Source organism: Bubalus kerabau, chromosome 16, assembly GCF_029407905.1.
Source record: "Bubalus kerabau isolate K-KA32 ecotype Philippines breed swamp buffalo chromosome 16, PCC_UOA_SB_1v2, whole genome shotgun sequence".
Taxonomy (NCBI): Eukaryota; Metazoa; Chordata; class Mammalia; order Artiodactyla; family Bovidae; genus Bubalus; species Bubalus kerabau.
The window spans coordinates 4319261-4391349 of record NC_073639.1 but is presented as its reverse complement, the minus strand read 5'-3'; the positions used below and the strand labels follow the sequence as shown (position 1 = coordinate 4391349).

At 40.7% G+C, this 72089-nt stretch overlaps 1 protein-coding gene and 1 long non-coding RNA gene across 3 annotated transcripts; one reads left to right on the top strand and one right to left on the bottom strand.

Moving 5' to 3' along the window:
• Positions 1-36918: 36918 nt before the first annotated feature.
• Positions 36919-38898, bottom strand: LOC129629921 (uncharacterized). Its single transcript, XR_008703385.1, has 3 exons — positions 38769-38898; positions 37873-38067; positions 36919-37362 (listed from the first exon to the last, which is right to left on the bottom strand). It is a non-coding gene; the product is annotated as an uncharacterized LOC129629921 (long non-coding RNA).
• A 147-nt stretch (positions 38899-39045) lies between these two features.
• On the top strand, positions 39046-67348 carry TMEM192 (transmembrane protein 192). 2 transcript variants are annotated; one of them, XM_055550143.1, is made up of 6 exons: positions 39046-39189; positions 47995-48141; positions 52428-52692; positions 59138-59272; positions 65075-65177; positions 65496-67348. In XM_055550143.1, the coding sequence occupies exons 1-6, from the start codon at positions 39181-39183 to the stop codon at positions 65632-65634; spliced, it is 798 nt and encodes a 265-aa protein (XP_055406118.1). In that variant the 5' UTR covers positions 39046-39180; the 3' UTR covers positions 65635-67348. The 2 variants fall into 2 exon arrangements, with proteins under 2 accessions (XP_055406118.1, XP_055406119.1); XM_055550144.1 differs by lacking the exon at positions 59138-59272.
• Positions 67349-72089: the final 4741 nt, after the last annotated feature.

The following is a 72089-nucleotide window of genomic DNA, read 5'->3' as shown; positions in this document are numbered from 1 at the left end:
GAGCTCCTGTCAATTAATGTTCCTTGGAGTCAGGAGTTCCCTGGAGTCAGGGATTGGACTTAAGCCTCCTACTTCCAGTTATCGGTCTTAATTTTACAGTAGTTTCAAAACTTCTCCTTCTATACAGCACCACTGATAAAACATCTACGTTAAAGATGAAAAGTTTCTCTACTGTGAGGGTCACTCAGAGAGGTTCACAGCATTACATGGAGAAGAGAAGAGGGAGGAGGGAGTTAGAGGTGACCCAAATGAGATGAGGTGGAGTCAATAGTGGAGAGAGTGGGCTAGCCAGTAGTCACTTCCTTATGTGCACTCCACAACTGGACCACTCAGAGATGTTCACGGAGTTATACAGGGAAGAGAAGAAGGAGGCAGGAGACAGAGGTGGCCAGAAGGATAAAAGGGGGAAATGAAAAGGCAGGAGACAGATCCAGCCAGTAATCAGTTCCTTAAGTGTTCTCCACCGTCTGGAACACACAGAAATTCACAGAGTTGGGTAGAGTAGAGAGGGGTTAGGGAGGAGATACAGGTGACCTGGTGGAGAAAATGGAGAGTCCAAAGGGAGAGAGAGCAGCCAAGCCAGTAATCTCGTACACTAGTGAAAAATGGGTCCTGAAGATTGGGTTCTTAAAGGTACAAAATTGGTAACAAATACATAAAAACAAAAATTAGAAATCTAGAGTAGAGTTTGGAATTTCAAAAATGCGATGTTAATGAAAAGGAGAAGGAAAAGAAAGAGAGAAAAAACGAACAAAGAAAAACAAACAAGGTCGTGAAAGTAATAAAGAAACTACAGGTACAAAATTGATAACTAATACCAAACAGCAAAAATTAAAAATCTAGAGTAGATTTTGGAATTTCAAAAATACAACGTTTAAAAAAAAAAAAAAAAAAAAAAGAAGAAGAAGAAGAAGAAAAATAAAGAAAGAAAACAAACAAACCAACAAAAACAATGTCGCAAAAATTATAAAGAAAATACAGGTACAAAATTGATATCAAATACCAAAAAGCATAAATTAAAAATCTTGAGTAGAGTTTGGAATTGCAGATATACGATGTTATATAAAAGAAGAAGAGAAAGAAACAGAGGAAAAAAAAAGTCACAGCAATTATGAAAAAAACTATAGGTACAAAATTGATAACATATATCAAAAGGCTAAAATTAAAAATCTAGAGTAGAGTTTGGAATTTCAAAAATACAATGTTAAAGAAAAGAAGAAAAAGAAAAAAAAAAAAAAAAAACCACGGTCAAAAAATTATAAAATATGTATATGAAGTTTGCTGAAGAAGAAAAAAAAAAAAAAAAAATAGGGTCTTTTTTTTTTTTTTTTTGCAAAGTAATAGTTATAAAAGTGAAAATTAAAGGATAATAGAGGACTTAAAAAATTTTTTTTTATTTAAAAAAAAAAGAAAGAAAGAAAGATTGATCGTAAAAATAGTAAAAATATATCTAGGTCTTTCTCTGGTTTTGTTGTGAGTATTGTGGGTTCAGTTCATTTTTGGCAGTTCCTTAGTCCGACTTATATTTCTCAAGATCTATAGGCCCCTTCCTATGTAATCCGTAGTAACCACAGGGTTTTAATCTATGGCCTGTAGCTTCCAAGGCGTTTCCCTCTGTTATAGCTTCTTCTGTTTGCTGGTCTCTTCAGTGTCTGGTTCCCGCCCTGACACAAAGGGGACGGTGGAGGACCCTATTTTTTTTTTTTTTAATTTAGGCTCACTTGTTCAGCCGCGCTGTGGGGAGGGAGGGAGGGATGCTGCAAACAGATAACACTGGCGTGCGCTCGAAGTGCCTCGGCCACACTGGGTCTGCCCCCGCTCACGGCGCGTGTAACCTCCCTGCCCACACTGCTTGGGCTCTAGGTTGTTCCGCCGGGAACAATCAGAGGCCGGCCCTGGACTGAGCTCCCAGGTCCAAGCCGCTCAGGTTCAGGCGCTCGGGTAGTCCTCAGAGGCGCAGACTCGGTTGGGCCTGCGTTTTGTGTTCTTCCCAGGTCGAGCAGCTCAGGTGATGAGGTGTTTGGCGGGCGCCAATGCTGCGACTTATCGCCTCCCCGCCACTCGGTTATCTGGGTGTAAAACCGGCGCACCTTCTCAGGCAGATGTTGACCGTCCAGACCCCCAAGAAGTTTTAGTTAGCAAAGAAGCCTGCTTACAGTTTTATAGATAGTGTCTCTCTGGGGCTGCGATTGCCCCCTTCCGGCTCTGGCTGCCTGTCACCGGAGGGGGAAGGTCTGCAGCCGGCTATCTCTGTTCAGTCCTTTGTTCTGTGCGCGGGCCTGGCGGTGTCTTAGGTTAGGGCTGGCTTTTCGCGTGGTAGATATCCCACAGTCTGGTTTGCTAGCCCAAATTATTTCGCTCAGATAGCGCTCAGGACATTCGGCCCGATTCTTACTCTAAGGGACACAGCCCACGCCGCGCTTCCCTGCCCAGCCCCCACTTGCTAATGCCGTGTGCAGGCGTCTGCGCCGCTTCTCCGCTGGGGGGGTTACCGTAGGGCTCACAATCCGCGATTTTTAATTGTTTATTATTTTTTTTTTTTCCCCTCCCTTTTATGTGGCCCTCTGTGCTTCCAAAGCTCGGCACAGATTCGGCAGTGAGAGGGTTTCCTGGTGTTTGGAAACTTCTCTCTTTTTAAGACTCCCTTCCCGGGACGGAACTCCGTCCCTCCCTCTTTTGTCTCTTTTTTTGTCTTTTATATTTTTTCCTACCTCCTTTCGAAGGGTTGGGCTGCTTTTCTGGGTGCCTGATGTCCTCTGCCGGCATTCAGAAGTTGTTTTGTGGAATTTACTCGACGTTTAAATGCTCTTTTGATGAATTTGTGGGGGAGAAAGTGTTCTCCCCGTCCTACTCCTCCGCCATCTTGGCTCCTCCCTCCCATCTCAATTTTTTTAATGTTCTTTCTCAAGCCTTATCAAGTGTAGTAGAAAAACTCTTGTATATGTATATATAAATAATATGCATAATATATATTTTAGAAAACTTATGAATTTTTGCCTAACTAAAAAATTTATGACATTTTGATTCCACTTGTTTGACTTAGTATAAATAGAATTCTAGATTTCTAATTTTAAAAATCAGATATACAACAAGCATCAAAGGTTTACTGCATAGCACAGGACACTATAGTCAGTATCTTGTAATAACCTATAACAGAAAATGGTTTCAAAAATAATACATGTGTATATGTATAACTGAATCACACAAAAAATAAGTCTACTTTTTGAAATTTAGTAATGTTTATCTTTTTTGTCAGTTTTTCTAAATGTCCTATGGACATCTAATAACAATGTATGAGATACAAATTTCAAATATATTTGTGTAGGATATAAGATTAATATAAATTAAAATATATAGAACTGTATTATATTTAAATTATTAATGACATCATTTAAGATGCTCCTATTCTTATTTTTTCTGCACTTGATAAAATATTCTCAGAGAAATGTTAATATTTCTCACTATGATTATATATATATTTTTTTTTCCTTTATATTTCTTCTGATTTTTGATTTATGTATCTTTGTTTCTTTGTCATTAAGCGTCTAATGGATTATGATGTCTATCTTCTTTGTGAATGTTTTAGCATTAAAAATATTCATCTTTGTTTCATTTTAAAATAAATAAATACATTTAAAAAATCACAACACCATAGAATATGTAAGAAAAATACAACATATTAACAATGCTTAAAATCAGTCTTTTTTAGGTGCATAAAACACAAGTTTTCTTCATAAAGTACACTTAAAGTTAATCATATTTCTCAATAGCTAAATTTAATTTCTTTAACTGGATTTATAGGTGGAAAAAAGGAAACTTTCCCCCAAATCATTCAACAGAAAACATTGCTGAAACCACTCATTTTATTTTTGTGTTATTGTTTATTGGTTCCAAATGTCCTTCAAAATAAAAACCTTTATCTTATTATGTCTTACACTAAATTTAGAATGCTGTATTTAACATATCTAACAAAGGTCCATCTAGTCAAGACTATGGTTTTTCCAGTTGTCATGTATGGATGTGAGAGTTGGACTATAAAGAAAGCTGAGCATAGAAGAATTGATGCTTTTGAACTGTGGTGTTGGAGAAGATTCTTGAGAATCCCTTGGACTGCAAAGAGATCCAACCAGTCCATCCTAAAGGAGATCAATCCTGGGTGTTCATTGGTAGGACTGATGTTGAAGCTGAAACTCCAATATTTTGGCCACCTAATGTAAAGAGCTGACTCATTGGAAGAGACCCTGAAGCTGGGAAAGATTGAGAGGAGGAGGAGAAGGGGACGACAGAGGATGGGATAGTTGGATGGCATCACTGACTCAATGGACATGGGTTTGGGTGAACTCTGGGGGTTGGTGATGGACAGGGTGGCCTGGCATGCTGTGGTTCATGGGGTCACAAAGAGTCGGACACGACTGAGTGACTGAACTGACTGACTGAAGATATAGTACTTTACAAAATATACTCACACATGTGCTATATTTATCTAGTTGATTTCTACAACAACCTTTTAGAGTAAGTGTTATTAATATCCCCATTCTGCAGCTGAGGAAATTTGAGGCTTGAAAATGTTAAATGATATACCTAAGATAACATAATTAATTGAAGCCTCTTATCTAATTCTTCATATTCCATAGTGTGTGCATCTTTGCATGTTTCTCCTCCCAACCTACAATACTGACTCAACTTTGAAACATTTTCCTTTACTTTGAAACAGTAACTTTTCTATAAATACAGGCTTTTTCAAGAAAATACACACTGCACTTGCCAAGGGTGAAAAGATAATCAAATGCTTTGTATGAGCCTGACAGAGAAAGGGACAAACTTGTTTGTGTATGTCATTTGTCTCTCTTTCTCCAACTTTTCCACCTCCATCTACAAATCCTATTCCATATTTCTATTCTGAGTACATTTCCATTTTTCTGTTTGAAAATCCTTTAAATTCTAACGTCTGGTTCATCTCATGGTTGACCTCTACTGATATTCTTCCCATTGAGAATAGTTCAAATTTTCCTAGTTTTTTGGTAAATCAAGTAATTTTGGATTATATACTAGACATTGTGGATGTTATGTTATAGAAATATGGATTCCATTATATTTCTCTGAAGCATGTTGACCATTCTTTTTTAGCACATAGTTAATTTAACTTTGCAAACATCTCACCTGCGGTGGGTGGCAACTCATATATCTTTCTTTTAAAAGGCTGAAGACACCCTAAAACAGAGAACCAAATGTATCATTTTTAGGCTGCTATATTAGAATGTAAACGTCATGTAATCCCTGCCTAGAGCAAAAAAAGAACATCCCTAAAATGTAGAGTTCATTTGAATATAATATCTGCGGCTGCTGTTTAGTCACTCAGTTATGTACGACTCTTTGCGACCACATGGACTGCACTAGGCCTCCCTGTCCTTTAGCATCTCTTGGATCCTGTTCATGGAGAAGGCAATGGCACCCCACTCCAGTACTCTTGACTGGAAAATCCCATGGATGCAGGAGCCTGGTAGGCTGCAGTCCATGCGGTTGCTAAGAGTCGGACATGACTGACCAAGAGCCTGCTCAAACTCCTGTCCACTGAGTTGGTGATGACATCCAATCATCTCATCCTCTGTAATCCCCTTCTCCTCCTGCCTTCAGTCTTTTCCAGCATCAGGATCTTTTCCAATGAGTCAGCTCTTCACATCAGGTGGCCAAAATATTCAGCTTCAGCATCCATACATGACTTCTGAAAAAAACCATACCTTTGACCATATGGACCTTTGTTGGAAAAGTAATGTCTCCGCTTTTTTATTTTTATTTATTTTAATTGGAGGTTAATTACTTTAAAATATTGTATTGGTTTTGCTATACATTAACATGAATCCACCACAGGTATACACGTGTTCCCCATCCTGAAACCCCCTCCCTCCTCCCTCCCTGTACAATCCCTCTGGGTCGTCCCAGTGCTGCTTTTTTAATATGCTGTCTAGGTTTGTCATAGCTTTTCTTCCAAGGAACACGTGTCTTTTAATTTGATGGCTTCAGTCACCACCTGTAGTGATTTTGGAGCCCAAGAAAAGAAAGCCTGTCACTGTTTCCATTGCTTCCCCATCTACTTGCCATGAAGGGATGGGATCAGATGCCATGATCTTCATTTTGTGAATATTGAGTTTTAAGCCAGCTTTTTCACTCTTGTCTTTCTACCCTCCTAATATCTGCTGAGGAGTCTGCAATAGATTTATATTGCTTTGCATTTAGTTTAAATCCTTAATCATCTAAGATTTCTATAAAGGCAATCAATATTGAAGAAAATGGCTTAAAAAGAGAATGAATGTACAACACTGATTTTCCAGAAAACACAAACTTGTTTCCTAATTTTGCAATTTTTAAAAATAATTTCAAAAACTTGAAAACACTCAGTCTCATCAGAAATATCTGCCTTCTGTTTGTTGTTGCAGTATGTATGTCTAGGCTAAAAAGTCATCACTCTGCTGTCACATATATTTGAGTTTGGGCTTCCCAGGTGGCTCAGTGGGTAAAATCCCTGCCTGCAATGCAGAAGAAGCCAGAGATATGGGTTTTATTCCTGGGTCAGGAAGATACCCCAAAGAAGGGCATGGCAACCCACTCCAGTATCCTTGCCTGGAGAATCCCAGGGACAGAGGAGTCTGGCAGACTACAGTCCATTGGTAGCAAAGAGTCAGACAGGACTGAAGTGACTGAGCACAGCACAGCACATATTTGAGTTTATACATTGGTGTAGGTATGTGACTTTAGCAGTCATCTGGCTTATCTGAGCTTTGGTTTTCTTTTCTGCAAACTGAGCAAGCTGAAATCAAGATCGCCAGGAAAATATCAATAACCTCAGATATGCAAATGACACTACCCTTATGGCAGAAGGTGAAGAGGAACTAAAGAGCCTCTTGATGTAGGTAAAAGAAGTGAGTGGAAAAGCTGGCTTAAATATTTTTTTTTTAATTTGATATGCAAATGTTCACTTTTCTTCTCTAGCTGATTTCAATTTTTTACAATTTAATTTATTTTTTTATTGAAGGATAATTGCTTTACAGAATTTTGCTGTTTTCTGTCAAACCTCAACATGAATCAGCCACAGGTATACATATATCCCCTCCCTTTTGGAACTCAAAAAACAAAGATCATGGCATCTGGTCCTATCACTTCATGGCAAATAGATGGAAAAACAATGGAAACAGTGAGAGACATTATTTTCTTGGGCTACAAAATCACTGCAGATGGTGACTTCAGCCATGAAATTAAAAGACCCTTGCTCCTTGGAAGAAAAACTATGATAAACCTAGACAGCATATTAAAAAGCAGAGATGTTACTTTCACAACAAAGGTCCATCTAGTCAAAGGTATGGTTTTCCTAGTAGTCATGTGTGGCTGTGAGTTGGACCATAAAAAAGTGTGAGTCCCAAAGAATTGATGCTCTTGAACTGTGGTGTTTGAGAAGATTGTTGAAAGTTCCTTGGACTGCAAGGTGATCAAACCAGTCAATCCCAAAGGAAATCAATCCTGAATATTCATTGGAAGGACTGATGTTGAAGCTGAAGCTACAATACTTTGGCCACCTGATGTGAAGAGTTGACTCATTGGAAAAGACCCTGATGCTAGGAAAAATTGAAGGCAGGAGAAGGGGATGACAGAGGATGAGATGCTTGGATGGCATCACTGGCTCAGTAGACATGAGTCTGAGCAAACTCCAGGAGATGGCAAAAGACAGGGAAGCTTGGTGTGCTGCATTCCATGGGGTAACAAAGAGTCAGACACAACTGAGTGACTGAAGAACAAAACTCAGCATAATATTGCTTACCTCATAAGGTTATGAGGTTTAATGAGGTAATTTTATAAAAATGACAACATAATACATAATGTACAGTGGTCATTTAATAAATATTTATCTCATTTCCCTGCTCTCCTTCTCAAGAAAGAAAAGATTAAGACACCTGAATGCCTCTTCCAAAACTCACAGGTAAAGGATTTTGGTTCTGTTATCCGGTTTCATGTTCCTGCCACCTGCACAAAGACAAGAGTATCCAAGTACATGACAACAGCTTAATATAGAACTAAAGAGTCCAGCCTTAGTGATAATGAAAATGATGATGATGATCATCACAGATGAGGTATGTTATTAAGGTCTCACATTTTAAAACTCTGTCTTTAGATATTATGGTATGTCAATATCTTAGCACAATGCCTGATGCACGTTAAGTGCTATTCAAATAATAGTTTGCTGTACTTATTTAGCGGAGAAGGCAATGGCATCCCACTCCAGTACTCTTGCCTGGAAAATCCCATGGTTGGAGGAGCCTGGTGGGACGCAGTCCATGGGGTCGCGAAGAGTCGGACATGACTGAGCGACTTCACTTTCACTTTTCACTTTCATGCATTGGAGAAGGAAATGGCAACCCACTCAAGTGTTCTTGCCTGGAGAATCCCAGGGACGGGGGAGCCTGGTGGGCTGCCGTCTATGGAGTTGCACAGAGTCGGACACGACTGAAGCGACTTAGCAGCAGTACTTATTTAGTGCCTACTAAAGAGCCTCTTCTTGCATGTCATGAAAAGGAAACAAAATCTATCTTTAAACAATTAGCTAGAGACACTAAATATTTATCCATTTGATGAGAAAGATTACATTTTTAAGGGACCATTGCCCATTTACTAGTGGAGGAGCAGCACTGCTCAGTGGCCTGGATAAGAACTGCATCTCTAATTACAGGAGTGGACAGAGAACTTACAACTAGATTGCTCAGCTTTTGCAAAGCAATTCAGTTCAGTAAAACTTCTGGATAGTGTTCAGTCCTTAATGCAATGAGATAAGTACTCCATCCTTCACAAACTTCACTGCTTGCTGCTAGGGGATAGCCACCTGAGCAGTGCAGGGGAGGGGTAGGAATTAAAGAGGAGGAGGAGGAGGAGTGGTGAGGTAGAGAAGATTCCACACTACAGAACTTCTCCTAGGGAGTTCTGAGTTTGGAAGCTGCTAGGGAAGGAGGGAAGGGTCTTAAGAGCTTGATTGTACAACAAAAGATGTAAGCAAGGGTATACATGGAGCAAGAACGGGGGAAAGGGGCTGAGCCAGTAGGATGGCAGAAAGCCCGCACTTCCTCAAAACCTCAGAGAATTATACAACTTACAAACACCTGGTATAAATTGCTTTCTTGCAGAAAAAAGTGAAGGGAGAAGGGCCAGGAGACCCCAGCTAATATCTGATTTGCTACTGAAAGCCTCATCTCATGCTCCTGACCTCAAAGGAGCACTCCTGACCTTTGAAGGGGTGGCGACAATGAACAAGAGACAAGGAATTTCATCAGTCTAAGACTCCAGCTTAACCTCTTTGCATCTATCATATAACTATGTGATCTAAGGGCAGGCCCTCAAATTCTAGACATCTGACTGCCCAGTGACATAGAAGCAAAGTTGTGAGACTGGTGTGAAAAGTATCAGCCCATCTTGGGGAGAAATAAATTGAAGTATCATTATGTGACTTGCCAAAACAACACTTTGAATTAGCATTGGTGCCCTCTGAATTTCTGCCCAGGAAAAACATCTAATCAAGGTGATAGAGCAAAGTGCTTTTCACCTGCTATGATGCTGCTAAACTTAATCAAAAAGCATATGTGAAGTACTTAATTATGGGAGTTGCTGTGACCATAGACAGAATTATGTGCTCCTGGTCCTGCCTTCAGAAGTTTACAGTATAGAGAAGTTTGGCCAGGATAGGGGGTGAGACATGAAGGAAGCTGTTAGGTAATTAGAATAGGAAAAAGGAGTCCAAAATGGTGGTGGCTAAAAGACTCTGAGCTGTAACACTGGTCCACCTTTCAAATCTTTGCTGTGGTGAGACAGAACCGAGGAAATGACACACTCTCCGGACATATCTGGTGCCAAGACTCTGATGTAACCTCGCTGAAGCAACCTTGGTTTGGCCCCAGTGAGGCAGAGACCAAGCACAGCAGAAGTCCAACTTGGCAAAAGTTCATGTTGTGGAAGCTGAACACCAAGGAAACCCAGTGCAGTGGAAGTGACAGGAAGCCCAGGGTGCTGGAAATCAGGACAGCAAACACAAACTCAGAAGGAAGCTCACACAGCTCAGTCTTAGATTCCAGGAAGTCCTTGCCCCTATGACTGGAAGGACATATGACTAACAAAATCTTAATTCCTTTACAATTTCCTTATAATCCTTTACAATTCTTGGAATGTATGGTTAGTTTTTGTGAGCTGGGTGATTTCATATGCTAATCAGTGGGTGGATCATTCCAACAATTGGGGAGCCACCCATTCCTTGGTCTTTTGATAGTGCCTTGGAACTGTCATGGGTGTGTCATTTAGCTTGCAGATTGAGAATCAAGGTTTACCTGAATTTGCCATTTCGACCCATTTGATTTTAATCCATTTATGTTATGCCCTTGGGCTATGTCATTCTTTCAAAGTTATGCCCTGTCCTCTTCCCTCCTGCTTCATGCTCTTTTCATGAGCCCCATCTGGGACCACAGTGTTGTCTCTACAATCTTCTGGCAGGACAACCAGAAAACACCTGTCCCTTGGGAGGGAAATACTGTATAATATACAATCCCTGTAGAGACTCAGGCCTTTATCTTCCATGTTTCCTACAACATGTGTGACAACAGCACTTCTCAGTGGATGCACTAGGGCAGGTGACAGGCACACAATGCCTGCTAGAAGTCCATCTGTTGGTGGCATCCCTTCAAGGGCAATTGGGCTACCAGGGACAATGTTTGCCACTTTGGGAGTTAGCCATGCAGGCCATTTGAGCCCAAATCCTTACCACCCTTCTCCTAAAGCCGCAAACATATCCCCAGATCGAATCTGTTGCCTCATCATTTTTTTCCTTAAACCCTTATTAACTCCTACAACCACGACCCTGCCCCCTCTGTAGGCAACATCGCTCTACCCAGCCTAATACTAAGTACTCTTAACTCCCCTAACAGGATGAGATAACCCTCTCCTTTGTCATTACTTCTATTACTACCTAGAATGGGTCTATGACAATGGAATATTTACCATTGGAGACACCCTAAACTACTCTTATGGAGGGTTAGGGGAGGAAATCAGTGACTTATATTATCTCAGAGCAATAAGTTCAATTCAGTTCAGTCACTCAGTTGTGTCCGACTTTTTGCAACCCCAGGACTGCAGCATGCCAGGCTTCCCTGTCCATCACCAACTCCCAGAGTTTACTCAAACTCATGCCCATTGAGTCGGTGATGGCATCCAACCATCTCATCCTCTGTCATCCCCTTCTCCTGCTGCTTTCAATCTCTCCCAGCAACAGGGTCTTTTCCAATAAGTCAGCTCTTTGCATCAGGTGGCCAAAGTATTGGAGTTTCAGCTTCAACATCAGTCTTTCCAATGAATATTGGAAAGTACTGATTTCCTTTAGGATGGACTGGTTGGATCTTGCAGTGCAAGGAACTCTCAAGAGTCTTCTCCAACACCACAGTTTGAAAGCATCAATCCTTCAGTGCTCATCTTTCTTTAGAGTCCAACACTCACATCCCTACATGATTACTTTAAAAACTATAGCCTTGACTAGACGGACCTTTGTTGGCAAAGTAATGTGTCTGCTTTTTAATATGCTGTCTAGGTTGGTCATAACTTTTCTTCCAAGGAGTAAGTGTCTTTTAATTTCATGTCTGCAGTCACCATCTGCAGTGATTTTGGAGCCCCCCAAAATAGTCATAGCAATAAGAGGATAAGGCTTTTATGGCTATTTCTCTAGGTTCTCAGTTTCAGGACACAGGCTTGGATTGCTTTACGTTATGGTATCTATTCCCATCCATGGTGGACAAACCAGCAATGAGTTAAGATTACAACCCCTTAATCCTACCCAGCACAAGTCATGCTGGAGAACTTGGGGATGCCTAACTCCAGTCTGGGGATCCCAGGAGGTCAACCTGCCTTGACCTGCCTAGGGATCTGGTCTCCGGGAGGTTGTCATGCCTCAACCTACTCAGGGATCCACCAGTCCAGGGATCTCAGGAAGTCAACATGCCTCAACCTGCCCAGGGACCCAATTCTCTGGAAGGCAACATGCCTCAACCTGCTCAGGATTCGATCTCTTGGAGGATGTCACACCTCAGACTGCCTGGGGAATCTGCACCTTGACCCAGGGACACCCAGTTCTCAGGTTGCAAAGGCATTGGGTAGGGTAAATTTCAGAAAGACTCAGCCCTAAGGAGGTCCACCCTTAGAAATAGGGGGCCTATTACTTTTGTTTTGTTTTGTTTTTCTCTCTCTGCTGTCACTGTCTTTCAGATGGGAAATAACCAATCCACTTCCCGACAGATGCCCTTGAGATGCATCCTTGATAACTGGAAGCTGTTTGATCCCCTAACTCTAAGGAGAAGTCACTTAAGATCATTTTGTGCCACTGCATGGCCACACTATCCTCTGGCGGACAAGGACCACTGGCCTGAGGATGGGAGTTTAAATTACAATACCATCCTGCAGCTAGACTTAGTCTGAAAAAAGCAAGGGAAATGGACAGAGACCCCCTGTGTGCAAACTTTCTTCTTACTAAGAGATATGAAGGAACTTTGCCTTAGGTATGGGATCATTGTATGCCCTAAAAGTGAGCCTACTAGGCAAATGGTCTTAGGCACAGACAACCCTGACATGAAGGCTCACCTCCCATGGCTCCTGAGTTGCCCAGTGCACCTTCCTCATATCCAAATGTGCCCCCATATCCAGGAGCACCCCCTCCACAAAAACCAAGTCTCTAAGTTGAAACTGGAGGAGAATTTGGATTAACCCAGGCCCATAAGCCCTTCTCCTTCTGAGAACTAAGACAGATCAAACAAAACCTGGGAAGCTATACAGATGACCCCGGTAAATATACAGATACATCCAAACATATTATCTTGGCCTTTGACTTGATGTGGAAGGACATCATGGTCATTTTTAGTCAAACTTTATTTGACCCTGAGTCTTAGAAGTGTCCTAGGAGATCTGAAGATTGCCCTTGGTATTTAATGCTTCTGGACAGTCAATCTGCCACAGATCCAGGTACCTTTTGAGAGTAAGGCTGCAAGGCTATGGCAGGATCCAAGAAACTGCAGCGATCAGTGGCCAGTGAGGACCTGTAGCCATTCTCTTGTGGCCTGGTATCACTCTGCCACTCACTGTGAGCACAGAGTGTCTGAGTGATGGTGCCTCTCTTACCTTGCCTTTGGAACCTACATGACTCATCTCCCTGTGCCCCTACCCTACCAGCCCTTGGTGTTTCAGTAGATCTTCTCCACACCTTGATCTAATTAGAGGGGTGTGGTGGCTCCCAGGTCAGTGCCCCTCATGACTCTCCCCACTGCTTTCCTGCACCTCTGCTCAGCTGCCATGAGTGTTCTTTTCTGTTCCTCCACTGTCCCTCTCTCTCCTCCTCCTTCCCACAACTCTCCTTCTAACCCATCCTTCTTGATCATATTTTTCCCACTCTGACCTTCGAGCTACATTTTGTTTTGTACTTCTTTCCACTCATTTCTCTATGAGTTCATTTCAACCTCCATTTGTTGCATATTCAATTCTGGGCTATGTGTGTGGATCACATTTCAGAGTATCTGATGTTTGCAAGGCATGGGGCAGGGTGGTGGTGGCACAGGGTCGGGGGTCATAACCATGAAACTCAGCGATTACAGGAAATTCTTAATGGAATTCAGAAACATGGTGTGAACTGGGATCTAAAGATATGAGAAAGGCTTTGGCCTTCTTTTTAACCATCTAAACTCTAAATATCTGACTTGAAATTTGCTAATTTCTCACTTATTAAAGGATAAAGATCAGTTTATATATACATATATATATATTACATATATATAAAATACATAATGGAAAAATCAAATGCAAATGTATGCTATAAAAATATACAGAAAACATATAAAATGTATGTTATAATGTGTAAGAAAAGGATACATTTAATAAATAAATTCAGGTTTATTACTTTCAAGTGGCTGGAGAAAATCTGTTACAGAAAGAAGAGGATCCACCCATCAAGGAGCATTAAGGAGCTGAAGGGCATCAGTGCATCTTTCTGCCTAAATCCACCTGATCCTGAGGAAAATTTTACTCTCACTCCCCTTGTCTGTAATCCTGGAAGACTCCTACCCCCATTCCTGTGGATGTTTGTTTTTGTTACATTATTTCCTTTTTATTTTTTAAATTTCTTTGGTTACAGTTTCCATCCTTGACTCAAAATACTTAAGTCAAACTGTGTTTCAGATGTGTAGACTATGAGGTAGGTTTTTAAGTAACACCCACCCATTTTATTTCTCTTGAATACTTTCCAATGATACATAAAGAGACATCTTCATCCTTTAAATATATCATCTATTTATATTGTTGGATATTTATGTCTGAACTTTCCAAATTTGTGTCTTCTAGCTTTCCAAAGCACAATTCTTTTTCAAATTATTTTTAATTGTAAAAATAACATACATATCTGTTCCAGAAAATTCATTAAGAGGCACACATGTACTTTAAGAAGGAAGTGGAAAAACATTCATTTTTTTGCATTGTTTGAAATATCAAATGAAACAAGCGAAATATCCATCATTTGAGGATATTATTATTTGAGGATATATATTATTTGAATTTATATAATATGCGAGGATATATATTATTTGAGGTTAAATAGACTATGATATTCATAATTAAATTACTACTTAACAATTTTTAAATAATAATACATTAACCAAAAAACTCAGTTCTACAATGTATAAAAAATAGTTATTATATCATTTCATTCATGAAAAATGTATATGTAATAGAAAAATCAAACCCAAATGTATGCTGTAAAAATATACAGAAAAATATCTGCAAGAATAAACATGCCAAACTGCTCATGATGTAGTCATGAATTACCTGATTAATGAAACATTTAAAAGTTAAAGTGTTAAAAGTCACATATAGTAAACATTTTACACTGTGGAAAAATTTAACCTGAAAAGAAAGCATTCTTCAACACCTTTACTCTTAATTCAGTAGAGGTAACTTGACAGACATATATGTAATATACATAATTGCAAATGGAGACTTTTTCCTTAGCTACACCATTCTGCAGCATTTGTAGATCAGTGCATTTAGACCCACCCCTATGCTTTTTAATGGTAAGTTTCATTGGCGCAGTGTTTTATTTAACTAGTCCCCTACTGGTAGACATTCAGATTGTTACTGTTTTTAATAAAGCAGAGAATTTAGAAACAATATTCCAACAAATATCCATAAACAAATATCTTTTTTACCTTTTCTCCCATAACATCAGGAAAAACTCCTAGAGTCAAAGGATAAACATTTAAAACTTGGATTTGATTTGGCAAGTTAGACAGATTTGGCCAAATTTTTCTCAGAACCGTGTGGTATTGCATGTTGTCTCTAACAAGGTGTGAATGTTTCCCACACTCTCAACCAGACTGTTCAACTTCATCAGTCTGATACATAAGATGACATCATTTCTTGTTTTAATTTGCGTTTAAAAAATTATGGATGAAACTGACCATATTTTTCCTATGCCGTTTGTATTTCTGTTTCAGTGAACCACTTGCTATTATCATTTGCACCCCCATTTTTTCCCAATATATTTGTTTAACAGTGATTTGAAGCACTCTTTGTATAATAAAGAAATTAACTTTTTATTATGAATCAAAATTAGAATCCTGCAATTATTCATAATTAAACAGTTTTGTGTGTGTATTCCAGATTTTTTATTAACTATATTTTTATTTTGGTAAAATATTTATAGCATATCATTTGCCATGTTCCCCATTTTTAAGTGTATGATTCAGTGGAATTAATTATATTCACAATATTATGGAACCATCACCACTATTTATTTCCAAATATTTCATTTCCAAAACCAGAAATCTTTACACATTAAACAATAATTCCATACTTCCTCCTTTCTCCAGACCCTTGGTAACCTCATGGCAACCTGATATAACCTGATAAGATCATGGCATCCGGTCCTATCACTTCACGGCAAATAGATGGGGAAACAATGGAAACAGTGACAGACTTTATTTTTTTGGGCTCCAAAATCACTGCAGATGGTGACTGCAGCCATGAAATTAAAAGATGCTTGCTCCTTAGAAGAAAAGCGATGACAAACCTAGATGACAAAGCACAGACATTACTTTGCCGACAAAGGTCCATCTAGTCAAAGCTATGGTTTTTCCAGTAGTCATGTATGGATGTGAAAGTTGGACTATAAAAGAAGCTGAGCACTGAAGAATCGATGCTTTTGAACTATGGTGTTGGAGAGGACTCTTGAGAGTCCCTTGCACTACAAGGAGGTCAAACCAGTCCATCCTAAAGGAAATCAGTCCTGAATAATCATTGGAAGAACTGATGCTGAAACTAAAACTCCAATACCAATACTTTGTCCACCTGATGCAAAGAACTGACTCATTTGAAAAGACCCTGATGTTGGGAAAGATTGAAGGCAGGAGGAGAAGGGGACGACAGAGGATGAGATGGTTGGATGCCATCACTGACTCTATGGACATCAGTTTGAGCAAGCTCTGAGTTGGTGATGGACAGGGAAGCCTGGAATGTTGCAGTCCATGGGGTCACAAAGAGTTGGACATGACTGAGTAACTGAACTGAACTGAACTGGTAAACTCTGATCTACTTTCTATCTCTATGAACTTGCTTATTCTAGATGTTTCATATAAGTGAAATCTTACGATTTGTACTTTTAATCAGATTTATTTCACTTAGCATGTTTCAAGGTTTGTCCATGTTGTAGCATGTATCAGATCTTTATTCCTTTAAATAGCTGGATAATATTTCATTGTATGTATCAGTTCAGTTCAGTTCAGTCACTCAGTCATGTCTGACTCTTTGTGACCCCATGAACTGCTGCATGCCAGGCCCCCTTGTCCATCATCAACTCCCGGAGTTCACCCAAACTCATGTGCATCGAGTCGGTGATGCCATCCAGACATCTCATCCGCTGTTGTTCCCTTCTCCTCCTGCCCCCAATCCCTCCCAGCATCAGGGTCTTTTCCAATGAGTCAACTCTTCGCATGAGGTGGCCAAAGTACTGGAGTTTCAGCTTTAGCATCATTCCTTCCAAAGAAATCCCAGGGCTGATCTCCTTCAGAATGGAATGGTTGGATCTCCTTGCAGTCCAAGGGACTCTCAAGAGTCTTCTTCAATACCACAGTTCAAAAGCATCAATTCTTCAGCGCTCAGCCTTCTTCAGAGTCCAACTCTCACATCCATACATGACCACTGGAAAAACCATAGCCTTGACTAGATGGAGACCAAACTTACTTATCCAGTCATCTATTGATGGACATTGGAGTTGTGAGTGAAGGGAGGTGCTGGAATGGAGAGGCCTGGCCTTCACATCCTCACCCCTGCGGAGAGAGGCTTGTGACCCAAAGATGCCCAAAGAGTTCGGGCCATTTGCTATGGACCAGACTGGCACAGTAATTTCTAAAAATGGAGTTGTAAACAGTGGACTTGGTAATTATGTGCATGATATGACTTCCCTGTGTGTCTCTCCACAGCCTGTGAGGAACAGCTCAGCTCTGAAGCTCTTGGTTCCATCTGTTTACATTTGTGGTGCTTCCAGAGCCTTATCTGTCTATTTTCTTTAATTTCAGTGGCAGGAAATCATAACTCCCACTGCAAATTACAGAGATTTAAGTTCCCTGACTCGTTTCATATGTAAATATGTAATGTCAATCCTATGTATGTCTATGCATGCATGCATGCTTAATTGCTCAATTGTGTCTGACTCTCTGTGACCCTATGGACTCTAGCCTGCCAGGCTCCTCTGCCCATGGGATTTTCTAGGCAAGAATATAGGAGTGGGTTGCTGTGCTCTCCTCCATGGGATCTTCCCTACCCAGGGACTGAACCTGTGTCTCTAACATAGCACCACCTGGGAAGCCCATGTATACAGTATGTATCAGTTCAGTTTAGCCACTCAGTCATGTCCAGCTTTTTACAACCCCATGGACTGTAGCACTCCAGGCTTCCCTGTCCATCACCAACTCCCAGAGCTTGCTGAAACTCATGTCCATTGAGTCAGTGATGCCATTAAATCATCTCATCCTCTGTCGTCCCCGTCTCTTCTTGCCTTCAAACTTTCCCAGCATCAGGGTCTTTTCAAATGAGTCAGCTCTTCACGTCAGGTGATCAAAGTAATGGAGCTTCAGCTTCAGCATCAGTCCTTCCAGTGACTATTCAGGACAGATTTCCTTTAGGGTTAAATGGTTTGATCTCTTTTCAGTCCAAGGGATTCTCAAGAGTCTTTTCCAACACCACAGTTCAAAAGCATCAATTCTTTGGTGCTCAGCTTTCTTTATAGTCCAACTTTCACATCCATACATGACTACTGGAAAAACCACAGCTTTGACTAGATGGACCTTGGTCAGCAGAGTAATGTCTCTGCTTTTTAATATGCCATCTAGGTTTTTCATAGCTTCTCTTCCTAGGAGCAAGCATCTTTTAATTTCATGGTTGCAGTCACCATCTGCAGTGATTTAGGAGCCCAAGAAAAGCCTGTCACTGTTTCCATTGTTTCCCCATCTATTTCCCATAAAGTGATGGGACCAGATGCCATGATCTTAGTTTTTTGAATGTTGAGTTTTAAGCTAGCTTTTTCACTCTCCTCTTTCACTTTCTTCAAGAGACTCTTTAGTTCCTCTTCACTTTCTGCCATAAGGGTGGTATCATCTGTGTATCTGAGGTTATTGATAATTCTCCTGGCAATCTTGATTCTAGCTTGGGCTTCATCCAACCCAACATTTCACATGATGTTCTCTGCATATAAGTTAAATAAGCAGAGTGACTATATACAGCCTTGTATATACTACAGTATGTATGTGTGTGTATATATATATATATATATATACACACACACATATATACAGTATGTGTGTGTATATATATATACACACACACACACATAACCATTTTTGCCTTTAACCAGAATGCTACTCATCCTATTTAATAATGTTTATATTTCCTATCTGTAATTCCACAATAAACATGGAGACATGCAAAACAACAACAGCAAAAAAACAAAAACAAAAAGAAAAAGGAGTGTTCCACGTTTTGACTGTTGTGAACAATTCTGCAGTGGACATTGTCTGCTTTCACTCAGTGCCTGCTTCCAATCCTCTTGGTTGTGTACCTACAAGAAGAATTGGTGTGTCTTATAGTAATTTTGTTTAACTTTTTGAGGAACTGCCAAACTGATTTCAGCTACATTATTTTATATTTCCACAAGCAATGTTTAGGATTCCAATTTTCCCACATTATTATTTGCTGTTTTCTTTTTCTGACTATAACAGATATGATGTGGTATTTCATTGGGGTTTTTTGATTTGCATTTCTCTGATGACTAATGATGTTGAGCACTTTTTCATGTGCCTGTTGTCTATTTGTATGTTTTCTGTGGAGAAATGTCTTTTGAAATTCTTTATACATTTTTTTTAATGTTTTTGAGCTGTGAAAGTGAAAGTGAAGTCACTCAGTCGAGTCTGACTCTTTGTGACCCCATGGACTGTAGTCCCCCAGGTTCCTCTATCCATGGAATTCTCCAGGCAAAAATACTGGAGTGGGTTGTCATTTCCTTCTCCAAGGGATCTTCCCAACCCAAGGATCTGTTGAGTCATAGGAGTTCTTTATATATTCTGAATATTAAACCCTTATTACATATGTGAGCATCAAATATTTTTCATTCTCTTTTCACTTTCTTGATAGCATCTTTTGATGAACAAAGGTTTTCATTTTAATCAAGTCCAGTTTATCTTTTCATTCTTTTGTTCTCTGTGCTTTTGATATCATATTTTTAAAAACTGCCAGATTCAAGGTCATGTAGGTTTGACTCTACATTTCTTCTTCTTTTTTTTTCGCTTTTTTAAAAAAAATTTATTTTATTTAACTTTACAATATTGTATTGGTTTTGCCATATATCAAAATGAATCTGCCACAGGTATACATGTGTTCCCCATCCTGAACCCACCTCCCTTCTCCCTCCCCATACTCTACATTTCTTTTAATAGTTTTACAGTTTTAGTTCTTAAATTTAGATTTTAATCCATTTTATTTAGTTTTTTCTTTCTTTCATTGAATGATCTTGGAATCTTTGTTGAAAATAAATTGATTATTAATGTGTGGGTTATTGCTGGGATTTCAGTTCTATTTTACTGGTCTAAAGCCTAGCTTATATACCCCACATCATTCCTGACTCCATCCCCTTCCTGAACGTTACCCCAGTCCACCTCTCTCATCATCTCTTGTTTGCATGATACTGCACACTCCATGATCTCTGCACTTCTGCTCTGTCTCTACACCAACTCTCTGGTATCATACTATTTTGATTACTATAGCTTTGTAGCAAGTTTTGAAATCAGGAAAAAGATGAGTCTTCTCTTTCAAGATTATTTTGGCTATTCTGGGTCACCTAAATTTCCATACGATTTTTAGGATGAGGGTTTCCATTTCTGAAAAAATACTGTTAGGATTTTCATAGTGATTGCATTGAAATTGTTTGTCACTTTGGATAGTATTGTCATCTTAGCAATATTGTCTTGCAGTCAATGAACATAAGATGTCTTCCCATTTATTTAGGTCTTCTTTAATTTTTTTCAGCAATGTTCTTCAGTTTTCAGTGCACAAGTCTTGCACTTTATTGGTTAAATTTATTCCTAGGTATTTTATTCTTTTGATGCTATTGTAAGTGTAATTATTTTTGGAATTTCTTTTATTCTGACTCCAGAACAAACACTCATTTGTTGCTAATGTTTAGAACTGCAAATCATTTTGTGAGTAGTTGTGTATCCTGAGACTTAGCTAAATCTGTTTATTAGCTCAAGTGGTGTATTTATGCATTCCCTAAGATTTTCTAGATGTAATATCATGACTTCTATGAATAGAGATAGTTTTACTTCTTTTGCTTTTATTTGAATGTCTTTTATTTCTTTTTCTTGCCTAATTTCTCTTGTTCTGTATCTGTTCATAACATATATTTACACATCAAAATATTTGTTTTTTGCACTACATATGTACTCTTTTTTTAATGAAAAAATTTATAACAGACTATTATTTTGCTATCTGCTTTCATGACACACAGTCAAAGGCTTTAGCATAGTTGATGAACAGAGGTGGATGTTTTTCTGGAATTCTCTTGCTTTTCATATGATCCCGCCAATGTTGTCAATTTGATCTCTGGTGCCTCTTCATTTTCTAAACCTAGATTGGACACCTGGAAGTTCTTGGTTCACATAATGCTGAAGTTTGGATGCAAGATTTTAAGCATGACTTTACTAGCATGGGAGATGAGTGCAATTGTCTGATGGTTAGCACATTCTTTATTAATACCCTGGGTGGCTGACCACACTGTAGTAACTCGGTTAATTAAGATATTTTTTGTACAGTTCATCCACGTATTCTTTCCATCTCTTCTTGATCTCTTCAGTGTGTACTAGTTTCCTACTGTTTCTGTCCTTTAATGTGCCCATCTTTGGGTGAAATATTCCCTTGATATTTCCAATTTTCCTGAAGAGATCTCTAGTCTTTTCCCTTCTGTTATTTTCTTCTAGCTTTATGCACTGTTCATTGAAGAAGGCCTTCTTGTTTCTCCATGCTATTCTTTGGAACTCTGCATTTAGTTGGATATACCTTTCCCTTTATCCCTTGCTTTTTGCTTCTCTTCTTTCTTCAGCTACTTGTAAAGCCTCCTCAGGCAACCACTTTGGCTTCTCACTTTTCTTTTTCTTTGGGGTGGTTTTGTTCACTGCTTCCTGTACAATATTACTGACCTCAGTCCATAGTTCTTCAAGCACACTGTTAACTAGATCTAATCCCTTGAATCTGTTCATTACCTCCACTGCATATTCACTGGGGATTTGATATAAGTGGTGCCTGGCTGGCCTAGTAGTTTCCCCCATTTTCTTTAGTTTAAGCCTGGATTTTGCAATGAGGAGCTGATGATCTGAACCACAGTCAGCTCCAGGTCTTTTTTTGCTGCCTGTATATAACTCCTCCATCTTCAGCTACAAGAAATGTAGTCGATTTGATTTTGATGTTGACCATTTGGTGATGTCCACATATAAAGTCATCTCTTTTGTTGTTCACACCCATTTCACAAATAATGGGTATTTAGGTTATTTCCAATTATGTGGCATTTATATTGTAACTTTATGTTGTCTTTTTTTTTTCTTATGTAGTAATCTCAAACCTTTTATGTATTCAAATTCATTACATTTTTTTCCTTTGGTGCTTCTCGATTTGGGGTTATGCTTCTGGGTTTGGGGAAAGTCTTTCTTTACACAACTTAGCATAAAATAAAACTAATATAAATATATGTTAAAAATCATTCTTTGTTCTAGAGCACTTGTCGATTTATCTTATATGTTTAAATCTTTAGAAGTTTAGGAACTTATTCTGTCTTAAGGAATGTGGGAGTGATCAGTTTCATTTTCTTCTAAATGACTATCTGGTTTTCCCAACATCATTCATTAAATAATCCATCAACTGGGAGGTACTTATAAAAGAAATATAAAGTTCAAGTTAAAAAATGACTAGGGCATTTTTACTCCCATAAGGTTTAAAAGGTTTATTCTAAAGCATGAATCTCGTGACAGAAAACTATTTATCCTTCAGAACAGAATTGGAGCCAGATTAGGGAACTACTGCTAGCCCAGTGTGTGATACTATGGTTTCTAATTTGGGTTCTTTGCTCCTTCCCTTTAATTCAAATATCCCTCTCTTTCTACTTTTCTCTGTGAAATCCAACTCAGTTGCTACCTCAACCATTATAAAATATTTATAAGCTCTCCAAAAGTTTCTGTATTTTGTCCTGCTCCATTTCAAACACACATATCAGAGCATCCAGGAATCATTTTCAACTGTCAGCTGAGAATAGAAAGCTGAAAATGGGAAAGGGTTGAAAGGAGACCAGAGAATTGGGCTTATGCTGGAAACTAGAACATCATGTGAGAAAATAATTGGAAGAGTTATGGACATTTGTGAGTATAGTGTACTCAGTGTACGTAGAGATTAAGCCTAAAACAGGAGTCTAAGGACAAATCTTAGAGCAGACTTTATAATGATTAGCCAGCAGACAAGGAATAGAACATCAAGGCTGTATTTTGTCACCCTGCTTATATATCATGCAAAATATCAGGCTGGAAGAAGCACAAGCTGGAATCAGATTGCCAGGAGAAATATCAGTAACCTCAGATATGCAGATGACATTACCCTTATGGCAGAAATCAAAGAGAAACTAAAGAGCCTCTTGGTGAGGGTGAAAGAGGAGAGTGAAACAGCTGGATTAAAACTCAATATTCAAAAGTCTAAGATCATGGCATCCAGTCCCATCACTTCATGGCAAATAGATGAGGAAAAAATTACAACAGTGAGAGACTTTATTTTCTTGGGCTCCAAAATCATCGTGGATGGTGACTACAGCCATGAAATTAAAAGATGCTTCCTCCTTGGAAGAATAGCCATGACAAACCTAGACAGCATACTAAAAAGCAAAGACATTACTTTGCTAACAACAATGGTCAGTATAGTCAAAGCTGTGGTTTTTCCAGTAGTCATGTATGAATGTGAGATTTGGACCATAAGAAAGGCTGAGTGCCAAAAAATTGATGCATTTGAACTGTGAAGACTCCTGTGAGTCCCTTGGATTGCAAAGAATATTCATTGGAAGGATTGATACTGAAGCTGAAGCTCCAATATATGGCCAACTGATGTGAAGAACTGACTCCTTAGAAAAGACCCTGATGCTGGGAAAGATTGAAGGCAGGAAGAGAAGGGGAAAACATAGAATTAGATGGTTGGATGGTATCACTGACTCAATAGACATGAGTTTAAGCAAGCTCTGGGAGATGGTTAGACAGTGAATCCTGGAGTGCTGCAGTTCATGGGGTTGCAAAGAGTCAGACATAGCTGAGTGGCTAAACAACAACAAAGGAATAGAAACAAGGAAACATAGGTGATTTTATTTTAGTTTCCCATATTGCCTATCAGTGTCCCACACTGGTGGACTTTAGCAAATATTTATTGATGAATGAATAAATGAATGAGTGAGGGAGTGCTGAATATACACTCAACCTCTAGTTTCCCTGTGATCTTGGGAAAGCCATTTGAACACTCTTACCAGTTTTCTGAACTGTAAAATGCAAGCAATAGTATTTTACAAGCCCATCTCTGAGGATTGTTGTCAAGACCAAAATAAAAATGTTGGTTAAAAATGTGTAAAGGTTTTTTAAATTGTCACGCCCACATAAATGCTGTACATAGGATCCTTCTTAGAGAGAGGCAGGATATGCACATGTACATGTATAAATGTACATTTTATTCCTTTGTGTCTTCTGTTTTTTCTCCTTTATAACACTCTAAGTAACTTAATTTTCATTTATTTTAAAGAATAAATTCATCTCTAGCTTATATTAACAAGAATGCCGTTAACAGCAAATCATCACATGTCCTGTTTTATGTCAACTTTGTACAAACAACTTCAGAGACTGAAACTACAAACTTTTCTTAATATTGGAAAATCAAAATAATTATTTTATAAGTTGTTGGAAGATACTTTCAAATGTCTTTTAAACCTCAGCACACAAAATTGTGAATTGTATTTTAAAAGAAAAATTTTCCTTCTTGAAGCCTAGAATGTAATTAAATGAGATATCACTGCTGAAAGCTGAAAGCCCCATCTTCTGGTTATTTCTGAAATAAGGAAATCCCCCATGGAAATACTAAGAACTAACCTGGCTGGATTTCAGGGCCTGGGATTTAGCTTTAGAGTTGAATCAGGCAGGAGCAGAGATCAGATGAGACCAGCTCTAAATTACTAAGTAGTAGCCATGATTTGGAGAAGGAAATGGCAACCCACTCCAGTGTTCTTGCCTGGAGAATCCCAGGGACAGGGGAGCCTGGTGGGCTGCCATCTATGGGGTCGTGCAGAGTCGGACACGACTGAAGCGACTTAGCAGCAGCAGCAGCAGCCATGATTTCCATGAATTGTACAAAATTCATTTCATCCTGAATTTCTGTAAATGGTTTTTCTAAACTTTCAGAGAAATTTTGCTTTTGGTCTAAATCTTCACATTTTGGTGTCTATCCAAGGACAAATTATTTTTGGAAGTTTTAGCAAATTTGTTCTCCCACTCTGAATTAGTCAGCAAAACCAATATAAAATTTTTCTGTCTTCAAAAACAAGTGTGTTTTTAAATGTCAGGCACAAGAACTCCTGGATAACACAAACCAATAACTTGGGAGAAAGTGCTGGATAAAGTCTGAAATTTCACAGGTCCTGAGGACCTCGAATAGAACACTTTCACCCAAATTTGAAACGTTTTGTTACAGTTGGATTCTATTTGTGGTACACAGTGCTCTGAAAGACATTTATGGAACAAATAAATAGAAACTGCAGAATATTTCCATTTGCTTACAATATCCTTAAATTTCTTTCTAGAAAAAGTTTATAAGCCAAAAATAATCTGACACACTAAAATAACTGTTGACTTACTTTTTCTGACTGTTGATTGAAAGAAAAAAAAAATTCAGTGACACATCTCTGGGGATCTAAGAGAGATTTAGCTACAAAGCTTTATTTCAAAGCTTGAATTTGGAATATATGGATTCCTGATAAAGGTACAGGGAAACAAGAGATTTGTAAAAAGGTCAAATTTGAAATTTTATTTAAAGCCAAGTTAGAAATCAGTATTGGCTTTCCTGGTGCCTCAGTGGTAAAGAATTCACCTGCTAATGCAGATCATTCTTTGATCGGGAATAAGTCCACATGCTGTGGAGCAACTAAGCCCGTGCACCACAACTATTGAGCCTGTGCTCTTAAGCCCAGGAGCCACAAGTACTGAGCCCATGTGCCACAACCACTGAAACCTGTGAGCCCTAGAACCTATGCTCCACAACAAAAGAAGCCACCACAATGAGAAGCCAGAACACAGTAACTAGAGAGTAGTCCCTTCTCTCCACAACTAAACAAAGCCCATACACAGCAATAAAAACCAAATGCAGACAAAAATAAACACATTTTAAAAAAACTATCAATGAAGGTGTTAGCTGCTTAGTCATGTCCAACACTTTGCAACCCCATGGACTGTAGCTCACCTGCCAGGCTTCTCTTCCCATGGAATTTTCCATGCAAGAATACTAAAGCGGGTAGCCATTCCCTTCTCAGGGGGTCTTCTGGACCCAGGGATCAAGCTGGGGTCTTCTGCATTGCAGGCAAATTCTTTATTGTCTGAGCTACCAGGGAAGCCCAAAACAATCTCCAGTATCAATAGCTAAAGAGAATGAGAGTGAATAAAGAGATCTCACTTTAAAATAAATAATAATGGAGTATTATTCAGCCATTAAAAAGAATACATTTGAATCAGTTCTAATGAGGTGGATGAAACTGGAGCCTATTATACAGAGTGAAGTAAGCCAGAAAGAAAAACACCAATACAGTATACTAACGCATATATATGGAATTTAGAAAGATGGTAACAATAACCCTGTGTACGAGACAGCAAAAGAGACACTGATGTATAGAACAGTCTTATGGACTCTGTGGGAGAGGGAGAGGGTGGGAAGATTTGGGAGAATGGCATTGAAACATGTAAAATATCATGTATGAAATGAGTTGCCAGTCCAGGTTCGATGCATGATACTGGATGCTTGGGGCTGGTGCACTGGGACGACCCAGAGGGATGGAATGGGGAGGGAGGAGGGAGGAGGGTTCAGGATGGGGAACACATGTATACCTGTGGCAGATTCATTTTGATATTTGGCAAAACTAATACAGTTATGTAAAGTTTAAAAATAAAATAAAATTTAAAAATAAATAAATAAATAAATAAATAAATTTAGATAATCAAAAAAAAATAATAAATATTAATTAGGCACCTATTGTTTGCACCTGTAGGGAGTTAAGATGGAAGAGTAGAAGGACATGGGCTGATCTTCTCCTGCAAGAACACCAAAATCGCAACTAGCTGCTGAACAACCATCAATAGGAGAATATTGAAATCCACCAAGAAAAAAGATACCCCACATCCAAGGACAAAGGAAAGACCTCAACAAGGCAGTAGGAGGGGCACACAATCATGTTAAAATCAAACCTCATACCCGCCAGAGTCTCCTGGTGGGCACAAATAAAAGCAGGACCAGGGCAAAGAAAAAGTGACCTCCCCCCAGGAGACTGAGCCAGACCTGCCTATGAGTGTTTGAAGGTCTCCTGCAGAGGCGTGGGTCAGCAGTGGCTGGCTGCAGGAACAGGGTTACTGGCAACAGCAGTTTGGGGAGACATGGCTTGTTGGCCTAAGTCCTCTTGGAGGAGGTCACCATTAGCTCTACCATTGGAGCTGAACCTGCACCTCTTTTTTTTTTTTTCAAATAAAAAGTTGATGGTATTACCAAATTCAAGCATGTACTGCTCACTGCACAACAGGACAATAAATTGAGAGACAAGTTGTTGGGGCAAGGAATACCAACTTTATTCAGAAAGCCAGCAGACCAAGAAGATGGTGGACTAATGTCCCAAAGAACCATTTTCTCTGAGTTAGAATTCAGGCTTCTTTGATACCAAAATGAGAGGGAGTAAAGTCAAACATTTCCTGGTTGCAATCAGCCTTCAAAGGGGACATGTTAATTTCTTCTTTCCTGCAGTTTTCACAGGTGGGTCTGGTCTGGATGTTTCCTATGAGTAAAACAAAGCTAAATGCTCATTATCTGGGAGGTAGGATTCCCATGGATGGGCCATTATGTATAATTCAGCTTACAGGCAAATCATTTTAATGACTAACTTGTCATTAAAGTTTGACTTCTGTCGAATACAAAGGTTCCTATTGCGTGTGTGGTAAGTTGCTTCAGTTGTGTCCCACTCTGCAACACTATGGATGGTAGCCCACCAGGCTCCTCTGTCCATGGGATTCTCCAGGAAAGAATACTGTAGTGCATTGCCATGCCTGTCTCCAGGAAATCTTCCGAACCTGGGATTTGTCTCCTGCATTAGCAGGCAGGTTCTTTACCTTTAGTGCCACCTGGGAAGCCCTCTTCTCTATGTAATCTTTGTGTAATCACAGATGATTTCTACCCTAAAGTGTAAGTAAGTCCTTTAGCCTACCAAGTACACTATCATCATCCCAGGTCCTTCCAATGAATATTCGTTGATTGAACCCTAGAGGGTTGATTTCAAAAGCGTCAGTTCTTTGGCACTCAGCCTTCTTTATGGTCCAACTCTCACATCCCTACATAACTACTGGAAGAACCATAGCTTTTACTATATGGACTTTTGTTGGCAAAGTAATGTCTCTGTTTTATAATATCCTGTCTAGATTTGTAATTTCTTTTCTTCCAAGGAGCAAGCGTCTTTTAGTTTCATGGCTGCAGTTACCATCCACAGTGATTTTGGAGCCCAAGAAAATAAAAGTCTGTGCTGTTTCCACTGTTTCCCCGTTTACTGTCACCACCAGACACATCCACAACTGGCCGTCATTTCCACTTTGGCTCAGCCTCTTCATTCTTTCTGGAGCTAATTCTCTGCTCTTCCCCAGTAACATAATGAACACCTAACAACCTGGCAGGCTCATTATCCAGTTTCATACCTTTTTGCCTTTTCATACTGTTCATGGGGTTCTCAAGTCAACAATACTGAAGGGGTTTGCCATTCTCTTCTCCAGTGGGCCAAGTTTCATCAGAATTCTCCACAATGACCCATCCATCTTGGGTGGCCCTGCATGGCATGGCTCATAGTTTCATTGAGTTACACAATGTTGTGATCCATGTGTTCAGTTTGGTTGTTGTTGTTCAGTTGCTCAGTCAGGTCTGACTCTGTGATCCCATGGACTGCAGCATGCCAGGCTTCCCTGTCCTTAACCATCTCCTGAAGCTTGCTCAGGCTCAGTTTGGTTAGCTTTCTGTGATTGTGGTTTTCGCTCTGTCTGCCTTCTGATGGATAAGGATAGGAGGCTTGAGAAAGCTTCCTGATGGGAGAGACTGGCTGTGGGGCAAACTGGGTCTTACTCTGATGGGTGGGGCCATGCTCAGTAAACCTTTAACTCAAGTTTTCTGCTGAAGGGGAGGTGTTGTATTCCTTCTCTGTAGTTTAGCATGAGGCCAAATTATGATAGGGGTAATTGTGGTAATGGTGACCTCTTTCAAAAGGACTTATACCAGCATGTGCGGCTCCCAGGACTGTTGTATTCAGTGCCACTGACCCTGTGGCAGGCCACTGTCACCCACGCATCTGCCAGAGACTCCTGGACACTCTCAGGAAAGTCTGGCTCAGTCTTTTGTAAGGTCACTGCTTCTTTTTCCTGGGTCCTGGTGCTCACAAGTTTTGTTTGTGCCCTTCAAGAGTCTGTTTCCACAGTCCTGTGGGATTTCTTCAAATCCCACTGGCCTTCAAGATCAAATTCCCTGGGGTTCTAAGTCTTTTTGCCAGATTTCTGGGCTGGGAAATCTATTGTGGGCCCTAGAACTTTTGCTACATCCCAAGAACCTCTTTGTATAATTGTTCTCCAGTTTGTGGGCATTCTACTCAGAGGCTCTATGGTGGGGCTAATGACCACCTCCTCCAAGAGGATGTATGCCACATGCTATGCCTCCCAGGTCTGCTGCAGCCAGAGCTCCTGCCCCCTTGGCAGGCCGCTGCTGACCCATGCCTCTGCAGGAGACACTCAGACACTTAAAGGAAGGTCTGGTTCAATCTCTTGTGGGGTCCCTGGGTCTTGGTGCACAAGATTTTGTCTGTGCCCTCTGAGTGTCTCTGGCAAGCATGAGGTTTGAATCTAAATATGATTTCACCCCTTCTACCATCTTGTTGGGTCTTCTCCTTTGCCCTTGGGAATGGGGTATCTTTTTTTGGTGGGATCCAATATTTTTCTGCTGATGGTTGTTCAGCAGCTAGTTGCCCTTTTGGAGTTCTCATGGGAGAAGACGAGCATTTGTCCTTCTACTCTACCATCTTGAAAGCAATATACTGTACACGTTGAAATAATAACTAAATGTTGTATGTAAACCTTGATTGTGTTAGGTAGTTAGAATAGGAAAAGGAGTCCAAAATGGTTGTGGCTAAAAAACAAAGGGGAAAAGCCCACGCAAAAGGAACAAAGAAAAAAATCCACAGACCAGAGTGAGAACCTCAGGTGAAACAAACACTCCCCCTTCCTGGCTAGCCTTGATTTGCATAGGGAAGGCTCAGGGGGGAGGAGACAAAATGTATAAAATGGGGAAGTCAAGCTGGGTTGGGGTCTTGGCTCTCTTTTGGGGTCACCCTGAAGATCATGGCATCTGGTCCCATCACTTCATGGGAAATAGATGGGGAAACAGTGGAAACAGTGTCAGACTTTATTTTTTGGGCTCCAAAATCACCACAGATGGTGACTGCAGCCATGAAATTAAAAGACACTTACTCCTTGGAAGGAAAGTTATGACCAACCTAGATAGCATATTGAAAAGCAGAGACATTACTTTGCCAACAAAGGTCCGTCTAGTCAAGGCTATGGTTTTTCCAGTAGTCATGTATGGATGTGAGAGTTGGAATGTGAAGAAAGCTGAGCACTGAAGAATTGATGCTTTTGAACTGTGGTGTTGGAGAAGACTCTTGAGAGTCCCTTGGACTGCAAGGAGATCCAACCAGTCCATTCTGAAGCAGATCATCCCTGGGATTTCTTTGGAAGGAATGATGCTAAAGCTGAAACTCCAGTACTTTGGCCACCTCATGTGAAGAGTTGACTCATTGGAAAAGACTCTGATGCTGGGAGGGATTAGGGGCAGGAGGAGAAGGGGACGACAGAGGATGAGATGGCTGGATGGCATCACTGACTCTATGGACGTGAGTCTGAGTGAACTCCAGGAGTTGGTGATGGCCAGGGAGGCTTGGCGTGCTGCGATTCATGGGGTTGCAAAGAGTTGGACACAACTGAGCGACTGAACTGAACTGCACTCACACCTTGAGGGTGTATTTTGCTTGTGGAATAAAACTCTGAGCTGTAACCAAGCTGTACTACTGGTCCACTGTTTCAAATCTTTGCTGCAATGAGACAGAACTGAGGAAATTACACACTCTCCCTACATATCTGGTGCTATGACCTGGATGTAACCTAGCTGAAGTAACCTTGGTTCGGCTCCAGTGAGGCTGAGACCAAGCACGGCAGAAGCCCAACTTGGCAAAAGTTCATGCTGTGGAAACTGCAGAAAAAGAAACCCAGTACAGGGGAAGTGACAAGAAGCCCAGCGTGCTGGAAACCAGGACAGCAAACACAAACTCAGCAGAAAGCTCACACGGCTCAGTCTCAGATTCCAGAAGACCTCCAGTTAAGGTAAGAAGTCCTCACCCCTATGGCTGGAAGGACATATGGCTAAAAAAATCAATTATTTTACAATCTCTCATTTCTTGTTTCCTTGAACCTTCTGCAAATCGTGGGCACAAATGAGGGACTCTAGTAGGGGCTACTACCCAGTGTGTCCTCAAGGCTCCACTATCTGCTGTGCCCTAGTAACTGTTGCCCAAGCAAGTGAGAGTTCTTCTCTCCTTAATCTCCTTTGTCCCAAGGATCAGGCCAATGAAAACTGTGGGCACAGGTCAGGCATCTAGCAGTTTTTCCAGCAGGTTATGAAGGGGATTCCTTGGCACGTTCTTCTCACTGCTTTTTCCTCCCATCCTTCAGCTCCTCTCTCCCTCTCTAGCACTGTTTACAAAGTATTGGTCAGGTCATCATCTTTCCATTTCCAAAAGTTGTGTTTGAAACCACTTACCTAAGACTGGAACTCGAATCCATGTGACCGGGACTCTGTGCTGTGTTGTGCTTAGTCGCTCAGTCATGTCCGACCAGGATTCCAGCCTGGCCAAAACCTATGGTGCCTGGTTTCAAGGCCTAATGAAACTCAGGTTATTGATGTCTCATTGCAGAAAGAATTCAATGAGAGACACAGGGATAGGTAAGAGGTAGATTTGTTCAGATTCGAGAGAAACACGCTCCACAGAGTGTGAGCCATCCCAGAGGGCTAGTGTGGTGGCTGTGAAATGTGGTGTGGTTAGTTTTTAAGGGCTGGGTAATTTCATATGCTAATAAATGGGAGGATCATTCCAACTATTGGGGAACTGCCCACTCTTTGTCTTTTGATAAATGCCTTGGAACTGTCCTGGCACCTCTGGGTATGTCATTTTAACTGGCAGATTGAGGATCAAGGCTTAGTTGAAATCAACTTGTCTGCCATCTTGGACACATTTGATTTAATTGGTTTATGTTATGTTCTTGGGTTATGTCATTTTCTCAAAAGTTGTGCCTTGCCCCCTTCCCTCCTATCTCATGCTCTCTTTGTAAGCCCTGTCTGGGACCACAATGTTGCCTCTACAATCTTCTGGCAGGACAATCAGAAAATACGGAGTTCCAAAAGGTGGCGGGGGGGCGGGGGGGGGGGAGGGAGGGGGTAGTTATATGTATACCTATGGCTGATTCATGTTGAGGTTTGACAGAAAACAGCAAAATTCTGTAAAGCAATTATCCTTCAAAAAAAAAAAATAAATAAATGAAAGAAAATAGCTGGCACTTGTGTGGGAAAGATGGTATACTAGGCAATCCCTATAGAGATTCAGGCCTTCATCTTCCATGTTTACTACAACATGTGCGACGACAACAGCACCTTTCAGTGGATGCACTGGGTGTGTGTGTGTGTCGGGGGGGGGGGGTGACAGGCACGCAATGCCTGCTAGAAGTCCATCTTTTGGTGGCATCCCTTCAAGGGCAATTGGGCTACCAGGGACAATGTTTGCCACTTTGGGAGTTAGCCATGCAGGCCATTTGGGTCCAAACCCTTACTACCCTTCTCTTAAAGCTGTGAATGTACTCCCTGGATCAAATCTCCACTCCACTTCAGTCAGTTGCCTCTTGTCATTTTGTCCTTAGGCCACTTTGCCTCAACTCCTACAACCACAACCCTTCCCCTTCTGTAGGCAGCATCACTCCACCCAGCCAATAACCCACTCCTTTATCATTACTTCTGTTATTACCTAGAGTGGGTCTATGACAATGAAATGTTTCTCTTATGGAGGACTAGGGGAGGGAACCAGGGACTTACATTCCCACACAAGGGTTAAGAGAATTAGCCTTGTGGCTGTTTTGCCAGGTTCCCAGTCTCAGGGCATGGGATTAAATTGCTTTACATCATGGTGGACAAACTGACAATCAGTTAAGATTACAACCCCTTAGTCCTACCCAGCACTAGTTATGCTGGAGACGTTGGGGACACCTAACTCCAGCCCAGGGGGCCCAAGAGGTTGACCTGTCTCGACCTGCCTAGAGATCTGGTCCCCAGGAGGTCATCATTGGGGATCTGCTCGTCCAGGGGTCCCAAGAGGTTGACCCTCGGAGGCCGACATGCCTTAAGCTGCCCAGGGATTTGATCTCCAAGAGGTTGATGTGCCTCAACCTGTCTGGGGATCTGCACCCTGACCCGGGGATGCCCGGCTCCCAGGTTGCAACAGTACTGGATAGGATAAGCTTCAGAAAGACTCACACCTAAGAAAGTCCACCCATGGAAATAGTAGGAAGCATATTAGTTGTGGTGCTGTGCCCAGTCTCAACAACAACTCAGGAGCCCAACAAGAACCTGATTGCCTTTCTGGAAAGGCTAAAGGAGGCCCTCCAAAAGCTTACCAATCTGGACTGATACTCTTATAAGAGACAGGTGATTTTAAAGGACAAATTCCTGTCCTAATATGCATCAGATATAAGGATAAAGTTTCAACAGCTACAGCAGGAGAACCCTGCTGCCACTTTAGACAAGATTGTCCAGATGGCCACCAATACCTTTTATAACAGAACATAAGAGGGAGGCCAAGGCCCAGGAAAGGGAGAGAAAGAGAGACTAGGCATGCCCAGATGTTGGCTGCCCTCCAGGGAAGAGCTATGGCAAACTCCGAGTCCTTGAAGGACAAGGCACGATATGAATGCCTAATCGGTAGACAGGTGGGACATTGGGCCAAATATTGTCCAAATCATGGTAAGCTTCCTAAAACAAGTTGCTGCAAATGCTGTCAATTGGGACACTGGGCAGTACAGTCTCAAGGTCAAGTGCTAAGCCTTCCCTCATGATGGTTCAATAGGACTGAAGTGGCACCCTCAAGTCAGCCTGCCTGTCACAGATAACCATCATAGGGCTGGAGCCAAGGGTACAACTGGATGTGGCAGGTAGATCCAAAAATTCTTCTGGTTGACACAGGGGCTACCCACTCTATCCTGACCTTCTACTCCAGAGCCTTCTCTCCCCAAACCTATACCATTTTGGGTGCTACAGGAAAAACAATTACAAAAAGATTCACCTGAGCACTTCTTTGTTATTGGGATGGACAAATATTTTCCCACCAGTTTCTGGTGGTCCCTGGGTGTCCTACTCCCTTATTGGGAAGAGATATACTCACTAAGCTGGGAACCACCCTTGGGATGGGAAGATTTTCAGCCCTTAGAACTCTACAGCTTCTGGTTATTACTGAGGAACCCGTTACTCCCTCTCCAATAGGGAGGGACCAAAAACAATGGGAGGCTCCAGGAGAAAAACAACAAATTAACCTGAACATTATTACATCAGCGGTTCAGAGATAGTCCCCACCTGTTTGCACAGGCTCTTAGCTGTGATTTCCTAGATCTGGATCTGGGACCAAATGGGAAAATATTACAATATGTAGATGACCTGCTAATCTGTAGATGAGGGAAATGCTCAATAAAATGTGATTCAAATTCTAAACTTTTTGGCAAAGAGGGGATATAAAGTCTCTTGTGCTAAGGCATAGATGGTTCAGACAAGGGTTACTTACCTGGGAGTTCAGAGTATGCATGGGTCCAGGAGGCTGTCCACCCACTGAGAACAAAGAATCCTGCAGTTGCCTTCCCTCACAACTCTAAAACAATTGTGAGCTAACCGGATATTGTAGAATCTGGATACCCAACTATGGTCTATTGCCCAGCCCTTATAGGACAGCTTAATGGAACTGGATGATTCAATCCCATTGATGAGGGGAACTCCTCAAAAGGAGGTAGAGGCTACTTCAGTGTAAAAGCCTTAACTCAAGCACCCACCTTGAGGTTGCCATACCCAGAGAAAGCATTCCAACTATATGTCCACAAAAACGATGGAATAGGCTTGGGAGTGTTAAGTCAAAGGTTGGGACCTGAGCCCCAGCCAGTAGCTATCCAAGAGGCTGGACCCAACCACTGAGGCTGGCCTCCCTGTCTTTGAAATCTTGCAGCTACTGCAGTCCTGATAGAAGATGCTTTAAAACTCTCTCTTGGGGGAAAACTAACTATTTTTACCAGCCACCAAGTGAAACAACTCCTGAATGGGAAAGGCCATTTATGGATGTCTGATCAAATGATCCTCAGATATCAAGTAGTGCTGATGAAAATCCAGGCCTGACTTGTGAGGCTCTTAACCTAGCTACCCTCCTGCCTACCCCCGAGGGCTCTCTCACCTTTCACTGTTGCCTAGAAACTTTGGACCATTGGACAAAACCCTGAAAGGGATTGACTGAAGGTCCTCTGACTAATCCTGAGGAAGTCTGATACATTGATAGAAGCAGCTTTGCTTTAGATGGAAAAAGAAGAGCCGGATATGCAGTAGTCTCCAATTTCAAGACCATAGAGGCTAACTGTTGCCACAAGGTACTTCAGCCCAATTGGCTGAGCTCATAGCTCTGACTAGAGCTTTAAAGCTGGGAAAAGGAAAAAGAGTAGCCATTTACACTGACTCCAAGTATGCCTTTCTGGTGCTACATGCACGTGCTGCTATTTGGACAGGAAGAGGCCATTTGACCACCAGAGTGTCCTCAATCAAGTATGGTGATCAAATCCTTATGCTCTTGGAGGCAGTCCATCTGTCCGCTGAGGTTTCAGTCTCCCACTATAAAGGACACCAAAAAGGGAGCACGGAAGTGGCACAAGGGAACCAAGCAGCCGATCAGGCAGCTGAAAGAGCAGCATTACAGAACAATGACTTAATAGGGGTTGCCACCATAGTTCCCCAGATTAATTTACCAGAAATTCCTTATACTGAAGGTGAAACTCTTAAAGCTAAGAGTAAGGGCTTTCAAGAAGATAATATGGGGGTGGTTCCAAAAGGAGATACTTGGGCCATCTTGAATGAGATGTGTTTTTTCTGGCTAAAACCCTCCAGCCAAGTTGAAGAAAGTCTCACAATCCTCAAGAAAAGTATTCAGATCCTACAGGATCTCAAAGAACAAGCTGGAGAGTCCTCAGGGTGTCTATAATCTCTCCTTGGGGATCTTTCTCCCCCTAAGGGGGGATTTGGAGTTGATTAATGTCCCTGCTAACCCCCGTTAGCACCATATTGATACTGCTTATAATTGTTCCATGTAGTATAAATTATTTAACTCATTTTGTCTCTGCCCAGGTCAACAAGCTACAAAATGCAGTGCTAGTTCAACAAGGATATATAAAACTACACCAAACGCAGAAAACATCTATCACTCACCCTTAGGAGGATACCACTACAAGGACTCTGAGACTTGAGACTAGCAAGAGGGGAGGCCAATCCCCCTTGCCTACCCAGCTTAGCAGGAAGTAGCCAGAGAGACCTCGGTGCCCCTATTCTCAAAGAATTGGGCCTCCCATCTCTTGAGGGGAAATTTTAGGTAGTTAGACTAGGAAAAAGGAGTCTATAGTGGTGGTGGCAAAAAGACAAAGAAAGGGAAAAGCCCACGCAAAGGGAACAAAGGAAAAATATGCAGACCGAAATGAGAACCTCAGGGGAAACAAACACACCCCCTTCCTGGCTAGCCCTAATTTGCATAGCACAGGCTCAGAGGGTGAGGAGACAAAACATTTAAAAACAGGGAGCTAAGGTGGGCTGGGGCTTCTCCTTTGGGTTCGGCCTGCCCTCAGGCCTCGAGGGTGTACTATCCTTTGTTTGTGGGATAAAACTCTGAGCTCTAATGAAGCTGTAACTCTGGTCCACTGTTCAAACCTTTGTTATGGTGAGACAGTACTGAGGAAATTACATAGTTTCCCGACAATTGGATCCTATATGGTTGGGTGAAGGGAAGCAGCAAAACATACATTTGCAGGACAATTTGGAAATTTTTGCCATGGATTTGCAAAAAACGGAATTACTATGGGTTTCCTTATGTATAATCATATTATTGTAGTTAAGAAGGAAAGTGAAAGTCGCTCAGTTGTGATCAACTCTTTGTGACCCCATGGTCTGGAGCCTGCCAGGCTCCTCTGTCCATGGAATTCTCCAGGTAAGAATAGTGGAGTGGGTTGCCATTCCCTTCTCCTGGAGATCTTCCCAACCAGGGATGGAACCCAGGTCTCTTGCAGCTGGATTCTTTACCATCTGAGCCACCAGGGAAACCTGCAGTTAACATGAAAATATCCTTCCTTTTAGGCAATGAACAATCTAGAAACATCTTCATTTTGGACTCAATCTACTTTCAAATGGTTCAATTTAAAAATATGTGACACACACATAAGCACGAGTCCTCACACAGAGCAACTAACTGTTGAGATAATGTTAACCACTGTTGAATCAATATGAGAGGTGCACAGATGTTCTCTGTACTAGTTTTTCAAAGTTTCCCAGGTTTCAAAACTTTTAAAATAAAATGTTTAGGGCAAGTGCACATCTAGACAAAGCTCTTGAGATATAATTTATAGAGTCTCAGAAAATTTTAAAGATTTAAAGTTGCCTTGAGATTTTAAAGATCAAAAGTTCATCTTTTATTTTGTTGTTGCTCAGTTGCTAAGTTCAACTGTCTGTGACCTCATGGACAGCAGAAAGCCAGGCTACCCTGTCCTTCACTACATCCCTGAATTTGTTCAAACTCATAGCTATCAAGTCAGTGATGCCATCCAACCATCTCACCTTCTGTTGCCCCCTTCTCCTCCTGCTCTCAATCTTTTCCAGCATCAGAATCTTTTCTAATGAGTCAGCACATCACAGCAGGTGACCAATCTGTTGGAGCTTTAGCTTCAGCATCAGTCTTTCCAATGAATATTCAGGTTGATTTCCTTTAGGAATGACTAGCTTGATCTGCTTGCTCTTCCACCGTTTTCTTGGCTGATATTTAAATAATTTTATTTCAACAATGGTATAAACAAGATTACACCATACACAATGTACAAATAAGCATTAAAAAGTATGGAAGTGTATTACTACAATATCACAATAGAATGGGGGCTGATACTGACAAAAATTTTAACTTTCTTTACACTTTAACCAGGCTTCCCTGGTGGCTCAGAGGTTAAAGCATCTGCCTCCAATGCGGGAGACCCGGGATTGATCCCTCGGTTGGGAATTTCCCCTGGAGAAGGAAATGGCAACCCACCCCAGTATTCTTGCCTGGAGAATCCCATGGTCGGAAGAGCCTGGTAGGCTACAGTCCATGGGGTCGCAAAGAGTCGGACACGACTGAGCGACTTCACTTTCACATTTTAACAAATAATAAGTGTATTCTCAGAAAAATGCTATAAAATTTCTTGTTCAATTTCACTTGGAATAAAAAGTCCAAGAAAACCCCTTATTGCCTCCTTTTCTACTGGTGAAATCATTAACTGTGTCCTCGAAACCAGTTTTTATTCTGTTTGTGTTCCTCTGCTGGTGGAGTTTTGTGCTATCAAGGAAAACCTGGGATTCTACCGCTGGTTCTATGCACAGACCTAGGCTGCAAACAATAACTAAGAAAAGCTGAGAAAAAATAATGCTTTACAAAGAAGCAGCTGACGGCCAAAAATAATTCAATTCTTGGACTTAGAACGCACCCAAATCTCTGGCCAACCTAGGACACCAGCACAGGTTTAGCAGTCCGTAGGCACCGCAGCGTTCCCAGAGGCAGCGCCTCCCAGGGACGGACTTCAGGAAGGATCACTCCCCCTTTCTCCTCGGCCATTCGGGATCGAGGTATCGGGTCAGCCCCGTCAGAGTCTACCAATAGTACGAGAGAGGCGGGACCAATCCCTCCTGCCTCTCTGCCAATCGAGGGCGAGGGGCGGGTCTGGGACGGCCGCCGGAAGCAGGGCCCTGAAGCGAGGAGGAGGGTCCCGCCTCTATGCTTCGGCCAATTGAAAGCAAAGGGCGGATCTCAGGGCGTGTCTCAGGGCGTGTCCCGGAAGGCGGCGCGGGCGCAGGTGCGGAGGCTGGGCGGCCCGGCTGCGGCCTCCGGCGGCCGGCAGTATGGAGGACGTGAGTGCTCAGTGGCAGGTGGCGAGCGACCGGCCGGCATCCCCCTCCTCTGATGCTGGGCGCCCTGGGCAGAGACGGGGTTGGGAGCAGCCTTGGCGGAGGGGATCCTTCTGCGCGCGGCTACCGGGCTGCGGTGTGTGGGAGGAGGCACAGGGGCGCCGGCGGGGTCCGCGCCTTGCTGGCCCTGGTCTTATTTTCTCGGGACAGGAGGCAGGAGGGGCGCCCAGCCCTTGCGTTCGCGTGTCGGGTCCCGGCACTGGGGAGGCCAGCGATGCGCGCATGGCCTCGGGAGCAGGAGCGAGTCCACCTCCTCTTGGCCTCCGGCCTTGGCTCTGAGGGCAGATCTGTCGCTATCATCACCCGGAAACCCACATTGGAGACAATGTGATGTTTTGAATGGAGGCCTGGTAGGAGTGAAGGGATTTTTAAATCTTACTCAAATGGATCCAAACCAGATTGTAAAGAAGCCACTGCCTAGTTTCAGTGTACAGAGTGCAGCCTAACTGTAAAAGTCTTTGCTTGAGTGTATTAAAACATTTTTAGGAAAAGCATGTATTTGTGCCCAGAATTAACTAGATTACCCATTGACACAAAGTTCTTGCTCTTGAGAAAAAGCAAAGTTGATAGTTATATTAAAGCACTGATTTGAGTTAATAAATTAATAGGAATATTACTGTGATCCTGCCACTGAATGAGATGCATCACGCAAGACACTTGAAATACAATTCCAGCCCTACAATACCTTAGATTTTTGTGCAAATAGTGACCATAGTTCAATTATCTTGACTAAATAAAGACCAAACAATTTCTAATGATAGGACTAAAAGATGGGGAACACATGTATACCTGTGGCGGATTCATTTTGATATTTGGCAAAACTAATACAATTATGTAAAGTTTAAAAATAAAATAAAATTAAAAAAAAACAAAAAAAAAACCATGTTTTTTCCACTATGAGAAAGTGGGAAGCAAACTGTAACACCTGAAAGTAGATTTAAGATTCATATATTTAAAGAAAATGGATTTTTTTGAATTTTTAAAGGGTGAGATTCATGAATTGAAAATATGTGGAGAAAATGAGTATCTAAATGGAAAACGAGACATAAAAATGTGTGCAGTAAATGCTTCTTACTTGGTGCTAAGCTGCCTCCGGGTTCTTGGATCTGTAACTTTTAGCTTTAGGATTAGTACAATCCTAGAAATTTGTTTCACCAAACAATTGGAGAGTAATGTTTCACCAATAGCTACATAGCTAGGTCACTTTAGGTATGAACAGTTGCCTACCTTTGGTATTTGTGGATATGATTTCTCCCACCCAAGAGAAAGCTAAAAACTATGTGCCATGTCCTAGGCCCAGACACCTAAATGAATTAAGAGGCAAAAACTTTTTAATTTGGATTCTTTGTTTGCAAGCGGGCAAACCAATTTTGGCTACTTTAAGGAAGAAAGGGATTTATTTGAAAGGATATAGGGTTGATGATAAAAAGATAAAAGATCTTCCCTGTAGCTCGGATGGTAAAGAATCTGCCTACAAAGCAGGACACCTCGGTTCTATCCCTGGGTCAGGAAGATCCTCTGGAGAAGGGAATGGCAATTCACTCCAGTATTCTTGTCTGAAAAATCCTATGGACAGAGGCGGGCTATAGTTCACGAGGTCGCAAACAGTTGGACACGACTGAGAGACTAACACTGCTACAGGGTAGATGAACACCTAATCCTCTGAAAGGATTCAAACAAGGGCTGCTTAAGGGATCCAGTGACAGGTGTCCTTTCAGAATCTGTTCTGGGATGGATCTACCTCAACCATGGCCTTTTGTTTGCTTTGTTACTCTGAGAGTTAGATTGGCCTAACCCTCTTTGGTTTCATGACCATCCTTAGACCAGAGGAAGGTGAAGAGCACTGAAGGATGTTCCCCTTGAGATTGCAGAGGTAGACTTTGGGTCCCCAAAGGGGAAGTAGTAATTGTGACAAAAGAGGGAGGAGATGATGTGGACAAACAACAGGTATCTTTTCCAGGTAGCAGTGTGATTATTAATCACGGAGATTATTTGGATCAAGAGTCTTATTCCCTTCACCTTTCTCTTGCAGATGACAAGTTACAGAGAGAGAGAGGATGCTGTTTGTATAGTTTTCATACATTTCTTATAGGATCCAAAGGACAGTGTATTTGATACAGTCACCAAACACATTGTATTTCATGAACATTGAATAAGTGACAGAAACCATATTGTCCCCGACCCCTTCAGTGTAGTGAGGGAGAACAAAAGGCATACATGTAAATGAAACAATACAAGGCAGCGCATGAAATGCAATACCTTTTTTGGTTTTAAAGTAGAAAGAAGACACTTGGCAAAACAAGTTTATATATAGAGAATGCAAATTTTGTTGGACCTTGAAAAATGAGTTGGATGCTGAAAAAGATAAGAGGGTATTTGTGGGCACTCCAAAAAGCTCATGCAGACCAGAGGAGAAAGTGCATGAAAGGGACCGAGAGAGAGATAAAGCCGACTGTTGTCTTACAGTCAGGGTTTCAGTGCTATCTTTTAAAAAATTCCTAGATCCCAACTGTTCAAGAAGTTGGGCCATCTTTCATTCACTCTATGCACATATTGAGCACCTGCTGTGTATCAGGTACTAAAGGTGCAAAGAACAAAGTATAATGTAGAGTCCTGCCCTGTGAAGCACACCTTATTCCAACCACTTTCATACCTTGTGCTTCTTTCTGCCTGGAGGAACAAAATATCTGTATATAATACATGAAAGGACATTGTTTTGAGATAATAGACATCAAGCAATGAAGTAGAGTGATCTCTGAGAGATAGGAAACAAAACGAGCTGTGTGATTGCCAGCTCACTGCCTTAAGAGAGTTTGCGGGCTATGGCAGAGGTTGGGGCACCAGGTGGGCTTCAGTAGACCCTGAGTTGAGTAGGTGGAGCTGAATCTGGGGATACTGAAGCAGCTTGGGTTCACCAGACAGAGAACACAGAGAGCAGAGTGCTGTACAGAGGGAGAGCTCCAAAGAGTGCAGAGTCCCTATTCAGCTAAGTCCTGTTCTCTATGCCTCTGAGGTAATGCCCTGATGACCGAGGGGGAAAAAAAAAAAAAAAAACAATGACCCAGAAGGACTAGAAAGAGCAGTACTCTCACACAGGGCCAGGATTAGTAATTGTTCTTCCAGCTAGACTGGAAACCTCATAATCACAGGGTATTGAGTATTCAGAAAGGTCTTACTTCACTTGTAGGGAATATTTAGCACTAGACCAAATATGGTGTGGTCCCACCTAAGAAGCACCTTAAAAGAGTAAGAGATCAAATTGTTTCCAGTGACTTAACTGAATCCAGAAAAAAGCTCGAGAATATTTATAGGAATACAAAAGTATCCAGCATCCAAAGAGTTAAATTTTTTTACAGTGTCTGGCATCCAATCCAAAATTACCAGGCATTGCTAATTATGTGATATAATGGAGATGTTAAGTAATGCTATCGTGGTAATCATTTTGCAGTATATAAGTGTATCAAATCAACTCATGATACACAAATTTACACAATGTGACATGTTAATTATATCTTAATAAAGTGGAAAAAATGACCAAGCATGCAAAGAGGCAGGGAAATATAACGTAATAAATCAATTAAAACTGATTAAAAAATGACATGAAATAGCAAACAAGGACATTTAAAAAAACTACTATAACTTTTCTATATGTTCCAAAGGTTAAAAACACGTGAGAGATATAAAATAGACCCACTCAAACTTGTAGAAATAAAAACTACAGTGTCAAAATGAAAAGGGCAGAGGGAACAGCATTGAGGCATCAGGGAAGGCAGCATGTTTGCAAGACAGCCGTTTGACAGGTGGGGAGGGATGAAGGGGCACAGAGATTCGAAAAATGGCCCCTGGAGGTGTGCGTGGACATTAGCTAAGGGAATACCCAGGGAGGTGAGACAGCTGCTGAGAAAGCTAGAAGAATAGAAGTCATGAAGAAAATAGATATCATTAGAATTGCTCCTTGAGTTATGGCAAACTAATTAGGAAGCTGTCTAAGCATTGAATTAAAAAAAAAAAAAAAATTGTAGCAGTGTTGAATGCCTGCTAGTGGAAATCGAGAAGCCCATCCCAGATCTGGTTATGTCCCAGACTTCTGTGTTATCTTTATAATCTCGGTGCCCAGAGCCCACCTTTACACCATTTGTCCCCCTCTCTACCCCTTTCAAAGTAAATATATATATATTATATAATATATAAATGTTATATATATTTAATATATATACTAAATATATATTAACTAACAACAGTCAATTATTAATAATAACTACAATTAAATTATATTAAATGTATAATATATATTTATATATTATATATATATTTACTTTGGAAGTAAATATATGAGTTAGGTCACTAAGCCATGTCCAGCTCTTCACAACCCCATGGACTGTAGGTTGCCATTTCCTTTACCAGGGGATCTTCCTGACCCAGGGATTGAACTTGCATCTCCTGCTTGGCAGGTGAATTCTTTACCACTGAGCCACCTGGGAAGCCTCACACACACACACACACACACACACGTATATATGCACACATGTGTATGTGTGTGTGTGTGGTGCTGGTGCTAAGTCACTTCAGTTGTATTGGACTCTTGGAGACCCTATGGACTGTAGACCACCAGGCTCCTGGTGCATAGGATTCTCCAGGCAAGTGGGTTGCTGTGCCCTCCTGCAGGGGGTCTTCCAGACCCAGGGATCCAACCCATGTCTCTTCTGTGTCTTGCATGGCAGGTAGTTTCTTTACCACTAGAACCACATGGGAAGCCCTATATATTTATATATATACATACGTATATATGTGAACAGCTGATGCTAACAGCCAATTCATTGGAAAAGTCCCTGATGCTGGGAAAGATGGAGAGGAGAAGGAGAAGAGGGTGTCAGAGGATGAGATGGCTGGAAGGCATCACTGATTTAATGGATATGAACTTGGCAAACTTTGGGAGATAGTGAGGGACAGAGAGGCCTGGCGCATTGCGATCCACGGGGTTGCCAAGAGTTGGACACGACTGGGTGACTGAACAACAACAACAGTGTATGTGTGTGTGTGTGTGTGTGTGTGTGTGTGTATATATATATATATATGTATGTATGTATAATGTTAAATAAGGAGATCAAATCAAGATGGTGGAGTAGAAGGACATGTGCTCATCTCCTCCTGTAAGAACACCAAGACCACAACTAGCTGTTGTACAGCCATTAACAGGAGAATGCTAGAACCCACCAAAAAAGATACCCCATGTTCAAAGACAAAGGAGAGGCTGCAGTGAGACAATAGAAGGGATACAATCATGATAAAATCAAATCCCATACCTTCTGGATGGGGACCCACAAACTAGAGAAGAATAAAACCTAAGAAGTTCTCCCTCTGTTGTGAGGGTTCTGAGTTCTATGTCAGTCTTCCCAATATGGGAATCTGGGAAAGGGACTAGGAATCCACAGGGAATCTGACTTTGCAGGCCAGCAGGATTTGATTACAGGATTTCCACAGGACTGGAAGAAATAGATAACTCCACTCTTGGAGGGCACAAGCAAACTCTTGCATGCACCAGGACTCAGGGCAATAGAGCAGTGACCCTATAGAAGACAGAACCAGACCTACCTCCTAGTGTTGGAGGGTCTCCTGTGGAAGTGTGGGTTGTCAGTGGCTCACTGTGGGGACAGGGGCACTGGCAGCAGCAGTCCTGGGCGGTGCTCCTTGGCAAGTGAGCCCTCTTGGAAGAGTCATTAGACCTACCATAGAGCCTGTAGACTCCAAGGCTGGGTTGCCTCAGGCCAAAATACTAGCCCCACCTGCCCCATCAGCTGATAATTAGGTTAAAGTTTTACCCAGCCCACAAGAATAAGACCCAGTTTTTCCCACCACCAGTCCCTGGCATCAGCCTCATTCACCTGAGGGCAGAAGGAAGAAGCAGGAAGAACTACAATCCCGAAGCCTCCTGAATGAAAACCACAACCACAAAAGTTAACTGAAATGAAAAGGCAAAGAATTATCTCCCAGATGAAAGAATAAGATAAAACCCCAGAAAAATAACTAAATGAAGTGGAGCTAGGTCCAGGAAAACAATTCAAAATAATGATAGTGTAGATGATTCAGAATCTTGGGAAAAAAATGAAGCAGATATAAGAAATGTTTACGAAAGACCTAGCTGAACTAAACAAACAAAACAGAGATGAACAATACACTAGAAGGAATCAGTAGAAGAATAACCGAGGCAGAGGAACAGATAAGTGACCTGGAAGACAGAATGTGGAGATCACTGCTATAAAACAGAGTATAGGAAAAAAAAAGAAAAAAACTGAAGTCAGCCTAAGAGTCCTCTGGGACAACATTAAGTGCACCAACATTCGCATTATAGGGGTCTCAGAAGAAGAGAGAGAGAAAGGATCCAAGAAAATATTTGAAAAGATGGTTTTCATTGAAAACTTACCTATATATGGGAAAAGAAATAGTGAACCAATCCAGGAAGTGCAGAGAGTCCTAGGCAGGTTAAACCTGAGGAGGAATACACCAAGACGCAATGTAATCAAACTGACAGAAATTAAAAACAAAGATAAAATATTATAAAGCAATGGGGAAAATGACAACATACAAGGGAATTCCCATAAGATTATTAGCTGATTTCTCAACAGAAACTCAACAGAAATTCCCTTCAACAGAAGAGAATAGCGTGATATATTTAAAATGATGGAAGGGAAGAACCTACAGCCAAGAATACTCTACCCAGCAAGACTCTAGTTCAGATTTGATGGAGAAATCAAAAGCTTTCCAGACAAGTAAAAGTTAAGAGAATTCAGCATCATCAAACCAACTTTACAACACATTTTAAAGGAACTTCTCTTGGCAAGAAACACAAGAGAAGAAAAAGACCTACAAAGAATTAACCCAAAACAATGAAGAAAATGGTAATAGGATCACACATATTGATAATTACCTTAAATATAAATGGATTAAATGCACACCAGAAGACATAAACTGGCTGAGTAGAGGAAAACATATGCATGTATGCACGTGCACTTACCACGTCACTCTACTTAACTCCCCAGATTGTATGCAGTTATTTTATACTGTTAGGTTAATCATGTTTCCATTACGACTTGCAATTGTAAATATCTTTTTTTGTGTATGACTATTAAATGTGGAAACTGATAAGCATCTTTTACTATTGTGAAAAAAATTATCTACTCTCTTTGCAACACTCAAGTATATATACATTACAGATAACTGTAGTCACTGGGCCACAAATTATATTTCCCCAGGACTTATTTGCTGTCAGATTTTTACATTTTGACCACCTTCACTCATTTCTCCTACTCTCCCATCTCCTTCCTGTGGCAACCACCAATCTATTTTTTGTATCTATCTTCAGTTTTTATAGATTCCACATAAAAGTGAGATCATACAGTAATTGTCTTTCTCTATTTGTGTTTACTTGTCTCTATTTATGTTACTTGATATAATTCCTTCAAGATCCATCCATGTTGTTGCAAATGACAGGACTTCATTCTTTTTTATGACTAAATAATAATTTGTTGTATAAAAATAGATTGTTTCCATGTCTTGGCTGTTATGAATAATGCTGTGATGAACATGGGAGTACAGATATTTCTTTGAGATAAGACTTTGTATCCTTTGGATATATACCCAGAAGTAGATTTGCTGGGCCATGTAATAGTTCTATTTTTGATTTTTTGAGGCCCCTCCATACTGTTTTCCACAGTGGCTGTACCAATTTACATTCCCACTATCAATGCCCAAGGGTTTCCTTTTCTCCATATCTTCTCTAGCACATATTATCTCATCTTTTTGATAAAAGTCATACTGACAAGTGTGAGTTAGTAGCTTATTGCTGTTTTGATTTGCGTCTCCCTGGTGATCAGGGATCTTAAGCATCTTTTTATGCATCTGTTGGCCATCTGTATTTCCTCTTTGAAAAAATCTCTATTTGGTTCCTTTGCCCATGTTTTAATTGAATTGTTTTTGGCTTTGCTTTTTTGCTATTGAGTTGTATGAGGCAGCATTGTTATTAATATTGACATCAATTTATAATGGTCAAACAATGTGATACATCCATATATGAAATACCATATTCATCAATAAAAATGAACTAATTACTGATACATGCCACAACACAGATGAACTCAAAAACATATTCAGTACTAAGAAGCAGGACTCAACACATTTTTTATGATTTCATTTACATGAAATGTCAAAAACAAAACAAAACAAAACAACAATCTATAAAGACAGATTAGCAGTTACCTAGGTCTAGGGACAGAAATGGGGAGTGATTATAAATGGGCATGATTAGCATGTTGCAAGTGTTCTAAAATTGTTGTAATAGTTGCCTAACTATAAATATACAGACATTTATTGAATTGTATACTTAAGCTAGTATATTTTACATTATATATATTATATGTCAATAAAGCTGTTGAATAAAGTATTTTAAAAATAAGTAAGTTTTCAGGGCTTGAAGAAAATTATTTGCTTTAATCCCATTATGTATTACCTTATTTGGAGATAAAGAATCAATATTTCCTTTACTTGTTTTAATAGTTGTTATTTTTACCAATTTATTTACAGTAGTTATTAAGAGGTTTATGGTATTTTTTCAAATTTGGCTTTAGGTGGGGAGTATGGTGTCTTGTCTGTAATTTTTATAATGAATTTTAAAGCTTTATAGTTAGTAGTTTTTCTTGAAAACATAATCCAGAAAGTGGTGTTTATTGCTTGCTTCTGTTTTCTGTACCCCAGGGTTCCTTGGATCTTATCCAGAGTATTGAAGATGACCCTCTTCTGGACACCCAGCATCTTCCACATCACTCTTTACACGCTCATTTTAGGCCCAGATTCCACCCTCTTCCTACAGTCATCATAGCAAATCTTCTCTTGCTAATACATGTAAGTTGGCTGGGGGAAAGTGATCCATTTGGAGGTGATGTTTTGCTAGCGGTGATGTTTCTAAAAAAAATTTATAACCTCTTCAGAGGGCAGAGGGCAGTTTGGCTGTATCTATCAGCATTTAAAGTATGCATACTTTTTTACTCATACTTCTACTTCAAAGAATTTATTGTAGACATTTGCACACATGCAAGGATATTGTTTATGATAGCAATGTTGTCTGCAATATGAAGGAACTGCAAACTACCACTGCCCAGAAGATGTTTTGTATGTCCTTTCCATATGAAGGAATGCTTATGTAATATTAAAAGAGAAACTTAGAAATCTGGGGTAGATGCGTATGTATTTAAATTACTCTTCACAATTCATTGTTGAATGGAAAAAAATGAGGTTTACAATGGTGTGAACAGAATGTTCCTTTTGCATGTTTGCAAGGGAGTTGAGAGAGCTTTTGGGCATGTGGGTCATATTGTGACTTACAAGAAACATATTTGGTCATTCGGGTGATCAGAGTAGAGTTCTCAGGTGCACTGGGTCGTCATCCATGGTTTCTGGCTCTCAGCTCCTCAAAACCCTGGGAATTTCCTGAGCAATAAGAGCAATGGGAGTATCTTTTGTTACAATTTTTGGTCTTTTTGTCTTCAGTTCCTAAGATCACTTCAGTGTCATAAAGGTGAACTGGGTGTCTTGATATTCACAGCAAGCATCATTCCACCATTTCTGTTTATGTTGATGAGTTGACTTTGAAAAGCACCTAAAGGATGGGGGCAACAGCCAGGGAAACTAAGCAGGGACAGAGGGCTGGAACATACAGTCCCACCCTCTGACTTCTGGGGATGGGAGAGGGGCTGGAGGTTGAATCAGTCACTGACGGCTAGTGATTAATCAACCAGGCCTATGTAGTGAAGCCTCTGTAAAAGCTCAAAAGGAAGGGGTTCAGACAGCTTCTAGGTTAGTGAGCCAGAACACTTGTGATATGCCATACTGCCAGGCCCCAAACTCCACCAGGACAGGAGCTCCTTTTGGACCTCACCCAGTGTGTCTCTTCAATGGGCTGTTGATGTGCATCCTTTAATATCCTTTGTAATACATTGGTAATCTGGAGAGTAAATAGGTTTCTTGTGTTCTGTGAGCCCCTTTAGCAAACTAATTGAGCCCAAGAGGGAGTTGGGAATCTTTGATTTGTAGCCAGTGGGTAAGAAACACTGGTTACAAGCTAGACTTGCAATTAGCATCTGAAGTGGGGGTAGTCTTGTGGGACTGAGCCTATAATCCGAGGGAATCTGATACCTTGGTGGATAGTGGAAGTGATTTTAGGTGGATAGTGGATATATGGGTGGATAGTATCAGAATTGAGCTAAACTGTAATGGCACTCCACTCCAGTACTTTTGCCTAGAGAAACCCATGGACGGAGGAGCCTGGTAGGCTGCAGTCCATGGGGTCGCTAAGAGTCGGACACGACTTCACTTTCACTTTCACTTTTCACTTTCATGCATTGGAGAAGGAAATGGCAACCCACTCCAGTATTCTTGCCTGGAGAATCCCAGGGAGGGGAAGCCTGGTGGGCTGCTGTCTTTGGGGTCGCACAGAGTCGGACACGACTGAAGCAACTTAGCAGTGGCAGCAGCAGCAGCAGCAGTACATGCAGCTGGTGTTAAAGGCTTGCTCGCTTCCTGCTCACCCACCCCCTTGGAATTAGTACTGGAAACATTTAACATTTATTCTATATTCTGTAATAGAGTATTTCCAGAAGCAGACATGACCCTTTTAATACTAGTTGAACTGAGCACCTCAATGGAAGGGACACCTAATATGTTTTAATGTTTACCTTTTGTACTATTTGAAAATTTTTTTTTACCATATCATGTATTACTTTTTCAGTTATAAAAACAACAAAAAAAGATATAGATAAATCTATATGTTGACAGACATTTACCAATTTATTTACACCTAGGAAATAATGTTAAACAGAGAAATCAGTATAATGTTTTCCCATGTTTTATATGATAAAATTACAAATGTCTGGGGATTTTTAAAACATGTCAACCACGAGATAAATAAATCCTGGAGATCTAATGCATAGCATAGAGATTACAGCCAACACTATAATATTATAAATTTCAAAGTTGCTTGGAGACTAAATAATTGCTCTTACCACAAAAAAGAGATGGTACTTATATATGATATGATAGAGGTATTGGCTAAAGCTATGGTGGCCATCATTTTGCAACATATGAGTGTTTCAAATCAACACATTGCACACCTTAAACTTACACAATGTTATGTCAGTTATATTCCTCAATAAAAAGAAATAAGTAAAGTTCAACATCATAAAAACAAGACACATGTATGAATGGTCTTGGAGGCTCACTGGGGGCTCTGTTCCAAGTCTCTTCCTCATTTTGATGACTGCAGTCTCAAGCACTAGGGGCTGCAGTTGCTCTTTGCTGAAATGTGAAAAATCAAAAGAGGGCAAAATCTTGCCACTTCTTGGGTGTTCATGAGGAGAGTGGATGTGGTTGAGGACTGGCCCAGCTGCTACTCCAGTGAGGTGTGCTGCGGGAGGACTGACTGTACTGAGGACAGAGGTACCCTGTGCTCCTCTATACATCTAGCAAGTGGCCTGGTTCTGCCATGGCTTCCTAATTTCCAGACTGCTGCTGAAGCACTTCTTTCCTGGTGCCTTTTTGTGTAATTTGTATTACATACTTTTTATGTATGTGATACATACATACACACACATGCACACAACACTTAAAAAAAAATTGCCTGCCTTGCTATTATGGCACTGATTGCTCTAATTTTAGGACTAAGATAATCTTGTGTTAAAGAACAAGAAAAATTAATGCCTTTATATGCTACTTTGTATAAAATGGTTCAGTTAGGTTCAATGTACAGTACATTATAGTAGAGGGAGTATGTTGACTTTTCCACTTTTGCTTTATGAGGATGTGTATAATATAGCAAATATTACTGCTCTTGACAAATCACATACATTTTAAATAGATTTATTACATGATAAGATTTCCTGCTTGGTGATAGGTGCCTGCTTGGTGATGGATGCTAATGACAGCATTTAACGTTTTCTTTAATTTGATTTTTTAAAATATTACAGAATAATACTTCCTTATTGTAACAAGTAAAACACAGTATACAAAGATATGATATTCCCATTTCTCTGTTTCACCCCTTCTCCCTGAGTTAGTAAATGTATCTCAGAGTTTGTTGTATTTCTTACAGTATCTTTTGTTAAGTTCATACAAGTAAATACAAAAAGATTAGCACATTGTAAAAGAAGGTCTCCCATTTCCAAGAAAAAAAAAATGGGTACTACAGTATTTATTTCTAAACAACATTTCTCAAACTTGAACATACATCAGACCCCCTGACAGGCTTATTACACCACAGGCTGCTGGCTGCTCCCCCAGAGGTGTTGATCTGGGGCTTGAGAATTTGCATTTCTAACTGGTCTGGAGACCACACTTTTAACTACTACTTTATACCTTAGTGTTTTCAAATCTTAACATGTCATAGATATCCATGCAAACTAATAGATAGAACTTCAATTAATTCTTTTATAGCTGAATAACATTCTATTATGTGAATGGGTATACCTTAATTTATTCAAATATGCTGCTATGGATACACACATATACTTGGGCAGTTTACATTTTTTTCTTTTCAAATACAGAGAAAACTGCAGTAAAATATCTTTTACTTCTGCTTTTACTTCTGAGTGACTGGGTCCTTAAGATGGGATTTCTCAGTCAAGGTATTTCCAAATTATTTTCAACAACACTTCCCAGACCAGTCAGCATTTTGTAAGACTGTCTGTTTGCCCATATTTTGATACCAGTCTTTAAAATTTTGTCAATCTAATTGGACAATTATTTTAGTTCTCTTAAAACTGAAATTATAAATAAACTTTAATGCATGATGTTTATTAGTTACTTTTGAGGTGCTGAATTAATTGTTTTTACTCTTTTTAATAAAAGAAGTGGACAGCAAACTGCATTTAACATTGAAGTGCTCATCTCTAGCAGATGGGATTTAGGGTGGTTTTTATTTTCTTATTTGCGATTTTGTCTGTTCCCCAAATTTTCTGCAAAATATTCTCCAGGTTATCTGTTTAAAAAGTTTGTAAAAATAGCAAAAATGCATTTTTAAATTCATAAAGTATAGGACAGTGAAAGTCATAGGTATAAGAGTATGTGCTGGGCATGGACATTATTGTTTCTTAAATCCAAATATTGAATGTTAATCCTACTGTTTTCTTTTCGACCAGCTTGTGTTTGTTATTTTAGCATTTTTAACAGGTGTGCTTTGTTCTTACCCCAATCCAATGGAGGACAAGTGCCCAGGAAACTATACCAACCCATTGAAAGTTCAGACAGTCATAATCCTTGGAAAAGTTATTTTGTGGATTCTGTATTTCCTTCTTGAACGATATATCCAGTATCACCATTGCAAAGTAAGAAACCGAGGCTATAACAAGATCTATCGGTCAACAAGACATCTGAAAAGATTTCCACTGATGATACACTCCACTGGTAAGTTCAGTTGTCTCACTCAGCTCTTTCGCAGCTTGCTTGAATGGCATAAATGACAGCAGAATAAAGTGTTAAATTTGATTTTATAATCAAATATATGCTGTTATTTCTGTGCGAGTGATGTGGCCACTAAAATTCATATCACCTTAATGTCTTGAAATTTGTCTTGTATTTCCCTTTGAAATCTGTATTTGTTATATAGAGGAGGAAAAATATTTCCTCTTCCCTTCTAGGTTTTTAGCTGAGATTCCACCAAAAAAAGACAGGTTAACAGGAGACAAAAAAAACAAACAAACAGAAGTTTAATAACATTATACCTCCTGGATACAAGGGAGACGCTTCCCTGGTGTCTCAGTGGTAAAGAACTTGTTTACCAATGCAGGAGATGCAATCAATCTTTGGGTTGGGAAGATCCCCTGGAGAAGGAAATGGCAACCATTCCAGTATGATTGCCTGGGAAATCCCTTTTATAGAAGAGTCTGGTGGTCTATAGTCCATGGGGTCACAAAAGAGTCAGACACAGTTAGCAACTAAACAACAATATACAAGAGAGAGACCCAAGAGAACTGAGTGACTCGAAAATGGCCTAAGCCACCCACTTCAATAACATCTACAGCTAAAGACCAAAGAAGATGGGAAAGATTGCAGGGGGCAGTATTCTGAGAGGTGACCATGAAAAGCGCAATAAGCAATGGTAAGGTTGTTAGGCAGATTTCCATTGATTTCTTGCCTTCCCCATAATTAGGAGTTTCTAGAGAGTTAGAGTCATTGTGGTATTTGTTATTGTTCAGTCCCTCAGTCGTGTCCAACTCTTTGCAACCCCATGGACTGCAGCACACTAGGCTTCCCTGTCCTTCACTGTCTCCCAGAGCTTGCTCCAACTCATGTCCAGTGAGTCAGTGATACCATCCAACCATCTCGTCCTCTGTCCTCCCCTTCTCTGCCTACTTACTATCTTTTCTAGCATCAAGGTCTTTTCTGATGAGTCAGCTTTTCACATCAGGTGTCCAAAGTATTGGAGCTTCAGTTTGAGCATCAGTCCTTCCAATGAATATTCAAGGTTGATTTACTTTAGGATTTACTGGTTGGATCTCCTTGCTGTCCAAAGGACTCTCAAGAGTCTTCTCAAACACCACAGTTCAAAAGCACCAATTCTTTGGTGCTCAGCATTCTTTATGTTCCAACTCCCACATCCGTACGTAACTACTGAAAGAACCATAGCTTTGACTATACAGACATTTGTTGGCAAAGTGATGTTTCTGCTTTTTAATATACTATCTAGGTTTGTCATAGCTTTACTTCCAAGGACCAAGCATCTTTCAATTTTATGGCTGCAGTCACCATCTGCGGCGATTTTGGAGCCCAAGAAAATAAAGTCTCTCACTGTTTCCATTTTTTTCCCCATCTATTTGCCATGAAGTGATGGGACCGGACCCCATGATCTTAGTTTTTTAAATGTTGGGTTTTAAGCCAGCTTTTTCACTCTTCTCTTTCACTCTCATTGAGAGGCTCTTTAGTTCTTCTTCACTTTCTGCCATAAGAGTGGTATCATCTGCATATCTGAGGTTACTGATATTTCTCCCTGCAATCTTGATTCCAGCTTGTGCTTCATCCAGCCTGGCATTTCATATGATGTACTCTGCATATAAGTTAAATAAGCAGGGTGACAATATACAGCCTTGTACACTCCTTTCCCAATTTGGAACCGATCTGTTGTTCCATGTGCGGTTCAACTGTTGCTTCTTGACCTGTATACAGGTTCCTCAGGAGGCAGGTAAGGTGGTCTGGTATCCTCATCTCTTTCAGAATTTTCCACAGTTTGTTGTGATCCACACAGTCAAAGGCTTTAGAGTACAAAATGAAGCAGAAGTAGATGTTTTTCTGGAATTCTCTTGCTTTTCCTATGATCCAGCAGATGTTGTCAATTTGATCTCTGGTTCCACTGCCTTTTCTAAATCCAGCTTGTACATCTGGAAGTTTTTGGTTCACATACTGTTGAAGCCTAGCTTGGAGAATTTTGAACATGACCTTGCTAGCATGTGAAATGAGTGCAATTATGCAGTAGTTTGAGCATTCTTTGGCATTGCCCTTCTTTGGGATTAGAATGAAAACTGACCTTTTCCAGTCCTGTGGCCACTGCTGAGTTTTCCAAAATTTGCTGGCATATTGCGTGCAGCACTTTAACAGCATTATCTTTTAGGATTTGAAATAGCTCAGCTGGAATTCCATCACCTTCAGTAGCTTTGTTTGTAGTGATGTTTTCTAAGCCCCACTTTACTTCATACTCCAGGATGTTTGTTTCCTAGTGAGTGATCACACCAGCATGGTTGTCTGGGTTATTAAGATCTTTTTTGTTTAGTTCTTTTGTGTATTCTTCCTACCTCTTCTTAATATCTTCTGCTTCTTTTAGGTCCATACTGTTTCTGTCCTTTATTGTACCCATCTTTGCATGAAATTTTCCCTTGATATCTCTAATTTTCTTGAAGAGATCTCTAGTTTTTCCCATTCTATTATTTTCCTCTATTTCTTTGCTTTGTTCACTTAGGAAGGCTCTCTTATCTCATCCTGGTATAGAGAGGGATGTAACCTTATAAATGGAGATTTCCCTTATAAATGTAAATGTCTCTCGTAAAAGGTAACTCCTAGTTGGTTTTCAGAACTTCATCTTTGTCTACCATTTCCTAAAACTAATCAGCTTAAAACAACCTTTATGACAAAAAGGCATATTTTACTGTGGCACTGTCTGTCCACTTCATTGTGAGCAAGGTATGCCTGGGTGAAATGTGACTCCCCTCATTCCTCTTGCTACTAGCAGGCTTATTTATCTCAAGGAGATATAAAGCTGATGCTAGTTTATACTTGTAGGATAAGAGAGAGTTGTTTTATTTTACATGAAGCTTCTTCGTGCTTTTCTTACCCACTGCAGTATCCTTTCCTGGGAAAGCCCATGGACAGAGGCTCCATAGCATCACAAAGAGTCAGACACGACTTCATGACTAAACAACAGCATAGTGCTTTTCTTGCAGTAAGAGAGAGACTTTTATAATAAGATGTATTATTTAAAACAGAAATGTGGAAAACAATTTATGAATGCAAGATCAGAAAGTCCATCAAGGACTTTGAACATATGCCTACCTGCTTTTCTTTATTGCTGCAGACATTTTAAAAGCTTAATGGAATTAATTTGAACTCTCATGTATTTTTGCCTAATTGTCAAGGTTTCTACCTTTTTTTAAAAAAGCCCTCGTTTCAATTGAGTCCAGAATAAATGTTTAAACATTTTGACGCCAAATTAGAAATTAATCTTTTCACAGAAAAACAGCTCTATAGAATTTAATTTTTTTTTTTTTTCCTTCTGTATTCTGTAGTGCCTTTTCTTAAAAGTCAGGCTGCGAGTTCATTTGCTCAGTGAGGTTCTCAGTAGGAGTGGAGGGTCCAGGGATTGCAGAGAAAGAAACATTGTAGTGGGATAACTAGTTCTGACATATCTCCAAGGGGGAGGCCTTTACTGCCCCCAGAGGAAGAGCTGTTTCTGCCTTCTACTGCTAATGTGTGGGCTTCCCTGATAGCTCAGTTGGTAAAGAATCTGCCTGCAATGCAGGAGACCCTGGTTCAATTCCTGGGTTGGGAAGATCCCCTGGAGAAGAGATAGCCTACCCATTTTAGTATTCTTTGGCTTCCCTTGTGGCTCAGCTGGTAAAGATTCTTCCTGCAATGCAGGAGACCTGGGTTTGATCCCTGGGGGAGAAGGTCCCCTTGAGAAGGGAAAGGCTACCCACTCCAGTATTCTGGCCTCGAAATTCCGTGGACTGTATAGTCTCTGGGGTTGCAAAGAATTGGACAGGGCTGAGTGACCTTCACTTTCACTTCATGGCTAATGTGCAGTGCTTGTTTTTGACCAGAAGATGTCACTTACACTCTGTGTCTCTGACAAAGCAAAAGTGGAATCCTGTCTGTATACTGACCTGTATACTGACTGTACGTTCAGTTTCTCCAGTGCTGGTCTGGAAATAGTATTGAAATCACCAAGAGAATGTCTAATCTTTTTTTTTTTAAATTATTTTATTTATTTTAATTGGAGGCTAATTACTTTATAATATTGTGGTGGTTTTGGCCATACATTGACATGAATCAACCATGGGTGCACATATGTCTCCCATCGTGAACCCCCCTGCCTCCTCCCTCCCCATCCCATCTCTCTGGGTCATCCCAGTGCACCAGCCCTGAGCAGCTGTCTCATGCATTAAACTTGGACTGGTGATCTATTTCATGTATGATAATATTCATGTTTCGATACTATTTTCTCAAATCATCTCACCCTTGCCTTCTCCCACAGAGTCCAAAAGTCTGTTCTTTACATCTGTGTCTCTTTTGCTGTCTTGCATATAGGGTCATCGTTACCATCTTTCTAAATTCAATATATATGTGTTAATATACTGTACTGGCGTTTTTCTTTCTGACTTACTTCACTCTGTATAATAGGCTCCAGTTTCATCCACCTCATTAGAACTGATTGAAATGCCTTCTTTTTAATAGCTGAGTAATATTCCATTGTGTATATGTACCACAACTTTCTTATCCATTCATCTGCCAATGGACATCTAGGTTGCTTCCATGTTCTAGTTATCTTTTGCCTTTCTTCTGACTTTGAAATTATTGCTACATGTGTGACCCTTAATCACAACCTATTTCTAAACAATCACAGAAGGCTTCACTTTTAAGTTGCCTATATAAGGACCCAGAAAATCTGAGAGATTGGGGTAGATGTTTACTTTGTTTCTATTTTCTTTAAATATATATTTTTTTCTAATTTGAATAAAAAGAATATAAATCTATGAGGATATAGAACTTCCAGTTAATTTGAAGGGTGTAACCATTCTTTTTTTTTTGCCTATGATAGTATTTCTGGGTATTGTATAGCTTCATCTTGACACTTGTTTTTCTCTTCAGAGAGAAAAATAGATTGATTTTACTTTATTTTGTGGAGATGGGAGAAAGGGCTTTGGTTTCCTTCCAGTAAGCTGAAAGTATTTATCTGATTTATCTGTTCTCCTTCCTTAATCTTGAACTCTTTCAAATATTACTAGCTACATAGCAAGTTGCACATTTAGTTGTTTTTTTCATTGATTTGAAAACTTAGCCCTTCACTGAAACATGGGCAGAGTGGGTTTGGTGCTCTTGTGTCTACAATGTTTGTTATCAGGAGAATGTCTTACTTCAGCAGTCTCTGCTGCTGCCTGCAAGTTCACCCCATGTCCTGCCACCTTGCTGACACAGGCCTTCTCAGGATATCAAAAATCCCTTGGAAACTGTGTTCACTTTCCCTGCAGAGGTTTTCCCCTAGTTTTTTCCTCTTCCTAAAGCTGTAAAGTTAAATTTTCCTTGTACATAAAGCTAATTTATAAATTGAGATCTTGGTCAACATGCTAGGACACTGATATTTGTGAGTGTAAGGAAAGACCTTAGGGATTTGTGCTAGACTATTGCTTTGTGTAGAGGGACTTCTGATAGGTTATTTAAAATCATGGCTCAAAATCATCCCATTGTACCAAGAAATAGAAGGTAAGTCAAATAAGCATCTCCCCAGCCATGATCAGATTTAGGTAAGTGTGTTAGTTTTAGGAAATTCTAAGATAAAACACTATAGGAATGATTTCTGCCCCTAAACTTTTCTTTGATGCATGTGCATGCTCAGTCACATCCAACTCTTTGTGACCCCATGGACTGAAGCCCTCCAGGCTCCTCTGTCCACAGAATCCTCCAGACAAGAATACTGGAGTGCGTTGCCAGTTCCTTTACCAGGGGATCTTCCCAACTTGAAGATCAAACCTACAACTCCTCCAGCTTCTGAATTGGCAGGCAGATTCTTTACCACTGAGCCACCTGGGAAGCCCAAACTTTTCTTTGACAGTCTTCAAAATAAAAGTATAGGATGAAGTTAAAATGATCTTCAAAAATAATTAATGGATATCTGAGCAGGGGCAAACAGCTCATATTTATTGAATACTTACAGGCTAGGCATCATTCTAAGTGTTTTTCACACACAAACTCATTTACTCCTCACAGCAGCTCTGTGAGGAAGGTACCGTCATCCCATATGTCACAGTAAGTAGAGGTGTTGGATCATCTGTCCAAGGTCAGCAGCATGTCCTGGGTTTTTCTGGACCCTCGCCCTGCCCTTGACTGTGGTGCATGACCAGAACAGGCCACTGGGTCCTTGTAGAAACTTACTCCTTGAGTTTTAAGAAAGTCCAGATTCTTCTCTATTTGTGTTATGGGCATCATTTACTTTTGGCAGTGTTGTTTATTTGTGTTTGATTTCCATCCTCTAACTTCCTTCTTGCCGAATTACTGGGGTTTCATGCCCTTGTGGTGCCCCTGCTGTGGTGGTGGCCGGGACGCTTGGACCCCGGCTGCACCCCGACCTGTGCACATCTCCCCACAGGCAGCACGGCACTCCTCCTCCTCCTCTGCCTGCAGCACTCCTTCCCTGAGCCCAGCACGTGGTACCTGGACCTCATTTTGGCCATCCTGGCCCTGGAGCTGATCTGTTCCCTGACGTGCCTGCTTGTGTACACAGGTGAGCATGACAAGGAGCCTGTTAATACTGAGAAAGGTCTTTAACTGCAGGTCGCATCCCCACCTGAAGTCCAGCCCGTTTACCTTTCTGGCAGAAAAGCTTTTCTACGTGACTGAGACCCTATTGAGCTCCCATGTCTCTCATTGCTGACCACATCCAAACTCCTCTAATTTCAAACCACTAGGTACATACCAGTGAGTCATATTTCTAAATTTGTGTCATCAACAAATTGTTATTAAATAGAATGAAGGCTTTTCATTAAAAAAAGAAATGATAAAAAAAAAATCCATAAATTCTGCGTCCTCAAAGGCAACTGAGGTGTAAGTCTGGCTTTAAATTAGAAAATAACAAAATGTAGGACTTGTCTGGCAGTCATGTTGATTAAGACTCTGTAACTCCCACTGCAGAGGCATGGGTTCTATCCCTCATCCAGAAATTAAGATCCCATGTGCTGGGGGGCCAAAATCGCAATGAAAAATGAAAGTAAATAGTTAGTACATGAAAACTGCATTTAAACCAAACTTGTTTTTGATGAACCATTTAAAAACCTACTTCTTTCTAAATTTAGACTTGTCTGAGGATTGCTCTGTATAGCTGTCTCTCAAAAGTCTGAGGGGTAAAATTAAATAAGCTTCAAGTATGTTAACATGAAAAATAGGTGGAAGGATTCTTGAAGAGAAAAAAAATCCAAAGCTGGAAGAAATCAAGATTTCATTCCTGTTGCAATATTGACATGCACCAAAATCTGTAATACAGCTAATTTGGTAGTGTTGATCAACAGTTGTTTTGTGACAATAAAATACCCTATCTGTCCCATTTGAAAGAGATAATTTCTTCAGTTATGAAGGAAAAGTCACATCGACCAAAACTTGTGTTCCATTTTACTATTTTGTGCCTCTGATTGAGACTTCTAGGGCAAATATTGCTTTTGTTATGATACACTGAAGTGTATCACAAAAATTTAAGGTTAATTTCCTGATACATGCATTTTTCCTCCCTATATTAAAAAGATTTAAAAGATACCTAGTTTTGGTAATGTGGATAGTAACTCTTCATGATGTGATTCTTTGATACACTAACTCTAACCTAAACCGGACTGACTTGTCTGTAGTAAAGTAGTTAATCTCTGGAAATACAGATGGACTTTTTCATTGAGCACTGGATTGCCTCTGTAGGAAAAAATTAGGAACGTGAAACTTACAAGCTTTGTGATTTGATTAGCTCACCATTTGTTTAAAAACAATCCAAGCTTCAAAAAATGCTACTCCGTTACCAGTCTTCTAGCAGCCCTGATGTTTTGGCTTCAACTCAGGAGGAAAGGAGTGTAAGGGCAGCAGGCCCATGTCCCATGTCCTGCAGTTTAGTGAGAGCTCTCCTGGGCTTATTGTAGCAGAAAGAAAGAGTGGAAGATTTCTTGTTCTATGTAGATTGCACTCATGGTGTCGCCTGGCCTGCGGTCTGTAAAATGCTGACTGCATGCAGCTTATTTTAAAAACCACAAACAGCAGAAACTATCACAACATTGTAAATCAACTATACTTCAATTTAAAAAGTGGAACATCTTCAGAAAAAAAAAAAAACCTGCAAAGATGAGTCTGATAGTTGGACATTTTTATATTGTTGAGCTAAGTGTTTTATTTCTGCCACTTAACTTTTATTTTAATACCCTGTTAAGTGTTATTTCTGTTCCCAGATTCAAGAAACTTAAACTTGTTCCAAGTTTCTTCATTTATCTAGGAGTTATTATGTGGAAGACAACATTATAAGGAGATGCCATATGAACATAACTCCGATTCAGAAGCAAACCTCCTGGGACAGTCAGGTCTCATCTTTCATCTCCAGAGTGGCACTGGACATGGTGGTTTGCTCCCTCCTCAAGATGTATTCTTTACTTCCCCTGGGACCCTGGCTTCCTGGGATCCTCCCTGTCCCCTTGGTGGCCTCATCTTTTTTGCTGAACACTCCCAGTCTTCATGGTGGAGCCCCATGCTCAGTCCCTATCTGCTCTTGGATGAGGGCGCTGTGCTTGTGGCATTGGAAGCCAAGGGGCTATTCATGTCTTTTTTTTTCATTGAGGTGTAGGTGATTCACAGTGTTGTGTTAGTTTCAGGTGTACAGCAAAGTGATTCAGATATATATATTCTTTTTAAGATTCTCTTCCATTATAAGTTATAAGATATTGCATATAGTTCCTTATGCCATATAGTAAGTCTTCATTGTTTATCTATTTTATGTATGTAGTGTATATCTGTTAATTCCAAACTCCTAATTTATCCCTCCCTCTGCACCTCATTTCCCCTTCAGAAATCCTGGTTTGTTTTCTGTGTCTGTGAGTCTATTTCTGTTTTGTAAATAAGTTCATTTGCATCATATTTTAGTTTCCATATATAAGTGATATCATATATTTGTCTTTCTCTGACTTATTTCACTTAGTATGATAATCAGTAGATCCATCCATGTTGCTGCAAATGGCATTATTTCATTCTGTTTAATGACTGACTAGTATTCCACTGGAGAAGGAAATAGCAACCCACTCCAGTATTCTTGCCTGGAGAATCCCAGGGATGGAGGAGCCTGGTGGGCTGCCGTCTATGGGGTCGCACAGAGTTGGACATGACGGATGCGACTTAGCAGCAGCAGCAGCAGTATTCCATTGTATATATGTATCACATCTTTCTCCATTCCTCCATCAGTAAACATATAGGTTGCTTCCATATCTTGTCTATTGTAAACAGTGCTGCAATGAACATTGAGGTGGATGTACCCTTTCAAACCATGTTTTTCTTCCAGATATATGCTCAGGAATGGGATTGTTGGATCATATGGTAACTGTTTTTAGTTTTTTAATAAACTTCCATACTGTTTCCCATTGGAGAAGGCAATGGCACCCCACTCCAGTACTCTTGTCTGGAAAATCCCATGGACGGAGGAGCCTGGTGGGCTGCAGTTCATGGGGTCGCTAGAAGTTGGGCACGACTGAATAACTTCACTTTCACTTTTCACTTTCATTCATTGGAGAAGGAAATGGCAACCCACTCCAGTGTTTGTGCCTGGAGAATCCCAGGGATAGGGGAGCCTGGTGGGCTGCCGTCTCTGGGGTTGCACAGAGTCAGACAAGACTGAAGCGACTTAGCAGCAGCAGCATACTGTTTCCCATAGTGGCTGCACCAATTTACATTCCCAACAGTGTGGGAGGGGTCCCTTTTCTCCACACCCTCTCCAGCATTTATTATTTGTAGACTTTTTGATGATGGCTGTTCTGACTGGTGTGAGGCAATACTTCATTATAGTTTTGATTTTCATTTCTCTAATTAGTGATGCTAAGTATCTTTTCATGTCTTGATCATTTTGATGTCTTCTTGGAGACATGTCTATTTAGGAGTTTTGCCCATTTTTGTTTGGATTTTTTTTTTATTTATACATATTGAACTGTATGAACTGTTTTTATATTTTGGAAATTAATCATTGTTGGTGTCATGGTTTAATTTGGAAATATTTTCTCCCATTCTTTAGGTTTTCTTTTTGTTTTGTTTATCATTTCCTTTGCTGTGCAAAAGCTTTTAAGTTTAATTATGTTCCATTTGTTTATTTTTGCTTTACTGTAAGAGATAGATCCAAAAAAAATCTCTGCGATTTATGTCAGGGTATACTACCTATGTTTTCCTCTAGGAGTTTTATAGTCTCCAGCCTTACATTTAGATCTTTAATCCATTTAAGTTTATTTTTGCATATGGTGTTAGAGAGTGTTCTAATTTTATTTTTTACATGTAGCTGTCCAGTTTTCCCAGCCCCTCTTATTGAAGTTCAAACTTTCTTTTCTCCATTGTATTCTCTTGCCTTCTTTGTCATAGATTAATTGACCGTAAGTGTGTAGGTTTATTTCTGGGCTCTCTATCCTGCTGCATTGATCTATGTGTCTGTTTTTGTGTGAGAGGCTTCTCATTTCTAATTCTCTTGACCGTCTCCTGAAAGTCAAGGGCTTCTTGTTACATTCCCTCACTTCATTCTTTTGGCATCTCACTTCCTTCTGGTCCTTTCTGGTGAACCCTCTGCATATCTCCTAACCTTCCCACATTTCTCTTTAACTTCATTGCTTAAACTTCTTTTGCCTTGTTCTCAGCTGAGAGTCACATGAAAATCATCTGTGGATCCTGGTGGTTCCATGACAGATTGAACATATGACTCAACACATGCACTTCTGGGTATCTGCCTACTTCTACACTTTGTGTTCCAAGTGGCATTATTTATAGTATGGATTGGAAAGATCCTTTGGAGAAGGAAATGACAACCTACTCCAGTATTCTTGCCTGGAGAATTCAATGGACAGAAGAACCTGGCAGGCTACAGCCCCTGGGGTCACAAAGAGTCAGATACCACTGAGCAACTAACACACATACACACACACACACACACACACACACACAGAAGTAGAAACAACCCAAAAGGCATAAAGTGATGACTAGACCAACAAAAGATAGTCTGTCTATACAGAGGATAGTGTTCAGGCTCAAAAAAAAGAGTACATGGAATGAAGCACTGACATGTACAGTGTGAATGAACCTTGAAAGCATTATGCCCACAGGAAAAAACAGCCATAAATATTATATGATTCTATAATATTTGAAATGACCAGAACAGGCACATCTATAGGGAAAGAGAATGTGTAAGTGTTGTCTAGTCCTAGAGGCTGGGCTACATGAAGTATGAGTGCTCAAGGAACCCAAACTTCTTTTTGGGGTGGTAAGATGTTCTAAAATTGATTGTGGAGATAGTTGCACAACTCTTTGAATGTATTGAACCATTGAATTGTACACATTAAAGGAATTACATGTGAACTGCATCATATGTAAATTATATATCAAGGGTTATTACAGGAAAGGAAAGAATCCTGTGGAGTTTTTAAAAATTGTGCCAGGGCCTAACTCACTTCCTCTCCCCTCCACACATGCTGAATACTCCACCCATTTCGAGCTGCAGAAATAATTCTCAAGGGCAGTCACTGCCTATCACAGAGACCTGCCTCAGCCTCTGTCTCCTTGTACCATCTCTGGTGGGAGTACTCATTCCAGCCATGTCCCGGAGTTGTTATACAGTTGGAGTAGGTGCCTGGACAGTGGCTGTTATTCAGACATGCAGGTGTGTAGACAGGTCTGAGGTTGGGAGCAGCAGCCTTGTCTTTGCACCTGACTTCTGCCAGTGGCATTAGTCTTCTGGGGCTTCCAGAACTGGATGACTAAGACACACAAACTTAGTTATTCAGTTCTGGAGACTGGACATCTGAGATTAGTGATCAAGTTAGTGATGAAATTAGTCATCAAGGATGACTCTCCTGAGGCCTCTCCCTTGGGATGTAGGTGGCTGCCCTCCCACTGTGTTCTCATGTGGGCTTGGCTCTGTGTAAGTGCATCCCTGGTGTCTCTTCATGTATCAGATCAACAATCCCATTTGTTTTTACCTTGATTACTTCACCAAAGGTACTGTCTCCAAGAACAGTCATGTTGGGATTAGGGCTTCAAGCTCATCAGTGGCCTCCAAGTCATCAAACTCTGGCTCCTCTATATAGGTGTCTTCACTTCCTGGCAATGACCACTGATGGCTGTTTCCTGATTCTACTCCTGCCTCTCTGCATCAGCATTTCCATTCCCTTTTAGTCAATTTTTCCCATTTTTTTAATTCACTTTATGAAGTACTTTTTTTTACATTTTATTTGAAAAGAATAGGCAATTCCTAATGTAATTTGAATAAATGGAATTAGAAATTTTTTTGTGATTGGATAACCTGACAATGACTTTCTTATTATAGTGAAAATTCAAAAATTTAATAAAGCCAAGCCACAGCCTGATGTACTTGAAGAAGAAAAAATCTATGCTTACTCCAACAATATTACCTCGGAGACTGGATTCAGGTATGTGCAGAGTGAAAGAGTAGAGAAAGAGAATTAAAAGTTTTTTCATCTAAAAATCTAGAGACCATTCTGATGCTTGGAGTTTAGGACTCTGCATATGTTAGAATATGTTTACAACTGTGTTTGATTTGTTTCTTTCCTCTCAGCTGTGGTGAAACTAAGTCTAAAGAAAGAATCTCATTTGGGGATATTTCTTTGGCTTATGATGTCTAAGAAAAATAACAAATGTAATATGTTTTACTGAAAAGTAGTAGGGCTCCATTAGCAAAGAGACTGTTGGTGAACATGTGTAACCATGGCCACCTTGGTTCTATGCAGGCCTCTCTCGAGCCTGGAGGAACTTGTGGAGAAGCAGGGAGACATCATAGTGTACTTGAAGCGGCACAACGCTCTCCTCAGTCAGCGGCTGCTGGCCTTCTCGTCCTCTGACCTCGGCTCACAACCAAGTGGGATTTGACAGCAATTCCAGAGGAACCAGAGTCACTTAAGACTGATCAACTCCCTGACAAGGTGTCACAGGAGATTGCAGCTTTGCCAAGTAACATTCTACAGTTTCTGTTGGAAACCTGAATCTGATTCTCACCTGTGTGACTGTTTAATAAGTAGGACTCATGGATCATTTGAAAGGCACTTTGAAGAGCCTTGATAACTCATGGAAAATATGTCTTTTGCACCTTTTGAAATTATTTAACCACTTGGTTTATCCTAGGTCAAAGTGTAGTTTAAACATTTCCTTCGCCAACACTTCCATACTCTTTGAAACCTGGTGATAATTTGTCTTTTTGTAAAGAAAGTCTGACATGACAACCTACTTAAAATGGGGTTTTGATCAAATGAGTTTTTCCCACTTTTATACAGGTGAGAGAAGTCATCATTTCTTATGGTTACTGGTTTTTTCCATGGAGCCTATGTATTTTATATGCTTCTGTGGTATTGGATATCCTTGGCCCTTATAGTTTTTATAAAGAATTTTCCACTAGGTTATTTACCTTCCAAACCTTACAGTTTTCCTTCCTCCAAAAGTAAGATTTGAAGTTTACTTGGACCGGTGTTAGGCCAACCAGTGCTGCGTGTGGCAGCAGCAGGGCCTGCGATTGGCAGCAGCTGAAATGGAGAAGACTTTAGGCTTCTCTTTCTTTACTTTGACCCTTCTTTGAGAGATTGCTGTTTCAGTATTGACCAATTGTCATTGAATCAATAAGTTCACTGATTTAAAAGGAGTCTTCTGTGGCTTTAAGTTTGTCTGAAAGAAAAAAAAGAACTTTTTTTTAGTCTTGGATTATACTTAAAAATTATGATGGGAAAAATGTATCAACTGTTTATACACAGATATTAAACATATCTAATTCTTCAGATAAAATGAAGCATTTTTATGTGTAAATGGCATTTTTTTTCTCCATTTTTCCTACTTTGCCTTTTTCATTTATCAGTTTGCTTTTGGCACCTTTCCATGCTGCCTCAGCAAACCTCTTTGTTGAATGGTTAACATGAGAGAGGAGATATTTGTCATTAGGTATGCTGCTAAAAATCTTTTTTGTATTTAGCTGAATAATGAATATTTGATTTCAAAATCTTTGAGCAAATACATAACTGTTTGACAAGGAATGTCTTCGGTGGATCATACCATACTTACGAAATGGCAAATGTCTGTTTCCTTCAGATACAGTGCTTTCAGAGCACTCTGAGGATTTTCTGCAGAGGACAGGTGATTGATTGCTTGTCACCTGCAGTCAACCCCATTGAGTACCCCAAAATGACAGCATTCACAAACTGAAGCCAAAATTGTATTTTTAAAGTTAAAATTGTATCCAGGTTTCCTGATTTTCTCTTCCTCCCTTTTTCTCTTTTTCCCTTCCTTTTAGTATGTCTCAAAGCCATTGTGTTCTGTGGAAATTTGTCTCTGTGCCCTGGAGAGCTTTTGCCTTTAGCTGTTTTCCTTAAGGAAAGCACTGGTGGTAGGTGATTAATGCTCATTTATTTTTAAAATTCAATTTGTATCCGTCATCAGTTTCTAAGGTTATGAGATGAACTTTGGTTTACAGAGAAAAGTATAGTTTAAAAGTTAGAACTCAAGTTCTGATGGGATATCTGTATAATCACTAACATGCTTTTCTAAACAGAATGCTGAACATTTCAAACAATAAAAGAAATTTTAAAAAGAATGAACAAAACAGTTTAAATATTAATCATTCTATGCACCAGGGACACTGTGCTAGCACCATGGATACAAAAATTAGTGAGACAGTCCTAGTTTAAAACTTACACTCTAAGGAGAGGACTAGGATTTCCAGGCTCTGTGCTATGTGAGATGATGGCAGGAACTCCAAAATACCACAGGGGCTCCAAGTCAGAGGGTTCTCTGGTGGGGAGTGGGGAGGACAAAGCTTTAGGAATTCCAGGGAAATTCATGAGCAAACAAGAAGTGCAACAGCTACTGATGACCATACGTGCTGTGTATAACTTGAGCCCAAAGTGTGAGGCAGGACTGGGAGAAGGAATAACCGAGATTCTGGTGACCCTGACCCTGTAGGCCAAGGGACCTGCACTGGAATGGGTCCCACTGAAGAGTTCTAAGCAAGGAAGTGGCACTTGGTTTTAGTTTCAGGAGGATCAGACTGTCACGGTGGAATGGGAAAATGGGTGGCAGAGTACATGGTGCTGAATGAAAAAAGGCAAGTGGAGTAATATTTTATCATGCGTGTGTATGTTTATATCTGTGATGTATTTCTATATATTGTTAATTTGAAAATTGTATTTCAGATGACAGTAGCATCATGACTTACTGCATTTCTTTGAATATTAATGAGGCTGACTTTTTTTTTTCATTCTTTGTCCTTTTACAAATCTTTTGTGATGTACATGTATAAGTCTTTTGCTTATTATTCTCCTAGGATATTCTTTTTCATAACAAGCAAGATCTTCCTTTCTATATCAGGATAGTCTTCAGTTTATATTTGTTGGGAATATTTTCTACTTTATTTGGGGTACTTTTGCCATGTACTCTTCAACTACAGGCTGGATTCTGTCCCTGCAGCCTTGGTGGAACTGACACAAATAGATCCCTAAAGTACATTGGGTGAAAGCTAGGAGTATCTTGAGGGAATTTTAATATACTCAGACTTGGGAATTCCCTGGAGGTCCAATGATTAGGGCTCTGTGCTTTCACTACTGAGGGCCCAGGTTTAATCCCTGATCAGGGAATGAAGATCCCACAAGCTGCACAGCAAGGCCAAATATATGTGTATACACACACACAGAGGCTTCTGCTGGAGGCCTTTGTCTTCATCCAGAGATTCAAACAGAGGTCTTATATGAATTGAGTTAATTGTTTTTCCTTTATTCTCTAAGACAGGGTTCTCCATCCTTGGTGCTATGGACATTTTAAGTTGTATAATCTTTGTTTCAGGGACTGTTTTGTGCACATAGGATGTTTAGCAGTATGACTACTGGGATGCCTGTAGCAACCTCTAGTTGTGACAACCAAAAATGTCTCCATGTAACAGCAGGATGAGCACAGCCCTTAGCAGGCAGCCATTGCTGTGCCTTATTATTCCATACCCTGTTACTAGGCAACAGATCTTGCTCAGCTGTTGGTTGGTACCTCAGTAGGCCCTGCCCACAAGCAAGCATCAATGAGAGGCTGTTAGTTGCCCTGCGCAGCTACTGGTCAGCACCACAGTGGGCCCTGCCCACAAGGAACTGTCAATGAGGGACCTTAGGGAAGTGATTCAGCCAGGGTCAGTGGTGTGGTGGTCATAAGGTGGAGAGTGAGGTAAGAGGCAGATTCAGGCCTTCTCCTGGAGGCCCTCCAGTTTACCCAGCCTTGGGCCAATGGGTGCGCTGGTGGGCCCAGGGACCAGGCTGGACACTCTGTCCTGCAGGGCCAGAGCCCTCACTCAGCCCCTCCATGCCGAGGCCCAGGCCTTGAGGCAGCAGTAAACCTGTCTGTGACCTAATAGCAGTGTCTGTTTGTCTGGGTCACAGTCCGTGAGACCTGGTCTCCCCTACTTGGGCAGCCTGAGGACACTGAGGGCCAGTTGGGTTGGATGCCCGGCTTCCTCAGGGGTGACAGGTGGGCAGAGAGTGGGGAACCTGGCTCTGAGGAGCTGTAGCTGAGCTTTGCCTCCTCTTAGCCATGATTGGGACCTCGGAGGGTGAAAGTTGTGCCTTGGGACTTTGCCCTTTCTCGTCAGGACAGAGTAACATTGTTCTGTTAATAATAAACAAATAACATTCATTTGGTAGAGATAAACAGGAAAATCGTTACCGAACCATGACCTGACCACAAAGATTCTGACACCAAGAAGTTTGCAACAACTCACCACAACATTCCCTCACCTTTTGCTTTTAAAGGGGCTTTCTAAAAGCTTTCAGTAATTTTGGGGTTCTTAGGACATGAGCCACCCATTTCCCTGTATGAATGTGTGATAAACCTTTCTCTGTTCCAAACTCTAATGTTTTAGTATTGATGGATCTTACTGTGTATCGGGCACACGGACTTGCGATTCTGTAACGTCTGTACACAGGCATTTCATTTCATTTCATACTTACATTCTGTGGGAGCTGATGCACACCAGGATGTGTTGTAGGTGTTCGCAACAGGGGTCAGTCAGACAGATGGTTTCTGTTGTCATGGAACCTACATTCTGGGGTGGGGTTGGGAGGAGTAAGATAGAGGGAGGGTAAAAGTGAATGCATAGACAAACAAGCCAGTATCTGGTTTGAGGAATACAATTCTTTTTCTGTAAATCAGGCCTCATGGAGATTTTAATGTTAATATGACTTACGGAAAGAATTTGGCAGAGAAAATGAACTTTATGTCTGCTTCATACTTTTTACAGAAGACACCAGTATTTAGTGGTCTTACAGCCTGATCAGAAATGCTCTTGTGAGCCTTGAATACAAAACTCCCATCTGGCAGCCTCTTGAATTCTTGAGGAAACAAACCTCAAATATATGACAACCACAAATCACAAAAATCTCAAGACATTTCCTAGGTTTCCTAAAGAAGACTATAGTAAACATGTCTCTAAATTGTCCCCTCCCATTCTTTCTGTTCTGACCCAGCTTTTTTACCCAGCTACTCTACTGGAACTTCTTATCAAGACAAAAGGTAGGATATCTCTTACCTGGAACTGAGTATACCTCCTCGGCCTGCCTGCTGTGGCCCTCTCAGTTCCCCACTCTCTCCTCACTTGATTTTCTTTACTCTGGCTTCCAGGACACTGCAACATCCTAATTTTCCTTTTCACTAGCCTCCTGTCCTATCTCCTTTGCAGGCTACTTTTCTTGATGTTAGTGTCTCCTGGTCCTCTTTCGTCTCCATCAGTTCTTGTTCTTGCTGACTTCATGGCTATAGCAAAGTGTACAAGCTGGCCACTTCCAGATGTGTCCTCCCTGACCTCCAGATGCATATACCCAGCTGTTCCTCTAGATCCTGACTGCAATGCCTGAAAGGCATTTTGCAAAACTAAGCCTTCCAACACAGCCTTCTTTATCTCCACCAGGGTAGCTCCTCTTCCTCTCACATGCACACAGAATCTATCAGCAAACCTTGCTGGCTTTTCCTTTAAAATAGAACCAGAATCCATCACCTTCACATGGATTGTTGAAATAGTCTCTTTACATGGTGTTTCAGCTTCTAACCAATGCTGTTCCCCCACCCCAAACATCAATGTTTAGTGTAAGAGCCAAAGAGGTCATGCTAAAGCACACATATACCATGCAACTCTGATGTTTCCCTGCTGCTTAGTCGCTTCATTCCTGTCTGACTTTTTGTGACCCTATCGACTGTAGCCTGCCAGGCTCCTCTGTCCAGGGGATTCTCCAGGCAAGAATACTAGAGTGGGTTGCCATGCCCTTCTCCAGGGGATCTTCCTGACCCACAGATCAAACCCAGGTCTCCTGCATTGCAGGCAGATTCTTTACTGCTGAACCACCAGGGGAGTCCTAAATGTTCAATAAAAATCCAAGTCCCTGGCAGTGACATCCAGGGCTCTAGAAAATCAGCTCCCACCCACCTCAGCTTTTCCTTCACTTTCTCTGCTCCGGTCGTGTTGTTTCTGGACTGTGAGACACATCCCCAACTCAGGACTTTGCACCCCGGTTCCCTCTGTCTGGAAAGATCAACTCCTATGGAACTTTACCTCCTTCAAGTCTGTGTTCACATGTCTCTTGTTTATTGAGGCCTCCTGCTCACACTCAGCCCATCTCCCTTATGTTGTAGGGGTTCCGAATATATGTCTCCTCGAAATTGTCAGTTTGGCATCTTGGTTATTTTAAACTAAAGTTATTGAGAAACAACCACTTACAAAAAAGTAAACTCTTGGGACTGACTAGGTGGTCAGTTGAGTAGTTTATACTCTGCCTTCCACTACAGGGGGCATGGGTTTGAACCCTGGTTGGGGAACTAAGATCCCGCATGCTGCATGGCCCAGCAAAAAAAAGAACCCCTGCAGAAAAGAACCCACAAGAGAAAACCCACCACTCATAAAAGAGTCACTTAAAAAAATAAATAAATAAATAAGCCCTTCTTCTCCTTTGTCCCTGTGAAAGCAGGAGATAAAACTGCCATGTGAAAGGTACCATCCCCTCAGCAGTGACTCAGTAGGACCCTGTATGTTCCTCCTGGATTCAAAAGACCCACTGTGTCCCCTGTTTCTTGTTTATATATAAAAAATGGCTTTAGTCTCCTAGGCCTTCCCTGAGTTCCAAAGAGCAGGCACAAGAAATTACTATTAGTGGAGAGAGGGAATACAGACACGAAAAGCAGTCAAGAAACAATCATCATCATCAGTGTTAGTCACTCAGTCGTGTCCGACTCTGTGACCTATACATTGTAGCCCAACAGGTTCCTCTGTTCATGGGATTTCCCAGGCAGTACTGGAGAGGGTTGCCATTTCCTTCTCCAGA

Coding starts and splice junctions, on each gene's coding strand:
- TMEM192 (XM_055550143.1), top strand. Junction 52,693..59,137: donor ACTGATGATACACTCCACTG/GTAAGTTCAGTT, acceptor ATCTCCCCACAG/GCAGCACGGCACTCCTCCTC. Junction 65,178..65,495: donor ACCTCGGAGACTGGATTCAG/GTATGTGCAGAG, acceptor GGTTCTATGCAG/GCCTCTCTCGAGCCTGGAGG.